This window comes from Pantherophis guttatus, chromosome 3 (assembly GCF_059756535.1).
Source record: "Pantherophis guttatus breed Tessera chromosome 3, ASM5975653v1, whole genome shotgun sequence".
NCBI classification, from domain to species: domain Eukaryota; kingdom Metazoa; phylum Chordata; class Lepidosauria; order Squamata; family Colubridae; genus Pantherophis; species Pantherophis guttatus.
This window is the reverse complement of record NC_142065.1, coordinates 96,971,192-97,043,280: the sequence shown is the minus strand read 5'-3', so window position 1 is coordinate 97,043,280 and position 72,089 is coordinate 96,971,192. Positions and strand designations below refer to the sequence as shown.

The 72,089-nt window shown below is 38.6% G+C and overlaps 2 protein-coding genes across 7 annotated transcripts; one reads left to right on the top strand and one right to left on the bottom strand.

The window, feature by feature from the left end:
- Nucleotides 1-31,359: 31,359 nt before the first annotated feature.
- Nucleotides 31,360-50,094, bottom strand: UCHL5 (ubiquitin C-terminal hydrolase L5). 5 transcript variants are annotated; one of them, XM_034409593.3, is made up of 12 exons: nt 48,050-48,270; nt 46,912-46,975; nt 46,307-46,412; nt 44,012-44,137; nt 43,448-43,509; nt 43,229-43,359; nt 42,466-42,529; nt 41,670-41,772; nt 40,741-40,854; nt 37,706-37,735; nt 36,884-36,982; nt 31,360-32,037 (listed from the first exon to the last, which is right to left on the bottom strand). In XM_034409593.3, the coding sequence occupies exons 1-12, from the start codon at nt 48,129-48,131 to the stop codon at nt 31,993-31,995; spliced, it is 1,026 nt and encodes a 341-aa protein (XP_034265484.1). In that variant the 5' UTR covers nt 48,132-48,270; the 3' UTR covers nt 31,360-31,992. The 5 variants fall into 5 exon arrangements, with proteins under 5 accessions (XP_034265484.1, XP_087746211.1, XP_087746212.1 ...); XM_087890087.1 differs by lacking the exon at nt 48,050-48,270 and adding an exon at nt 47,770-47,968 and having other exon boundaries at nt 31,878-32,037; XM_087890085.1 differs by lacking the exons at nt 37,706-37,735; nt 48,050-48,270 and adding an exon at nt 48,346-50,094.
- On the top strand, nt 49,949-71,688 carry RO60 (Ro60, Y RNA binding protein). Of its 2 annotated transcripts, XM_034409592.3 has the most exons (9): nt 49,949-50,330; nt 55,772-56,375; nt 57,484-57,704; nt 58,201-58,347; nt 63,137-63,274; nt 63,677-63,793; nt 65,062-65,175; nt 67,480-67,626; nt 68,286-71,688. In XM_034409592.3, the coding sequence occupies exons 2-9, from the start codon at nt 55,796-55,798 to the stop codon at nt 68,436-68,438; spliced, it is 1,617 nt and encodes a 538-aa protein (XP_034265483.1). In that variant the 5' UTR covers nt 49,949-50,330; nt 55,772-55,795; the 3' UTR covers nt 68,439-71,688. The 2 variants fall into 2 exon arrangements, with proteins under 2 accessions (XP_034265483.1, XP_087746209.1); XM_087890083.1 differs by lacking the exon at nt 57,484-57,704 and having other exon boundaries at nt 49,981-50,330.
- Nucleotides 71,689-72,089: the final 401 nt, after the last annotated feature.

Genomic DNA, 72,089 nt, shown 5'->3' with positions numbered 1-72,089 from the left:
AGAACAGTCACTGGAACTGGATATGTCTAGTCTTATGAAAAGAAGGACTAAGGGTGACATGATAGCAGTGTTCTGATATCTCAGGGATTGCCACAAAGAAGAGTAAGTCAAACTATTCTCCAAAGCACCTGACGGTAGAACAAGAAGCAATGGGTGGAAACTAATCAAGGAGAGAAGCAACTTAGAACTAAGGAGAAATTTCCTGACAGTTAAAACAATTAATGTGGAACAACTTGCCTCCAGAAGTTGTAAATGCTCCAAAACTGGAAGTTTTTAAGAAGAGATTAGATAACCATTTGTCTGAAGTGGTGTAGGGTTTCCTGCCTAAGCAGGGGGTTGGACTAGAAGACCTCCAAGGTCCCTTCCAACTCTGTTATTCTATTCTATTCTATTCTATTCTATTCTATTCTAGTCTAGTCTAGTCTAGTCTAGTCTAGTCTAGTCTAGTCTAGTCTAGTCTAGTCTAGTCTAGTCTTGATACATTCCCCATTCTGGCTGGGGAATTCTGAGAATTGAAATGCACACATCTTAAAGTTTGAAAAATACTGTTTTAGCCCAATGGGGATCTGCCATATTTTCAATCACAATTGTTTATCTTACATAAAATGATGACAAAACTGAGAGTGCTACAGAGTATGGTTTGGAAAAGGAGGAATGACCAGAATTCTGTTATCCAAGAAGTTTTGTCATTGTTCCCAAATTACAGTTCCTAACAAAACTCCAGACAATCACTACACAGTAAACAATCTCTAAATTACTCTTCCCTCACTACTAAAATATTTCAGAAGTACCATATTTAAAGGGCTCAGTATACTATCCAATTAGTTTTTTTATTTGTCTGCTACAAAAAAAGATGAGATTGAGATTCTTGGCTTTTTTTATGCTGCAATCTTTTGTTGTGAAGTAAGTGAAGAAGGCAGTGATGCTACAGCTCCAGGAGCAATTAAATGAAACAAATTATAGGTAGTCCTCAACTTACAATCACAACTGACCCGAAAATTTCTGTTGTTAAGTAAATCTCTGAGTTTTGCCCCATTTTATGACCTTTCTTGTCACAGTTGTTAAATGAATCACTGCAGTTGATAAGTTAGTAACACGGTTGTTAAATAAATCTGGCTTCCCCATTGATTTTGCTTGTCAAGAGGTTGCAGAAGGTGATCACATGACACTGGGACACAACAACTGTCATAAATACAAGTCAGTTTCTGACTCAGTTTCTGACTCAGTTTCTGACTCAGTTGTTGAATTTTGATCACATGATTATGGGGATGCTACAAAGGTTGTAAATGTGAATAATGTTCATGAGTCACATTTTTCAGTGCGTTGTAACTTTGAATGGTCACTAAATGAACTGCTGTAAGTTGAGGACCATCTGTACACTAATCCTCAGTTTTGACATGGATTTGAAATGGAGGCAGCCTATATGTGAGATAGGTAACCTGCTGATATTTCTGCTATCTCTTGCTGGTTTGTAATACCACTAACTATGGTGTAGTGATGGGTTTGGAGCTAATGTCTTTAGTGTAATTTGGCTCCTATTTCTCTGGGTGCTATTATAAAGTAATACTGAGAGATTTCTAATAGGCATGATCTCCTAGGAATTACCCTAGGTCCCACAAGGCTGTAACTTGTCTCCTGTTTTATTTAACAGTTATATGAAGCCACCAAGAAGGATGATTCACAAATACAGTGCTAGCTATTGATGATAGGCAGCCAAAAAATATCAATGGCCTTTTATCAAAAGTTGATAAAACCACTGTGACCATAACTGGGCTTCAGGTATATGGTTTTAGTAACTCATCTGTTAGTAACCTTAAGTAGATTTGTTGTAATGTAGCAACTTTGTTGGACAGCCCTTGATGGCAATCCACATACTGTAGCTTGGCCAGTATGCAGCAAACTACAGTATATACAAAACAGTATTTAGGAGGTGGGTCATCCTAAATTTCACATAGAGCCCTATTTTGAAATATTGTCATATTGCCTTCTGAGTAATATTCCAAAAGCTCATAATCATGTGTATGGTTGGGAATAAATAATCTACCGAGTCAGCTAATCTCATACAGTCTGGCACAGATTGTTAGAACATTGATAAGGTAATACTGTGGCTCCCACTGCAGGTTAATGTGATATCTATGGTTAATTCTGTTTTCCCTGTGGTAAGATCCCCAAACTCTTCCTTACTGGAGTTTAGAATGGTGCTCAAAACTTGTAATCATGTTTTAAAGTGTTTTAATGCATTTCTCTTATTACAATAGTATTTTTATAAAGGAAGGAAGGGAGGCAGGGAGGGAGGGAGGGAAGCAGAGGTGGTATTCAGCCGGTTCGCACCAGTTCACATGAACCGTTGGCAGAAATTTGACCAAGGTCACTGAACAGGTAGTGATCGCTGGCTGGCCATGCCCCTGAACTGGTTCCCCAGTTGCCGCCCGCTTGGCCCACCTGCCATGTTCATCGCCATGTTCTTCACACATGTGCATTCATTGTCTTGCAAGTCCAATGGTATGTGCATGTGTGAAGAACATGGCAGTGATGGCAGCAGCTTTTTCCATGACCTCCAGTACTGGGCGCCACTGGGGGCCACCAAAAACTCCAGTCAGCTTGCCTTCCGGACTCTGAAACAGCCGCCATGGAAGGTAAGCAGCCCGAACAAAGAGGCGGTGGTGAGGGAGGAAGCAGGGCTAGGGCCAGGGCTGCTAGAGGAGGGGAAATGGGGGCAACTGACAAAGTGGGGGTAGATAGGTGGAAATTCCAAAAATTTTCCTACCTTTTCCTGTGGGCATGGCTAGGTGGGGGGGGTCATGTAAGTAAGTGGGCGTGAGTAATGTCAAGTTGTCCACACCCACTCAGTCACATGCCCCCCACCTAGCCACGCCCACCGACCGGTAGCAAATTTTTTTGAAACCCACCACTGGAGGGAAGGGCTAGGTCAGCGGTTCTCAACCTGGGGGTCGCGACCCCTTTGGGGGTCGAACGGCCATTTCACAGGGGTTGCCAAAGCCCTCTCTCACCCCCCCCACGCCTTCACTCACCCTCACTCTCTACTCTGTTGGATCGCCGACCGTTCGCTTACCCCTCCCACTCCCAATCTATTGCTGCCTCCTGAGTCCCAGCTGATGGCTAGAGGAAAAAAAACTGTTTAAATTCTTGCCGCGGGGCTTTGTTAAATTGCTGGCTCGCCCCGCCCCTCCGCACCACTATTTATTGCTAATAAATAGTGGTGGGCGAGGGGCGGGCGAGCCAGCAATTTAACAAATGGTTCGGTGTTTTTTTGTAATTTTATTGGCCCGCGGAGCTTCAGCATAGGCAAATTAGCCCTTGATTAGATCGGCTCCCGACCCTCAGCTGATTTGCTCTCAGCTGTTTTGCTCAGGGCTCTGCTGCTTGCTGGAGCAGATTTTTTTTCCCCTAGCTATGCTGAAAAACGAAACTGAAACTCCTTTGCAGTTGCTGCAATGTTGGAAAATTAGGCAGGCAGATTTCTTTTCTTTTTCCTCACCAAAAAAGGTAGGTGCAAACAATGGGAAATTTAGGGAAAAAGAGGAGAGTTCAAGATTTTAAAACACAAAAGAAAAAAAGCTTTATTTAACTAGGGAATTGTAATAATTGAGATACTATTTATTGTATATTGTGTTGAAAGCAGAAATGGTTAAGTTGTGATTTGGAGGAATATATGGGGAAAATTATTTGGTTTATTATTATTGGTAAATATAATTAATTGATTTGTAAGAAATTGGATTGCATGGAAATAATTGGAATATTCATGTTCATATTAATTAATATACAAAAAAGGTAGTTATATAACTAATTGATTTATATTAAAATGTTGAATTTATATTAAACAACTGTAATATTATATAATTAACCAATGTGAGGATGGATCTAAAAATAGATGACAATGGGAAGGGGTATTATATAGAATAGAAGGGAAAAATTGAATTTGATTAGGATTAGAGATGAGGATGAAGGGTAATATTGGTTTTTTACAAAAATAGATGAGGAATAAATATGGCAAAAAGGAAATATAGAAATTGTAAATTTAATTGAAATGACTAAACACTGTTTAAATTTGTGAACCGGCCAAATACTCTGTTCAAAGAAAATACATTGTATGTTTGTATGTGTGTTTCTAATTATTGTTATTTATTCATATTTGTTCTCTTTTATTCTTTAAAGTTTAACAATTCATTCTTTATCTTAATATCTTTATATTTGTTTGGGGTTGCCTTTCTTCCCTTTCATCTTTTTTATTGTACAGCAATCTTTCTCCTCAAACCTACCACCTCTATCTTTTCTTTCCTTCTTACTTTCTCTTCCTCCCCCTCTTCTTCTCCTCCCTACTTCCTCTTCCTTTCTCCTTCTCCTCCTCTCCTCCTCCCTTTCTTATCCTCACTCCTACTCTAATTTCCCTTCCCTTCCTTCATCCCTCTCTATTGCTGTATCCTTTTATGCATATGGACTATTCAGAGGGCTGAAAAAGTTATTTCTGACTGGTCCTCGCACTTTTGACCAGTCCTCGAACTTACAACTGTCCTCACATTTTACGTTTTTGCCCTATCTTGTCACCATGGTGAAGAGAAGCAGTTGTGAAATGAGTGACATGGTTGTTAAGAATGCTACAATGGGCATAAATGATGACCAGTCATAACTGCGAAGACCGGTCAAAAGTGCAAGGACCAGTCAGAAATCACTTTTTTCAGCCCTCTGGGTAGTCCTTTTGTGCATATAGACTACTCAGAGGGCTGAAAAAGTTATTTTTGACTAGTCCTCGCACTTTTGACCAGTCCTCGAACTTACAACTGTCCTCACATTTTACGTTTTTGCCCTATCTTGTCACCATGGTGAAGAGAAGCAGTTGTGAAATGAGTGACACGGTTGTTAAGAATGCTACAATGTGCATAAATGATGACCAGTCATAAGTGCGAAGACCGGTCAAAAGTGCGAGGACCTGTCAGAAATCACTTTTTTCAGCCCTCTGGGTAGTCCTTTTGTGCACTACTCAGAGGGCTGAAAAAGTTATTTTTGACTGGTCCTCACACTTTTGACCAGATCTCGAATTTACGACTATCCTCACATTTTACGTTTTTTGCCCTATCTTATTACCATAGTGAAAAGAAGCAGTTGTGAAATGAGTGACATGGCTGTTAAGAATGCTGCATGGGCATAAATGTGAGGATGGTCATAAGTGTGAGGACCAGTCAAAAGTGTGAGGACCTGTCAGAAATGACTTTTTTCAGCCCTCTGAGTAGTCCCTATACACATAGCCATGGCCACCCGGTCACATGACCAGCTAGCCACGCCCACCCAGTCACATGACCTCCAAGCCACGCCCACAAAATAAGCCACACCCACAGAACCGGTAGTAAAAAAATTTAGAACCCACCCCTGGTTGGGGGTCACCACAACATGAGGAACTGTATTAAAGGGTCGCGGCATTAGGAAGGTTGAGAACCACTTGCCTAGGTATTTATGTGTCATCTTCTCTGCAGAAACATGTTCTTTGTGACTGATTTTTAAAAGCAATGGTGGGTTGGGAAAGTGTTTCCCATCTGTGGACAGGTGACTATAAGATATGTAAAGTCTCAATCATCAGAAACAACGTTAGTACTTTCGTGGCAATGATGATAATGGTGTCCCAGTATAGCACTATAAGATCCTTGCTCTTTATTAATTCGTTCAAATGAAACGGGCTTGCATCATAATGATTCAGTGCTGCTTTTATCATTCTGTCCCCCCTCAAACCTCTACAGAACTTATAATTCATATAGTTTTGTTTATAGATACAGTGAATTTAAAGTATAAGGCAGAAGCATTTTTGGGTTATTCGTGCTTTTAGGCAATCTGTAATTGCTAAGTCATATTCTTTGCATTATTATATATCAGTCCCCTGCAATTCTTGATACCATGATTATATTTCTAAAGAATTCTTATCACAGCTTCACATAAATTTTCTTTGGTATGGCTGTGAATAGGCACTTATCCACTGGGGCACTAGTGAAAAATGATGCTTAATAACCATGCAGAAAAAACAATTGCTACCAACCTTCCTTCCATTGAGGACCTGTATACTACACGAGTCAAAAAGAGGGCTGTAAAAATATTTACAGACCCCTCACATCCTGGACATAAACTGTTTCAACTCCTACCCTCAGAACGATGCTATAGAGCACTGCACACCAGTACAACTAGACACAAGAACAGTTTTTTCCTGAATGCCATCACTCTGCTAAATAAATAATTCCCTCAACACTGTCAAACTATTTGCTAAGTCTGCACTACTATTAATCTTCTCATCTTCTCATCATTCCCATCACCCATCTCCTCCCACTTATGACTGTATGACTGTAACCTTGTTGCTGGTATCCTTATGATTTATATTGATATTGTTTCCTGATTGCTTATTTGTAACTATGGCTATCATTAAGTGTTGTACCTTATGATTCTTGGTGAACGTATCTTTTATTTTATATACTCCAAGAGCATATGCACCAAGACAAATTCCTTGTGTGTCCAATCACACTTGGCCAATAAAAATTCTATTCTATTATTCTATTCTATGCGAGAAATATGTAGTGTAAGATCAAGAACAAGAGAAAATGCTTCAACAAAGTAATTTTTTTCTGAGAGATTTGCTATTATCTTCTTTTCCCTTTGGCTTGCTCAATCATGAGTTCTGTGAGAACATGTATGAAACATGAGCCTTTCTTTTCTTTGCTTTTCTTTTTTTATGATTGCTTAGCTGCTGCTCACAAAAAGGTTCAAACCTGGCAATAGATCTTTGTGATCTCCGGTAACTTCCATTATGGGATAATTCCAGAACCTGGTTTCTCACCATATAATATAACTCATCTTTCTACAAAAATAAAAGAAATCACAATAGTAATGTCCCCCAACATGTCTTTCTGAGAAGCAGACTCATATTTTGTTATTCCCTTTTCACTTTTTTTTTTCAATGTGAAGGGGAAAGACTTTTCCACAAAAAGGTTTTTCCTCATTCTGGATGGGTGAAAATATTTAGAAGCAAAATAAAACATGATCTTCAATTGATATTGGCTATAGCATTCATTTCTGAGTTTGTGTTTCTCCATTTTGAATATGAGCACTGTGCTGAATATGTCAAATGGCACAAAGCCTTTATATAGGCTTGTGCTGAAACTTCAGATTTCAGTAATGTTTTGACAATATTCTGATCCTCTGGTGGTGTAAAGATCTGCATTCCTTCAAAAATTTCTAAAGGCCATTTAGGAAGATCTTTATTTATACAACACAGAATGATGGAGGTGAGATGTTCTGCTGGTGCATTAGGTTATTTGCTGGTTTAAGATTTATTAAGTCCTTGATTAGAACCACATCTGATTTTGTGAGAAGAATGACGCTGGTAGTGACATGAAGTGTTTTCTAAGTGTTCTAAGAATGACAAGATGGAGAGAGAGAGACAGAGAGGGAGGGAGGGAGGGAGGGAGGGAGAGGGGAGAGAGAGAGAGAGAGAGAGAGAGAGAGAGAGAGAGAGAGAGAGAAAGAAAGAAAGAAAGAAAGAAAGAAAGAAAGAAAGAAAGAAAGAAAGAAAGAAAGAAAGAAAGAAAAATTTAATGTCTTCCTTTGGCATATTTACCTTTCTTTTAGCTTTTCAGGTGCATAGTTTTGTCAAAACATTGCAAGATTTGGGCTATGCTATTTCATCTAAGCATGTTTTGGATCAATTAGTCCCCTGTAGCTGTCATGTTGTAGTGACTGCTGGGGGGTAAATGTATTGCTGCCATAATATCTATGGAATAATACTCTACTCATCAGCTTCCACACCATTCTGCATTGATGGACTTTTGCTATAAGACTTTTCAGGATTATCTCTGGACTTGATTAACTCTGTAATTATTGAGCTGTTTCTTTTGATGTATCAGAAGTGGGGAGAAGTTATCTCTCCTCTTAGTAAATAATAAACTCTTGGCAGGCAGCCACTAGGTTGTTGCCAAGTTCCGTTATCATAAGGAAAAGGATTTTGCAGGCTGGTTTGGTCTTTAACTCTTGAACGTCTGTTGGTGTGTATGCGTGTGGTTGGGGACAGAACACAGTCACTGTTGAGTTCCCCCCCCCAAAAAAAACAGAATGAAAGGAAATATCCAGATGACGAGTAGAAATTCCAAATGTTATTGAGGTTGCTGAATTACTGAAATGATAATTTTCACTTGGCTTGAGATGAGGAAGGTTTTTTTATTTCATTAGTGAGTTGTGGATATGACATATTCCTCTTCCAAAACATGAAATCTGTTAGGTGATATAGTTGCTGCACTCACAAATTGTATTGCTGTAATATGCTTGGATGTTATACTATTCTATTACTATTCTATAACATGTGAGCAAGATGTTTGTCTTATTATCTTAACTTTTAAAAGAGAAAAAAATAATTGCCCATGCTGTTGATGTAAACACTTGCATGTGAATTGTTGACTTTTTATTATTAGAAGATGAAAAGTTGATTCAATTGTTACACTCTTCAACCAAACCAAGAAAATATAGGGCACTGGTATCTGCAATATGATTAAATCTGCAGGTGAAATAACTGCCACAGGGAGCAATTCATACCTCTATCACATCAACAACTCCCATTCCTGTCTTCACTATTCCTTAATACTGTTTTCCTTTCTTAACAACCAAGAATAGATTGTCATGCTTAGCAGGATTTATCTATTGCAGTTCAAATTATTGTCACATTTTTATTCAGATGTGTACTCTAAGTCTAGCTGAAATTAATTTTCCTAACAGGAACACATTCTCGATTGAAACATAAGTACGTCCTTGATTATTGCTAATTTCCTGTACTTCCTGATACAGCCTATTTCAAGAAAGGCAAAAAGATTTCCAGGGTCATATTTTTAGCCTTCCTCCCTCTTATTAGTTTGACATAATTATTAGGGACTTGCAAATGTGCAGATTTACATCGGCAAGGTCAATATTTCCCTATCTTGCCATATGGTTTACCGCCCACAACAGTTCAATTCATAGTAAACAATGGAGCTTAAATATTATCAGTCAATAGAAGTTAATGACTATCTTACAACAGCTGCATAGTGGAGATATAAGTTTTCCCTTTACATTTGTCTTTGCTTATATTTGGCCAAACCAGGGAGTAATAATCTGTCATCAAAACATTGGGGCAAAAAAGAAGGAAACCCTTTGCCCCATTTTTTCTTTCTGATAATATGACTGGGCTATATAAATTAGAAACTCCCTTATTTATGTTACTCTGTACAATAAAAATGTGTGTTAAAGATGAAAGTGCATCATATTCTGCAGTATCAAATGAATACATTTCTCTAAATTGTAATCTTTGAGATACCTAGAAATTGATAACAGAGATCAGGATCAATCCCATAACCATACCCCTGCTTTCCCCTGCTTGATGCTCCCCATACACATTAAAACTAAAGCCCCAAGACTTTTTGAAAGCATGGTTGCCACCGCTGATATCTTTTCTTTCTATGTATACATTTGTAACTATATATTTTCAGAGTATAGGATATAGCAAAGTTCCCCAACCTTTTTGGCTGTGTGGACCAGCAGGGCAGGGAGAGGGGATGGTTTGGGTGTGCAGCAAGCAAGTGCGTATATGAGCACAGCTCCATTTGTGCAAGCAGCAGGCATGGACACCCGTCACTTATGCAAATGGAGTGTGTGTGCATGTGCTCACCCATTGTTCACATAAGCGTGGATGCGCGTGTACACATGCTCACCTGCCACTTCCACAGCCCAGTTCTGAAAGGCTCACAGCCCAGTAGTGGGCCACGGCCTGGGGATTTGGACCAGTGGTTCGCACCGGTTCTAAAACTGGCAGGAAGCTCCATCCACTGACCCCGACGTCATCAGAATGTTTCTGCACATGCGCAGAAGAGCATGCATGCGTGCATGTGGCTCCATTGCAAACTAGTAGTAAAGGTAAGTAGAACCCACCCCTGGTTAGGACCCCTGATATATAGGACAACCAGGAAAAATATTGCAGTTGCAGTACGTGTGACCTAGAAATGAAACTTTTTTTAATGTGGAACTCAACTCTACACATATATTTATATCCTCAGGGGTTAAGGGGATAAAGAAATGTGAAACCAGTGGAATGTAGAAAAGTATTATACCCACAGTGGAATTAATGAAGTAATGTTTTTGTTGAGCTAAAATATTTAGCAGAGTGAAGGGATCAAGAGCAGCAGACTCAAAAGATAAAGCAAAAGCTATTTGTATACAGTACTGAAACAATATATATTACTACAACATATGTCAAGAAATAATTTAAGCATTACTCATTTGAATCTGAAACCAGAACTATATGGAAAACATGTTTATATTATAGTGTTGCTTCACTGAGACTCTTTTAAAAGAGAATGTATCATTTTCTTTTTTCCACTGGACTTTTTTTTGTTTTGGGAGCCAGACAGAATATTAATTTACTGTAAATGTGGCTATGTACGGGAACAAGTAAGCATGATAAATACCAAAACATCTTGTTTTAATGATATATTTTCAGGCAAGGATCAATAGATACAGGAATGATTAAATTACACCTGCTGACCTCCTGTCTAAGATGGTATAGTACATGTATGCTTAAGATGTCCTTGGTATGTATGTGTTGTGTATACAATAAATTAAAAAAGAGTGTACTTGTTGTATCAGATTACTACAGCTTTCTTTAGACTGACATCCCTCAGAAGTACTGGATACAGTTCTCATCATCTTCAGCCAATTGTTATAGAATCCACCTGGTGAAAGAAAACTGGTCTAGACTCAAAGTTGCTTTTTCAAAAGGCAACTAGACTATTTTTTCCTTGGAAAAAACAGGGCTGGTGTCTGTTGAGAGAGGGAGGGATAAGACACCATCTACCTTCAGTCAACATAGTGGGGACATGGTGGCTCAGTGGCTAACACACTAAGCTTGTCGATTAGAAAGGTCGGCATTTCGGCGGTTCGAATCCCTAGCGCTGCATAACGGAGTGAGCTCCTGTTACTTGCCCCAGCTTCTGCCAACCTAGCAGTTCAAAAGCATGTAAAAATGCAAGTAGAAAAATAGGGACCATCTTGGTGGGAAGGTAACAGCGTTCCATGCGTCTTCGGCATTTAGTCATGCTGGCCATGTGACCACAGAATTGTCATCAGACAGTGCTGGCTGTTCGGCTTAGAAACACAGATGAGCATCGCCCCCTAGAGTCAGGAACAACTAGCATGTATGTGCGAGGGGAACCTTTACCTTTTTACCTTCAGTCTTCAACAGTTACAAGAAGATTCCATGACCAATTGCACTCTGATTCAAGTGATCTTGAGGGCAAAGTGGCTTCAAGACTCTCAGGGAAAGTGCGACCAGATGACTGCAAAGAAATGCTGTCTTTTCATTCCCCCCCGCATCCAGTCAGAAACTATCCTTCTTCCAGTCTCAACTGTCAGTACCTATCCTTCCATCTGCTCTGCCATCACAACTGATGAAGTTTCTTGGATGAGAAATGAAACGTTGTGTTCTTCTTCCTCAAAGTGGGGGGGGGGAACAGTCCAGTTACCTTTTGAAAAAACACCTTTGAGACAACTATGACCTGGATGACTGAGAATCTCCACAGAAACTTCTTCTAGAGTTTCTGTGGTGGTGCTCAGTTAGAATGCTACTGCATAATCCACAAGCACAGCATAAAGATAATTCCTTCACCTTTACTTCTTTTTTTAACACATATTCAGTATATTATCTTCTATTGTCTGACCAGAGACAGCCTTTTCTCATACACACCTGCTGTAAACCAAAATGAGGCCAAAACAAGATCTGTGTATAGTCCCACCCATGGTGCAATACTATCCCTACAACTTTGTTTCAGTGCCTGACTGAAATACATCATGAATTTTGTATCATTTTGAATCATGGTATCTTGATGCATGGGGCTAGATGAATCAACAATTGGAATTAAGATTGCCGGGAGAAATATCAACAACCTCAGATATGCAGATGGTACCATCTAATGGCAGAAAGTGCCATTAGCCTCTTGATGCGGGTGAAGAAGGAGAGTGCAAAGCTGGCTTGAAATGCAACATTAAAAAAACTAAGATCATAGCATCTGGCCCTCTCAATTCCTGGCAAATAGATGGGGAAGAAATGGAGGTAGTGACAGGTTTTATTTTCCTGGGCTCCAATATCCCCACAGATGGGTACTGCAGTCAAGAAATTAAAAGACGCTTGCTCTTGGGGAGGAAAGCGATGGCAAATCTAGGCAGCATACTAAAAAGCAGAGACATCATCCTGCCAATAGTCAAGGCTATGGTTTTCCCAGTTGCAATGTATGGCTGTGAAAGTTGGACCATAAGAAAGGCTGAATGCCAAAGAATTGAGGCCTTTGAACCAGGGATGAAATCTAAAAATTTTCGCTACCGGTTCTGTGGGCGTGGCTTAACTAGTGGGCATGGCTTGGTGGTCAGGTGGGCGTGGCCAAGTCAACGTCATTTCTTTGCCCTTTCTTAACCTACAAAACACAACACAACACAACACAACTGGCTCACCCACAATGTAAAAGCAGCTGTGCTAGACCCAAAATGGCCCCTGCAACAAAGAGGAACCTCACACAGCCACAAAAAGCACAAAAAACCAACTTTCACACTTTACACACACACAAACAACACAATACAACACAACTGGCTCACTCACAATGTAAAAGCAGCTGTGCTAGACCCAAAATGGCCCCTGCAACAAGCAGGAACCTCACACAGCCACAAAAAGCCCAAAAAACCAACTTTCACACTTTACACACACACAAACAACACAATACAACACAACTGGCTCACTCACAATGTAAAAGCAGCTGTGCTAGACCCAAAATGGCCCCTGCAACAAGCAGGAACCTCACACAGCCACAAAAAGCCCAAAAAACCAACTTTCACACTTTACACAAACAAAATTCTACACACAGCTTTGTGAGATTTTGTGTGTTTGTGTAGTTAGAGTGAAACACTATAGAAACACCCAAACCTCAGAAAGCTGAACAAATTTTATTTTATTTTATTTTTTATATAAAAGCAGCTAAATTTAAAACTTCCTAAACTTTAAATGGCTAGGTCTAAAAAAAGAACAACTAAAAAAAACTCAATTAACTATTTTTTTTTTAAAGCTCCCAAAGGGGAAAAAAACTTACAGGCAGGCAGGCAGGCAGGCAGGCAGATAGAGCTGCTCATCAATGAACTTGATTGCAGGCAGAGAGATTCAGTTGCTTGCTGATGCAATGGATTGCAGGGATTACAGCAAGCGAAGCAAGGCAGGCATTGCGACCAGCAGCTAAGGTAAGCAAACTGGAGGCTGGGGTGGGGGGAAGGGATTTTTGCTACCGGTTCTCCGAACTGCCCGCTGCCATCGCTATCTACTCGCCTGAGCCAGTCCAAACCAGGAACATTTCACCCCTGCTTTGAACTATGGTGCTGGAGAAGACTCCTGCGAGTCCCTTGGACTGCAAGGCGATCAAACCAGTCAGTCCTAGAGGAGATCAACCCTGACTGCTCTTTAGAAGGCCAGATCCTGAAGATGAAACTCAAATACTTTGGCCACCTAATGAGAAGGAAGGACTCACTGGAGAAGAGCCTAATGCTGGGAACGATTGAATGCAAAAGAAGAATGGGATGACAGAGAATGAGGTGGCTGGATGGAGTCACTGAAGCAGTAGGTGTGAACTTAAATGGACTCCAAAGGATGGTAGAGGACACGAAGGCCTGGAGGAAAGTTGTCCATGGGGTTGCAATGGGTCGGACATGACTTCGCAACAACAACAACATCTTGATGCGTGTCATCACTTGTTTTTCATTTCATGCATTGTCTGATTTTCCCATTCCTGGTACAGAATCCATCTCTACTGATGGCCTTTACATTTTATCTCTCCCACTTCTTTGGAATACCATATCTGAGCTACAAAAACCCAAGCAATCAATTTTAATTATCTTTATAGTGATTCTTTCTTTCTACTCAACAAAGTACAGATCTTTCTTATTAGGTATGCTTGTTACAGGGGTGAAATATAAATTTTTTTGCTACCGGTTCTGTGGGTGTGGTTTGGTGTGGCATGGCTTGGTGGTCATGTGACTGGGTGGGTGTGGCCAGTTTGCCATCATTCACGTCACTCACCATTAGAGCCAGGAGCTCCACATTCTGATACAGAACAACAGCACATTCTGTCTTTCACAGAATGTCACAAAAGCCAGGAGCTGCACAAAAGCACATTCTGCCTTTCTGAAGCCCCCAAAGCTTTGAGTTTCCCTCTGGCTTGACTGCCCAGGAGAACCTCGGAGCCTTCTCTTGCCCTGCTCTTCATCCCGGAGGGTCGCGCAACCCCCCCCCACCAATCCTCGGTACAAACTGCCCACTCCGTTTCTGCAAAGGCAGAGCCTCCCCCTTGCAGGGTGATCCAAAGAGGGGAAGGGGATGCTGCTGAAAAAGCCGCCTTCCACCTGGGCCTCCTCCTGCAGCCAAACGTGCCCAGCCTTGCTTGCCCTTTCCTCAAATGGACTGTGCAAGGGGCGCATGGAGAGAGCGCGAGCAAGACAGCTCTCCAACTTCTGTTTGTGTGTGGGTGGGTGGGTGGGAGGGAGGGAGTGATCTGAAGCTGAGGCACCCAAACTTCAGGCAGCGGCGGGGGCAGTTTCTGAGCAGCCAGCTCCACCTGACCTACTCCCTGAGTTTTGCCGTTCTCCTCGCCCCCACCCCCACCCCACTCAAGCAGCAGCTTCCCTGCTCAGCCCCAACAAGCTCTGCATCCATGATGCCCGCACCAGCATCCCGAGAGAAGCAGAGAAGATCATCGCTTGCAAGCAGTCAAGCAGAGGTAGCAAGCGTACGCTGTGCTGTGGGAAAAATGAGAGGTCCTGTTGTCCTGCAGAGCCTGCCACTGCTTGAGTGGGGTGGAGGGGGGGCAAGAAGAATGGCGAGACTCATGGAGTAAATCAGGTGGAGCTGGCTGACTCAGGGCTGCTCAGAAGCCACCCGCACCGCTACCAGAAGTTTGGGTGTCTCAGCTTCAGATCGCTCCCTCCTTCCCTCCCTCCCTTTCACACACAGACATATACACACACAAAAAAAACAGAGGTTGGAGAGCTCTCTTGCTCGCTCGCTCTCCATGCATAGCCCATTTGAGGAAAGGGCATGCATGGCTGGGCGCGTTTGGCTGCAGAAGAAGGCGCAATGGGGTTGTTTTGTTCACTGAGGTGGTACTTCGGGTGGGCAGGGGGATGTCTGCAGCTGACAACTATAATGAATATGTCCACCTGCCCTCCCAAAGCACCCGTGGCGAACAAAACAACCCCATTGCTATGGATGCATAACTTATCGGGGCTGAGCAGGGAAGCTGCTGCTTGAGTGGGGGGGAGCTGCTAGCTCCTTCCCCGCAGCCCTGCCATGCTTGCCTTCCTTCCACATGGGCTTCTGCTTGCCTGCCTTCGCAAGCTGGCCACCGGGACGCCAGGAAGGCAGCATAGAAGGCAGGAAAGCATGGCAGGACTGCGGGCCGTGGACCGGTTCCAGCCAGCCAGCCAGCCATTGCTCCCGGTTCGGCAAACTAGCCTCAATCTCTGCTACCTACTCGCCCGAGCCAGTCTAAACCGGGAGCATTTTACCCCTGGTTTGTTATCTTTGATTTTAATACCCCTGCAAGTCGTGAGACATGGCATTGTAGCTATACAGTACATTGCAACTCTAATTTTGATTGAATAAATTTGGTTTGTTAACTGCCAGCACCTTTAGAATTGGTGCAACTCTTGTCTCTTTTAATGTGCATATGCCCTAAGTATGTAAGCTTGAATGCTATGCAAATGATTTGGTTGGTTCTGCCTATTCTTTTAGAGAGAAAGATATATTATCTCCTGGAACTAGAGCTGAAGGGAAGTTTTGCACCAGGATTGAATTCATGCACTGAAAAAATGTTCAGATCAAAGGTCACAAAATGAAACTTTCATCTACTATGCATAGAAATCTTCTCCTGTCCCCTCCTGCCCCTTCCTCACCACAACATTTGGCTCCGACAACAATCCTGTATCTGTGGAACTAAAAAGAAGCACAACCTGGCTATAGTCCTGGCTATAGTCCAACCTGGCTATAGTCCAAAAACTACTGGAAAGTTGGACCCAAATATATTCTATTAAAGTTCCTGGCATCAGATTTCACAACAGCAGGATATAATTGGCCTGATTTAATTTACAGTGCTGGTCTCTATCCAGTAATAGAATCAATGCATATAGATAAGAATAATCCTGGTGCACAGATGTTGGCCAGTGGAGCCAATGTTTACTAATATCTATGCCATTGAGATCTGTCTTTCCTGGGCCTCATTTCAAATGTCAATTGTTAGAGATACAAATATTTAAAAAGAAGAGTGTATGAGGCTCAGGTTTTGGATGCATTCAAGATAAAAGAGTTTACTTCTGAGGAAATATTTAAGCAACTCTCAAAAATGCTCAAAGAGAGTAGTAAATATGCTCTCTCTCTCTGATGAAATTGAGGTTTGGTTGTTTTTTGTTTGTTTCTTTGTTTATCAAGCACCTACCCATAAGAAAAATATCCAGAATGTCTGATACTCAGATGGACTTCATCTATGGAGCATAATTAACCTAAAGAAACAGGCAGCATCAAGGTTATGAGGAAGCATATAAATAGATGATTGAGCATTAATTAAGTTACAAGCTGGTAATGATAAAACAGGAAAAACATTGGGGACTGTAGGTGAATATATCTCTGAAAATATCAATGACGCATACAACAACACTGAAAAAGGCATATTTTTACGTATATATGCAATTAGGAGTATTAGGCAAGGAATAAAATTCACGGTAATGTAATGTCTCTATATTCCTTCCTAAATGTTGCATACTGCGTACAATTTTGTTTTTGCTAAAATAGAATACAGCTAAGATAACTGAAAATTTGACAAAGGAAATGACTTTGCCAATCCCTTCTTATTCTAAGATCTTCAATATTGGAAATACAATTTTATCACCCCAGTTACTCAGAGAATTGAAGAGCTGATGTCACTTGCAATTTATGAAGGGATTGATTATAGACTTTGTTGCTATGGATACATCACAACATCTGATAATCTTTTCCAAGGTCTTTACTGCTATCTAATCAAGTGTATGTATTGTATTTCTTGGTCTAATTCTTAGCTACTGTTTTATTTATTGTTGATAGTTGATCCTAAAAGGTATCTACCACTTCAATAATTTCACGGTCAGGCAACTTGCTGTATTATTGTTCACAGTTAATCCTAGTTCCTTTTTTTTTAAAAAAAATCCTCGATTTGAGCTTTGCAGAGCATTGCATTTTCAGCTATAAAGCTAATATCATTAGTACAGTGCAGGTTTAATGTTTCTTCCTCCAATTTTAAAAAGTTCCAATCCAGCCTCTCTCAATATATATTTAGCATATGTATTGAATAAATAAAGTACTCCTGTCAAACAAAACATAATTTAGAAGAAAATCTGATGTAATCTTTGTCTTGTATTAATGAACAGAGAATAAGGGTACTGTTGGTTTTAATTAATGGGGCCACCCAAATTGTGAAATTATATGCCCTGAATCCCAGATGCTCGAAAGCAAGCTAGTGGGGACAGAATTGGCTTGAAAGCTTTCTTGCTTTGATCTCCTGAATGTTGGATTACCTCCTTCAAAAAGGTATATTGTTTTTTTAAGAGAAGCCAAGGACTGCTTGTTACATTAAAGCTGATTTTAAGGTTTTAGGTTTAGGTTTTATTTGATTTGTATACCGCCCTACTCCCGAAGGACTCAGGGCGGTGAACAGCCAACAATAAAATACATAAATACACAAAATTTAAAAACCCAATAAAATCAAATTAAACTTTTTGGCCCAGACAGATTAAAATACCCCAATAATTTAAAAACAGATTAAAATTTACATATTTTAAAAAGGGAAGAGATCAGGCCAAGCCCGCTTGATGGAATAAAAAGGTCTTCACAGCACGGCGGAAGGAACGCAGATCCGGGATCCTCCGTATCTCCGGGGGGAGCTCATTCCAGATGGTAGGTGCCCCCACAGAGAAGGCTCTCCCCCTAGGGGCCGCCAGTCGACACTGTTTGGCTGACGGCACCCGGAGGAGTCCCTCTCTATGAGAGCGTACTGGCCGGTGGGAGGCTATTGGTGGTAGTAGGCGGTCCCGTAAATAACCAGGCCCTAAGCCATGGAGCGCTTTAAAGGTGGTAACCAAAACCTTGAAGCGCACCCGGAAGACCACCGGGAGCCAGTGCAGCTCGCGCAGGAGAGGTGTTACATGGGAGCGCCATGTCGCTCCCATTACCACCTGCGCGGCTGCACTCTGCGCCAGTTGGAGCCTCCGGGTGCTCCTCAAGGGGAGCCCCATGTAGAGAGCATTACAATAGTCCAGGCGGGAGGTGACGAGGGCATGAGTGACCGTGCGTAACGAGTCCCGATCCAGAAAGGGACGCAACTGGCGAATCAGGCGGACCTGATAAAAAATCCTCCCGGTCACGGCCGTCAAGTGCTCTTCTAAAGACAGCCGTGAATCCAGGAGGACGCCCAAGTTGCGAGCCCTCTCCGTGGGGGCCAATGATTCGCCCCCAATAGTCAGTGATGGTGTCAACTGGCTATATCGGGACGTCGGAAACCACAGCCACTCGGTCTTGGATGGGTTGAGCCTGAGCCTGTTCCTCCCCATCCAGATCCGTACGGCCTCCAGGCACCGGGACATCACTTCAAGGGCATCGTTGGGGTGATCCGGGGTGGAGATGTACAGCTGGGTGTCATCAGCGTACTGATGGTACTCCACCCCAAAACCACGGATGATCTCGCCCAGCGGCTTCACATAAATGTTGAACAGGAGAGGTGAGAGGACCGACCCTTGCAGCACCCCACATATGAGGGGCCTCGGGGTCGACCTCTGTCCCCCTGTCAACACGGACTGCGACCGGTCAGAGAGAAAGGAGGAGAACCACCGCAACATGGTGCCTCCCACCCCTAACTCTTCCAACCGGTGCAGCATGATACCATGGTCGATGGTATCAAAAGCCGCTGAGAGATCTAACAGGACCAGGACAGAGGAGCACTCCCTGTCCCGAGCCCTCCAGAGATCATCAACCAACGCGACCAATGCCGTTTCCGTGCTGTACCCGGGCCTGAAGCCCGACTGGAACGGATCCAGATACGTCGTTTCATCCAGGTGCTGGGGAAGCTGTTGCGCAACCACACTCTCAACAACCTTTGCCACAAAACGAAGGTTGGAGACCGGACGATAATTTACCAACATTGCCGGGTCCAGGGAAGGCTTCTTGAGGAGAGGCCTCACCACCGCCTCTTTCAAGGCGGCAGGAAAGACACCCTCACCCAGCGAAGCATTTATAATCCCCTGGAACCAGCCTCGTGTCACCTCCCGAGAAGCCAACACTAACCAGGAGGGACACGGGTCCAATAAACAAGTGGTCGCGTTCAGTCTACCCAGAATCCTGTCCACGTCCTCAGGGGTCACAGGATCAAACTCATCCCAGATAACATTCTCAAGACCTGCCCCAGTCCCTCCCCCTGAGACTATCCAGTCGGAGTCCAGATCTTCCCGAATCTGAGCGATTTTGTCATACAGATATTGGACAAAATCCTCGGCTCTACCCTCCAAGGGGTCCTCCCGTGCTTCCTGGTGGAGCAGGGAGCGGGTCACCCTAAACAGGGCGGCTGGGCGATTATCTGATGACGCAATAAGAGCAGCAAAATAGCTACATTTCGCTGCTTTTATCGCCACTAGGTAATTCCTAATATGAGCTCTTACCAGTGTCCGGTCAGATTCAGAAAGACTGGCCCTCCAACTACTCTCTAGGCGTCTTTTCCGGTGCTTCAACTCCCTCAGCTCCTCAGTGAACCAAGGAGCTAAATGAGATCGGCGCCGGGTCAGAGGCCGCAAAGGCACGACCCGATCCAGAGCTCCAGCGGCCGCCCTATCCCAGGCGGCCACTAGGTCTCCAGTCGAGGCGTGTGCCAGAGCCTCAGGGAATGGCCCAAGCTCCATCTGGAACCTATCTGGTTCCATCAGGCGCCTGGGGCGGAACCATCTTACCGGCTCCGCCTCCCTGCGGCGGGGTGTAGCGGTTCGAAGGTCGAGACGAAGGAGAGAGTGATCAGACCATGACAAGGGCTCGGTGACTATATCCCCTATCTCGAGATCACTCAACCACTGTCCAGAGACAAAAACCAGATCCAGCGTGTTTCCCCCCGTGTGGGTAGGGCCATGAATTAACTGGGTCAGGTCCATGGCTGTCATGGAAGCCATGAACTCCTGAGCCACCTCAGATGCCTCACCAACGGACGGCAAGTTGAAATCCCCCATGACCATAAGCCTAGGGGTCTCAACCACCACCGTGGCGATGACACTGAGTAGCTCGGGCAGGGCTGCTGCCACATGGCAGGGAGCCAGGTATGTGATCAGCAAACCCATCTGAACCCCGTGGCCCCATTTCACAAGGAGGGATTCACAGCCGGCCGTCTGAGGAACAGTGGCCTCCCTCGGTCTCAGACCTTCATTAATAATAACCGCTACCCCCCCGCCCCTACCCTGCAACCTCGGCTGATGGAATGCGCGGAAACCTGGTGGGCACATTTCAACAAGAGGGACCCCCCCTCTTGGCCCAACCAGGTTTCCGTAATACCTGCCAGGTCCGCTCCCCCCTCCTGAACAAGATCACAAATGAGGGGGGCTTTATTTACTACAGACCTGGCATTGCATAACATCAGACGGAGGCCAGGGCCCTGAGGATCTGCGCCACCTGGAAAACGAGTGGAGCTTTGGGGGCCGGAGCGCGCCACCGCTCGAAGACAGCGGGCGCGCGCTCCCCTAACATGATATGGCCCCCTGCTCCCCTCCCACCCACGGTACTGATGGTAAAAACCTTATCTGGATGAACTTTATCCCCCCTCTTGACCCCGGGCCCCCCACCCCCCATGCCGTGCTCCACAGCCTTACCTGGCCCTCCACTTAGTGGGTTATCCCCCATACCCACGGCCTTACTTCTGATCCAACCCTCCCCCCCCAGAACCCCTTAAGACATTTGCTAAAACTTTATCTAAAAAACCCCTCAACCCCCTCTTTGTGACATGCCACCTCTCTGGGTTCCAAAGCCCTTCATCAAGGTAGGCCTTTAAGTTTCTCTGGACTCTCCAGAGAGGCTTTTTAAAAAATTACTTGCTTCCAACTTGATTAATCTATTCCCCAACTAAATATTTCAGAACTTCCTGCAATGTCCTAGCTATAGCAGTGAGTAGCATCTAGATTTTTCTGGCTTCTTTGTTATCAGGCCAAATGTCTTGTTTTGAATGTACTCCAATTAGATGTTTTGATGCTTTTTAGGGTTTTAAAGGTTTTTACTGTTTTTGTTGTTTTAAAATGATTTTACAGTTTATATTAATTGTAATATATGATTTTGAACTGTGAGCCACCCAAAGTCATTTGCCAAGATGGGCAGCTATAGAAATCATATGGATGGATGGATGGATGATGAGAGACTGAAAACATTTTTAAAAATTATATTGTCATCATGCTCCCTGTACAAGAATACATATTCTTTCTTCAGTAGTCTTGTCAATTACAAGCCACTGATTTTGTACCATGGAATTCAGTGGGATCCTCTGAATAGAACATTTTATGCCTAGGTCTGTTCAGAAACATGGCCAGAAATGTCATTTTCCATATAAATGGCAAACCTTGTCCATATGGCTGCAGAGACAAGCTTAAATGTATGATCACTTTAAACATTTAGTTCGGAACAAGTTGCCCACATCAGAAACAGATTACTAAAATATGCCTTCCCAGTTCTAATAACATTTGGCTGATAACTAAGACTTATATTTCGACGCAGTTTTACTCAACCTCGTGCGTAGCTTTCTGCCTTTATATGGAAAGAGGGGGGAAAAGCTGTTTCTTTCTGTGAAGCCAAATAAAAGTATCTGCCAAAAATCTGTACTACTAGTGCCTATGTCTGCTTTGCTTTCAGAAACATGACAAAGACCTTTTCAAATGACTTTCTGGAACCAATTTTTACTGACTGCTGTGACTGACTTGTATTTACTTATATTTTGTATCGGGTATGTAACCCATGGGATATGTTTTATAGTATATGTTCCGCACCATGCCCCCCCAAAGTGAATGACAAATATTCACTATTGTGAGGTAAATGAACGGAGCATTGTTTTATTCTATTCTATTATTTATTTTATTTTATTTTCAATTTATATACAACTGTAATCTACTAGAAATCCCTGAAGATGATGATAAAGTGTAAATAATCTTAAAACATCCACACTGAAGAAATAATATATTATTGCATTGCATTGCATTGCATTGCATTATACTATGCTATGCTATGCTATGCTATGCCATGCCATGCCATGCCATGCCATGCCATGCCATATTATATATAACAATAGCATTTAGATTTATATACAACTTCAGCCCTCTCTAATTGGTTTACAGAGTCAGCATATTGCCCCCAACAATCTGGGTCCTTATTTTACCCACCTCGGAAGGATGGAAGGCTGAGTCAACCTTGAGCCAGTGAGAATCGAACTGCCAAACTGCTGGCAGCCGGCAGTCAGTAGAATTAGCCTGCAATACTGCATTCTAACCATTGTGTCACCACAGCTCTTAATTATATTAATTATATTATATTATATTATATTATTATATTATATTATATTATATTATTATATTATATTATTATATTATATTATTATATTATATTAATTATATTATATTATATTATATTATATTATATTATATTATATTATATTATATTATATTATATTATATTATATTATATTATATTATATTATATTATATTATATTATTATATTATATTATATTATATATAAATGAACACACACACATATACAACCCATATAGCTACATACATATATTAAGGGCTAAACTCTTAGGATCTAATAGAATGGATTAAATCAATAATTTAGTACAGTATCCAAGTTATCCAGTGGCTATGTAGATACCTCTGGCTAGTCCCCAAATAGGACATTAGCAGAAATAACCATGAATGTTGATATTTATTATAGAACATAGATATGAATTATTTATAGGATAAGTAACACAACATGTTAAGGTATTAGGCTATTTATGTGTTTGCTGATTAGTGTGCTTTGTTAACCCAGTCAATTTGGCAATTTGGCTGATGACAATATCTTAAAACCTGGTAATCTCCAGATTATTAGGACTGCAATTCCTGGTTGATTAAATCTGGTTATCATTTGTATGTTCTGTGGTTGATTCAGTAAACCATTGTTAAATAAGCCATGGTTAAATGAATCGTAGCTTAGCAGGTTATGTGAATTTAGTCTGTTGTCATGGGTTAGGTTCATGCAATGCATGATTCCATGTCTGTATCTTCAAGCACAGTTAATTATGGGTAGATAATTTGAACAAATTGAATGTTGTTGATAAATTCACTTCTGAATTTATGAAAAGTTGAAAGAATGGGTTTTGCTGGTGAGAAGTGATCATTATCTTAGCCAAAAAGTTTCAGCAGGTTTTCCATTTTGGAACAGAGTAATTTTGAAAGGCTGATAGAAACAATCTCATCAAGACAAACAAGTGCAGTGAAGTCACATTTTCCATCATGTAAGATGCTATTATGTGTACATAATACAGCTGAAAAAAAGTCAGACAAAGGTATGATATATTTAGTAAAAGAAGAAAGGGCAATGTGTTGCCTTCTATCAAGTTGATATATAAAACTGTCTTCTCTAGCTTTGATTAGATCTTTTAATCCTCAAGCATTCAGTCATTTGAATGTGGCTTTTAAATAGCACAGTTCCAAACAGTAGCTACTTTAATAGCCACAATTATTCCTGGAATTTCTCTATCCATCTAACCTAATGACTATTTCACGGTATGAGCTCTGCAATTCACTTGTGCTTTGCCTTTCTTGAAAGCCCCCCAGTTTCCAAATCATCTTGAAGGACAGCCCCATCTGAAGTGCATTGCAGGATGTGACTAAAGCATAAATATTGGCTGAAGTGATCTTTGCCTTCACTAGAGGCAGCACAAAAAAAATCAACTACCACAAAAACTTCATAATCTGGTCATGGTGGCAAATATCTGTAGCTCGGGAGGATGAGGGTGGAAGTTTGTTCATCTTCAGTATCTTCACTATCAGTGACACTGACATCTTCTGAACACAATTGAAGATGTTACCTAGGCTGGTAATGAAATGTTTGTAAAATAACCCACACATTTATAGCACCATCCTATGTTCTTTTTTTTTCTTTAACAGTATAATAATGGAAAACATTAACCCTCTAGATGCTGTTGGTGTCCAGTATTGGAGGGTGGTAAAATTTAGTTGAGAGGATCTGAAGGGCTATAGATTCCTCAATTCTATAACCGTGCCAACAGGTAGTTGTCATCTCCTAAACTAATAGCTCTAAACCTTATTTCTGTTCTGCAGCATATTGAGTAAATCTTAATTCACAGGTGCAATCAGTATCTCATAAATATACACTCCTTTAGTTATTTAATCAATGTTGTTGTTGTTAGTTGCGAAGTCGTGTCCGACCCATCACGACCCCATGGACAACATTCCTCCAGGCCTTCCTGTCCTCTACCATCCCCTGGAGACCATTTAAGCTCACACCCACTGCTTCAGTGACTCCATCCAGCCACCTCATTCTCTGTTGTCCCATTCTTCTTTTGCCCTTAATCGTTCTCAGCATTAGGCTCTTCTCCAGTGAGTCCTTCCTTCTCATTAGGTGGCCAAAGTATTTGAGTTTCATCTTCAGGATCTGGCCTTCTAAAGAGCAGCCAGGGTTGATCTCCTCTTAGGACTGATAGGTTTGATCGCCTTGCAGTCCAAAGGACTTGCAGGAGTCTTCTCCAGCACCATAGTTCAAAGGCCTCAATTCTTTGGCGCTCAGCCTTCCTTATGGTCCAACTTTCACAGCCAAACGTTGCAACTGGAAAAACCATAGCCTTGACTATAGGCACTTTAATCAATTTATAAGGCCACAAATCTCAACAAGTGGGGGAGGGCATTGAACAATAGGGGGGAAATTCTTTTAAAATCCCCCGTTGCATACATAAATTACAACAGTTAAAATACATAGCAGCTGGGAAAAAAACAACAAAATTTATAGTGCTATTTCAGCCAAGAGACAAGTCCTTTGACAGATGGGGCATTCCTGGTCAGGCACAGAACCTGGTCTTTATTGCCTTACACAAAAGGCCAGCCAGCTCAGGACTATTCTTATCTTCACTGTGTGAAATCAACAATATATTATTAGTGAAGGGTGTTAAAAGTGAAAACTATTAAGTTAGCTGTAGAACATTTTTCTTATAATGATGAGACTGCTGTACATTTACATTCTAAACATCTCAAACTTTAGTTTTGACACATATTTGTGTGTTTTATTTGCTTTGAAGCCAGTCATCAATCCTCGCCTAATTGGAAAAGTTATTATTATTTTTTCCCTTTCCACTTTTCCTCAAAATGTCCCAGCAGAATTGTTGAGGCTCCTGTCACTCTTCGTCTATTTTATTTTCAAATAAGCAGTGGGGGGAAAAAAGGGGCATTCTCATGAGAATATAAGATAATTGTTGCTATACTAAAATTATACTGTCTTCTGCAAACAGTTTTTTCTCATATTAATAATCCAGGGTGCTTCCATAATTCTACTGCCAAGATTACAATTTTAAAATGTTGCTTTTTCTTTGGATACCAATCTGTAATCAGCGCCAAAGAACTTGGAATATTTTTACAAGTTTATATAAGGCTAGCTATCAAGAAATCAAAATATTATTGCTTCTGAAGAGCAGTCCAGTTTATCTTGAGAACAAACCTAAATATATACCATGTCTTCTACATGCTTACATAAACAGGGCAATTTCACAGAAATGCTCCAAATTTACAAAATGTACAAATCTACAAAAGGACACCTCTACTGCCAGTGTACTTACTGTACCAAAAGACATCTGATTGTGTGTGTTTGGTTTCATTTTATGACTGTTCCTACCATGATTAGTCAATGTTGTGGCTGGATAGGAAACTTTGCTATGAAATGTGCCAGGGAATTACGCAGCCGGTGTCCAAATGGAGGCAGAGACGCTGACACGGACTTGTAGATGTAAATAAATATATTTTACAACAGCAAACGAGCTAGTCAGGCAACCAGGAGTATCATGAGATAAAGCACAGATCATGCTGGGCACACAGAAGGTGGGGGAAAGGGAAATTCCCCTCCAAAGACTCAGCAACCAATCACAGTGCAGGAGCCAGCACTCTTCACCCAATTAACTATAGCTGGGTGTTCTGGCTCAACTGCATAACCCCATTGCTCCAGCTATTAAATTTAAATATCTTAACAAAATGATTTCGCATCTCTTGGGTGTGTAGTTACCAACGTTGGATGAAGGAAGAGTTTGCCAGGGAAGATATTTGCAGTAGGAACTATGTAGGACATTTAATAAGGTTCTGTTGAAAGCCTCACTTTCAAAATCAAGGTTGGGCAAACTTTAGTCCACATGTCATCCTCGGTAGACCATAAGGCAGTCAACCCTTTTTTTTAAAAAATGAAAATGTAGGATTAAGGGACAAAACAGTAATGTTTAAGGCAACATTTTTGCTCTTGGCTTCACCAAACACAGGTCTGAAATGTCTAATGTTATTGGTCGTGCCCTTGACAGTTCTCAAGCAGGGCAACTTGCAGCACAGCCTATCTAAAATATCCTGTCTGATATGTTGGACTTCACCATATCAACATTTCTGTATGTATTCCCAGAGTCTATTTTCTGAGCTACCTCTGACATGACACTGAATCAGAATTCTGTAGATTAATATTAATATGTCCTCTGAACATGTTGAGAGAAAAACCTCAGATAAAGAAAGTAGACTTAAGGCCATTGGCTGCTACATTTTGGACAAAGTTTCAGGGTCACTGAATTCTGAAAACTCCAAATAGCTGCCATCTTGGATTCTTTTAAACATATCTGCTTATAGACTTGACCACACTGCCAAAGTAACAGATCTTGACAGATTTCCTTTATTGGAAGCGATAAATTAAAGCATGATTCATACCAAAAAAAAAAAAAAAAAAAAATCTTCCCGAGGGACGGATAGACAAATTCTTTTTCCAAATATTTCACGTTCTGCTGTATTTCTTCAGTAGAGAAAGCCTACAGCGGGTGGGTGGTGGGTGGGAAATGCGACTGAATTGTATTCAAACAGATTGCTTTAACAGGGTGGTGAGAACCTTGTTGCTCTTTAGAGTGCCGAACTATAACTCTCAGCAATCCTTAACATTGGTCACGTTATCTGGAGCTGCTAAAGGAGGCATCTGTAGTACCTACAGATGTAGGTACGGTTACCAGATATCTGGCAAAAAGAGTTGATGTCCTCCTTTTTAACTCATGTCCACTGTCTGACTGGCATAGCCTTAAAATCAAATATTGACTGCTTTTGTTTTCTTTTTCTTTTTTAGTATCTTGGGATTTTTTTTGGGGGGGGAGCTGTTTTCACAGCAGTAGTCATTCAAATTTTCATGTAATATGACCTTGTGAATTGACCGCTTCTTTCCTTTCTTTGTCTATCAGCAGATTCAACCACCAGATTTACATTATTTAAATCTGGATTCCAGCAATTGGCTTTAATTTAGCCCCTTCATATCTATGATCCGTCGAGTCAGTAGATCATTTATTTCTTTGGTGCAATTTGAAAAGTTTGTTGTTGATTCTATATTACCGGTAGCAGATGTTCTTGAATATAAAGATTTTTTTTTTAAAATGTTATGCTTGTAAAACCGGTCTTTCTAATGCTGGTAATTATGTACCAGCACTAGCATGTAGGACTAAGTAGATTTTTGCAAGCTTTTTAAACTGTAATTTTAATTCCTGATTCCAAGAAAACGAAAGAGTTATTGGGTCTTCTTTCCCCACCCCCCGTGCCTTCCCCTTCCCCCCCCAATGCCCCAAATTGTCTGCCTTTCCAATATTAGGGTCTTCCTTTGCCTGTTCAGATATCTGGTAACCCTAATCTGGAGATATGTTGTCCCCTCATTCTATTCTAATCGTTGAGCTGTATAGTTATCAGTAACATATTTTTTTTGTATAATTAACCCACCACCCACAGCAATTTAATCTGTCTAATTTTCACAATATATCACTCCTCCTCTGAAGAATAATTCCTACAAATCAAATCTAAATGCATTACAACTATTATTATATGTATGAATTTAAAATTACAGACAGTGAATGTGTTGGACAATTAATTAAGCAAGTTAAACTACTTATCTTATAGATAGTTAGATAGACTTCTTTATTGGCCAAGTGTGATTGGACAAACAAGGAATTTGTCTTTGGTGCATATGCTCTCAGTGGACATAAAAAAAAAAGATACATTTGTCAAAAATCATAAGGTACAACAATGATAGTCATAGGGTACAAATAAGCAATCGAATCATACTAGGAAACAATCATTATGGTGTAAAGCTTGCATCACCTTCATATTTACTTAATGAAATGCTGTTTTCAGCATTTAGAAAGACATTTCTTGTGTGGGTTAAATGCTTTGTTGTAAATATTGTTTTCAGCAAGGAAAAACACAGAGATCTACTTTGAGGGATATTTGCTATCAGCTTTAACTACTGTGGAAAACTACTTAGAATTTTAAAATAATTTATAACACTAAAATAATATAAAGCATATTTATTTGAAAGTTAGAAGTAACACAATTTGATGATATAATAAGGCTTTTTCAACCTTTGCAATCTTAGACCTCCTAAATTGATAAGTGAATTATGATGAAACTCTCCCAGCCCCTAACGATTTCTAATGATTTCATTAGGGTAAATTACTGTAACTTACTCTGTGTGACTGCCGGTAAAGATAAAACTGGTACAAAATGTATTCAAGAGACACTGATTATCTCAATATTTTTGGTACAGTGCCCTGTCTTATGTCAGTGCAGTAAAAAATGTGAAAAATAAATGTAACAATTATTTTAAATTGTTATTTTAAACAATTGTTAGCCTATATATCAAATAAATATATATATCTTATAACAATGTATATTTTATAAGATAAAAGCAGTGAAATTTAAAATCATTTACGTGGGAATGCACTCACATGTACATAAATGTGTAGAAAGGATGAGCTCGTTTAGTTTTGTCTAAATTCTAAAATTGACATCCTGATCTCCTTCTGATTTTCCATTCCAGAATTAATTTGGATTGATATGTATTCTTTAAAGAAGCAATCGTAGAAGATCCTGACTTTGCTGCTGGGTTGTCTAGGTAGAGCAGGTCAAATTATGACAGGGATCTAGCTATGGGTGCACATCCCATGAGGCTCAAAAGCCTTGCCCAGTCTAAACAATATGATAATGTATTACAATGAATCTTAGAATCAACGTCTAAAAGGGGGTAGCCATCTTCTAGGAGTCTGGAGAGAAGGGCATGTAGGTGACAAGTAGCACTAAACTTAATGGTTGCGCTACAGATTTAACATAATGGCATTCCAGTTAAGCAATTCAGCTTTAGGTTCTTAGGTCTTCAAAACCCACCAAACAGAAGAGGCTGACAGTGCTCTAGTTGTCTTTATGCAAACCCCTACCCAATTTTATCTCAGATTTGCTTAGGATTCCCATGGGAGTTATGTTGCACAATATGAGAATCCTTGTGTATGTTTAGCTTGGATCTCCACCTCTTGATTATTAGTGACGTTTAATTCTTCTACAAGTCCATAACAACTTGAACTAGAATAAAAGATCATTCCATGTCATGTCTTCCGAGGAAGCTGTAATCTCTACTGTACTACCAGCACAGGTACAACAGACAGCAATATTGCTTGAATCTTTTGTCATACTAGCACTCTGCATATGGAATGCTCTATCCTAGAAAAGCCAGAAATTTCTTGGTGTTCTGGCAGTCGTCACGAGCTTTTTCTGTTAGTATTAGACTGATTCCTAATTGACTTGAAAGTCATGACTTTTAGTCTGCTGTTGTCTCTTTTTTTCCTTTTATAATGTGTTTGTTGTGCAACATGCTAAATTAATTTAAGAATCTCAGAAGACAAAACAGAAGGGCCGGATATAAACATATGAAAGACCACCCATTCACCAATTTAAGGAACCATCTACTGTTTTGTAATGCAAGACTCCTGGTTCAAGTATTTCCATGGACAACAATTGCTGAAGCTGGTAGGGATGAATCACTGAACTGGAAAGGGCTCCATTTAAAGTCATTAAATCCAAACCCCTGCTTAGTGAAGAGATCAAAATTAAAGCATTCCCAAAACATGGTGGTCCATCTGCTTGGTTGCATTCAGCAGAGCTCACCACCTTTCTCCTAACAAATATTATTCTGCGTACCCAAGAACTTAGATCAGGTTTGGGGAAACCTACAGTAAGTTCTATACATGCTGCCAGGCTCTAAATCTCAGCAGTCAGTCAGCTGAAGAATCAGGGAGGCTCAGATCTGTAGTGAACATAATTTGAGGCCACTTAAGTCAGATGAAAGAAGGGTTGCCAACTTTTCTGTTTCCTAATGGGCATTTGTCTCTTCTATTTTTGCTAGTTTTTTCCACAAACACTACACCTCTAAGAACAGATTCTCTCAATTCTTTAAATATATAATAAACTTTCAATTTAACAAAACATGATTTGGTGCACTTTCAAACTAACTGACAAAATCTGCTGGATCTGAGATTTGTTCAAATTATCATTCCTACACTAAGACTTATTTCTATAATTACTCAAAAATATTGCCCACATTCTGATGAGAGAAAAATTACCTGAGGATGGGCTCCAGCACAAATCCAAAAGCTCGAAAGACTAAAGCTCTGGTCCTGGTGGCCGACCCAGATTGGATCCTGCAATATTATTCTGGGACACATATATTTTCTTCATTCATTCAAAAATATTATCTGTTCTAATGAGGGATTGGGTTTCATTGACTGCATTTGCTTTTCAAATTTCAAGTAAGTCATGGCTTACTCATTTAATCCATTTTTTTAGAATTTAGAACTTGAATTTAATAGAATTCAATCCTCTTCTATTATCACAAATTGGGAGGATTTTTTTCTGGTTCCCCAATACTGCATTCACTACTTGATGAAGACTTGCAATACCCCTTCTTCATGCGACACAATCATTTCTACAGTTTATATCTACTAGTATAGCCAACCTGCAGTATTACTCTGCTTGCAAGTGTGGAAGCCAGCAGATGTGTAACTCGGGTGAAGACCATGAGGCCAATGTGAGAGGAATACTGGTTCCGAGGGATTGCAATGTTCAAGAGATTCTCCCCCCACCCCACAAAATCATATTATTCATACAGTACACAGAATTATCATACCAGACAATAATTTGCCAAAATAAAAATGGGAATATTTAATTTTTTCTACTAAAGCAATAAACTCTTACGCTTATGCATTGGTCTTTGTCAATCATTCCAATGTTATTTTTTTTACCTTCAGTTGTGTAGAAAATGTAGACATAACTCCGTAAAAACAACTTAGGTCAAGTCACTGAACAATTCCAAGACCAAGATAAGTAGTGGTAGCAAGCAAAGATAGACCAACTTATTTGTAAAAATAAGTTAAGCTCTCTTCACATAACTATATATCCATGGTTTCATTAAGAGACAAGATATTTTAAATATGTTCATTACAGTAAAAACTTCTACATTACTTGCACCAATTTGGGTCTATACAAATTGCAGCAGCATTTCCTGATTACGTATGAAGAATCAATCAGAAATCACTGTTTTATATACTGGAATTGGACAGAGATTCTAAAACCATTACTGAGTGGTAGCTCATGCACATGATACCAACAAGGAAAAAGGGAAGACCCTCCGTGCAAATGAGACAGGACAAACTGACAAATTTGCAAATGTGTGCTGGACAAATTTAAACTGTACAAGTCTTGCAAAGTTACAAAGACATTCAGAAGCACGTTTTCTTCTCCAGGACTCCACCCTGTAAAGACTCTGATTTTCATTTGGCCTCTTGAGGTTTCTTAGCATTCTGTTTTTCTTTTGCCTAAAAGATAAAGTCAGGTAGAAAGAAATTGCATCATTTTGGTAACATACATACATACATACATACATACATGCATGCATGCATACATACATACTGCTGTGATCCAACATGTGCAAGATTCTGCACTTGAAATATTTAGTATACAAACAGGATAGACTGCATATCAACCATTCTTTATGATTTAGAACTGAGGGTTTCACCTTATCTGTCAGCCAATGTACCGTGCTGATGCAGTCCTGCCCTTCTACAAGCAGAACCCCTCCATCAATTTGTGGAGCAAATTAGGATGTAGCAGAGGCTCCCTGTTTAAGGAAGAATCATAATTTCCCTTAATCCATCTGCTTTACTTCTCAAAACAGCACTGCAGAACAACTGGTGTAGTGTACTGGCTAAGTGTTGGCGTGAGAGTTTCCTGTGTGAAGTTTCAGGAAACCATTCTCTTTTAATCTAAATTGCTTCAAAGGGTTATTGTAGTAGGGATAAAATAAAGATCCCTTGTAAGCTTGTTTGAGTTTATGGAGAAAAGGCAGGCTATGAAATAATTATAATATTGGGCACTGAGAGCTAGAGCCAGCCACTGGAGCACCAGTATTGATGTTGTATTTCTAAAAGCTTGATAAGACATTAACGGTACATTAAATCCTCAAATTGTTCTTCACGATTTCTGACTAAAGCAGTAATTGATTTATGACAACTGGGACCAGCATTTTGGTTGCTAAGTGATGCGGTCATTAAGTGAATCACAATGTGATTGGACCTATTTTATGAGCATTTTAATCCCAGTTATTAAGTGAATTTCTGTGGTTGTTAAGTGAATCTAACTTCCCCAATTGACTTTGCTAATTGAAAGCTGTCTGGGAAGGTCATAAACTGGAATCACAACAGGAAACTATTGCCAAGGCAAACCAGTTGCCAAGCACCTAAATTATGATCATGTCACTGGGGATGGTGGTACCACGGTTGGAACTTTGACGATGGGTCATATCTTACTTTTTCTGAGATTATCATAATTTTGAATCATCATTAAATAAATGACCATAAGCTGACATCTGTACATAATCATCAGGTTTTATTATCAGCATTTCTTTACCAGTGTTATATAGCAAACTAGCAATAAATAAGTTATAAAGATAAAAATGCTTGCTCTAATGTAAGTTAGGCATTGTTTTAGAAAGAGAGAACTTGATAACTTTTTAAACAAAATCTCCCCATGTCAATTTTAGAAAAAAAAATTCACTGTACTTTAACTTAGATCCAGTAAAATTCTTTATATAAAGGATATATAAAGGATAAATTATCAACAAGTATGTGACTCCAATATAAATTAATGTCAGTTATAGGACAATTATATCAAGATTACTGCATTCTAAATAGGCAGCTACATTTCAAAGGAGTTATTTATTCCTGTATATGCTAGGCGGAAGCTCAGTAAAGTGTAAAAGTACCAACATATCATCTGAGATTGTCCAATAAGCAAAACAAACAAACAAACAAAAAACCCTCTATTACAGTATATAAATTTTATATCCATTATTTTAACCTCAATTGTTGGTTCTTGATGTAAATACAAAGCTCCAATTACATCCAGATGTAATACTGATATTAAAAAAATAAGAACATTTTCTTCAGCTGATAAAATGCTGAATCTATTTGTAATAACCTCAGTACTAAAGGAACAATCTGAATGAACTTATTAACTTTCATTTTATTTAAATCAAGAATCTATTATTCTACTTAATTGCAAAAAAAGAACATTTATATGGGCTGATATACTCTTCTGAAATGTCCAGATTTTTACTGAATTAAAACTGGATTTAAACTGACCAATCTGCAACAATAAACCTTGTTTCTATAGCTCCATCTGACACAATTACTAAAAAAGGTGGCATGTATTTCTGCCATTTTGGTGCAGAAAACAGTTTAAAACTGCAGGCTTAACATCATTTTATAAAACAAAGAATGGTTTTACTAGATTACTAGATTTTAGCTGGCAGCCCTGAAAGACAAGGCTGACTTGGAAAATACAAATTGATTAGAGGACTCTGAGAAAGATATGGATTCTAAAAACTCAAAGTTGACAGGAATTGACCAGTGATGAACTTGACTTTTGTAAGATTGGGGAAGATTGGGGAATGGTTTTATTAAACTCAATCGGAAAACAAATGTTAAGATATGTTATCATATACTGTATTTTTCAGAGTATAAGACGCAGCTTAGTTTTTGGGGAGGAAAATAGGGGAAAAAAATCTGCCTACCAGATATTCATCTGGCTAGCGTCCTTAGTCTGGTGAGTTTCAGCACATTAGTTTGCTGGTTTTTTATCCCCTGCTTGGGGATAAAAAACAGCTTTAAGGCACAGCTGAGAGGAAGCAGCAATGAGAAAAGCAGGCAAAGGTGGGAGGAGGGGGGAGATGGCTAGCACTAGTTAGGGTTGAAAAAAGCTTCTAAGGAACAGCTGAGAGTCGAGCAAAGCATGGAGATCACTTCACTGGCACAGCAGAGTCGAGGGAGGAGGCAAAGCTGGGAAGACTCGCTAGCGCCTCGTTAGTGCCTTGTTAGGGCTGAAAAAAAGCTTCGAAATTCGGAGTATAAGATGCACTCAAATTTTCAGCCTCTTTTGGGGTGGGAAAGGTGCGTCTTATACTCCGAAAAATACGGTAATTTTATAGATTTTTTTTTTTTTGTACAACAAATGCTGTGGAGAGAGAGAGACACACACAACGGAAATTTATGATTTGGGATAATAAAATACAATTGTTAGAAAAGATTCCATTTAATATTTTAAAGAAAGACCTTATCATTAAGAATCAGTTGATTCTTGAATGAACCAGAGATAATTATTGTTGTGATTTATGGCAGACCATAAGCCATTACGGACTTTCTGCAAGTGAAATACAATAAATAGTTAACAGAGGGTTTAGAAGTTTAATTTAGTTGTTTGTTTTACTTGTTAACTATGTTTTTATATACTAGATAGATGTCAGGCTAAGTGAGTTGGGTAAATAGTGTTGTACACATTTACAAATTGTGTGCCTGCTTCGCAAGGGGGGGGGGCAAATTATTTGAAATATATTTATCAGTGTTCAATTAGGATGGACAATTTATGCATATGTCTGTTTTGGTTTTTTATGCATTTTTTGGGTGCAATCGTGTTTAGCTTTGTTTTGTTTCTGTATTTTTTTTTGGGGGGGGGGGAGTTTGTATTTTAATGTTCTGAAGAAAAACAACAACAACAAAAAAAGCATGTTTTTAAAACTCCTTCCGAAGATCAAATATTTTCTTCCTATCAAGTTAAGTATGGCTCTTGACACCTGATTATACTCATGTTAAGAAAGAGCAAAATCTTTGCAATCCAACACACAAAATTACAAAGACCTAGGTCCAGTTTTATTCATACTTAGACATTTACTGAAGTCACTGAGCTTTAATTTGGCTATGACTTACAAGTCACGTATATACTTTGGGTACATTTGCATTCAACTTCTACCACTCAGTAGAATTACTGTCAAACGCTTTTTAAAATCTTCTGGTGAAAGCCTAGTAGCATGTGATGAGCTAAACATGTATATGAAAATTGTGAAAAGCAAGGAACTGAGCTAAACTATTTATTTAAAAGTGAAAAAAAATCTTATTGGTAAAACCTTTAAACTGGTTTTCCTAAGCATTAGAATCTCATATTTTACATCTAATGTAGGAAAGAACATGTCCAAGGCTATTTCAGGATAAGAATCAAAATCAGGTTAGATGTACCATTTCAGTTTAATAACCCTAAGAGAACAGAGGACAGGCAAAACATGTTACTTTCTTTCCCAAACGTGCTTGGAACTTAGCCATATCACTAAATCAGTGTTACAGCTAGAAATGGAACAACGGAGCAAGTGATTCTGCAAGTCAACTTTTTAGAGGAATGTATTCATGATTCGAGAATGCCATCTAGTGGTTGTACAGCTACCACAAAGCTCGTCCCTATAGCTTTATCTCTCTCATTCAGAAGAGAAATCTGCAAATAATTACTTTTAATTTTCCACTCAGCCAGATGCTACAAATACTCCTTGACTTACAACAGCTCTTTTAGCAACTGTTTGAAGTTACAATGGCACTGAGAAAAGTGGCTTATGACTATTTTTCACACTTACGATCTTTTCAGCATTTCCCCATGGTCATGTGATCAAAATTCAGATTCTTGGCAACTGACTCATATTTATGAAACTTGCAATGTCCTGGGTCATATAGCCCCTTTTGCAACCTTCCGAGAAGCAAAGTCAATGGGAAAGCTAGATTCACTTAATATCCATGTTCCTAACTGAACACCTGCAATAATTCACTTAACTATGGCAAGAAAAGCTGTAAAATGTAGCGAAAGTCACTTAACAAATGTCTCCCTTAGCAACAGAAATGTAAGTTGTAAGTCAAGGACTACCTGTACTCTCAAACCCCCACCTACCGTGTCTTCCCCAAACTAAGACCCAGTCTTATTTTTTTGGGGGGGGGGAGGCCTCCAAAATAAGCACTAGGGCTTATTTTCAGGAGATGGGTATGGGAGGCCCACTTCTGCTTGCGGGAGATTTGTCTTCGCATCTCTCGGCTTTACCATGACCAGTGTGGTGTGTCAGGATCACCTGCCTTCCTCCTGCCTCTGCCTCCCACTTAGACAGGTGATCAAGTCACCTGCGCTGTGCAGGCTGTGGCTGCTGCTGGACACCGTCAGTCCCCATGCCCTCCGGCGCTGGCCACGCTCCCGCTGATGGGGACCTTAACTAGGTTTTTTTTTGGGGGGGGTAGGGGTAGGGGTATATTAGGAGCACGCTAAAAATCAGGTAGAATTCTACTCATAAGACAAATTTACCTTTTCTACTAGTGGAATCAACTGCTGATGTTCTGCTAACGTTTTTAGCAATTCCATGATAAATGGCAGGTAGTTGTGTTTTCTTCTAATGTTTTCAATCTGTAAGCACAAAAGAAACATGGCAGGGATCAGCATTCGGTTCCATTACTATTACACAGAATCACTTTTGTGAGGTAATTTTCTGGATAAAAGCACTACACTGTTTCAGGAATGGGATAGGGATGGAGATACAGGAAAGGAAGGGAAGAGGAGGAATGATTATAGCTAATGGTTGTAATAAGAGAGATAGCTAATTTTCAACCTTATCTTCTTAAGCCTTAGTTAAAAAATTATCAGTGATAACAAAAGTATCCTCAGTCTTGCAATCAAGATATGCGTGTAAGATTTTTTTAATACTATACTGTAATTTAAATTACGTACTTAATTTTCAGTTTTTAAGATTAAGCTCAACATTTATATGGGGCTGACAAGAGATACGGATTTGGTTTGAAAGCTTAAATGTCCCAAGAAGTAGAACAAACATTTAGGTTGTTAAGGAACTTGTTCTCTGAATTTGGTAGTTAGCCTTTCTTCCAAAAGAACTTTCCAATACAACTGTTTAGCCATTTAAGGATGAACAAAATTGTCTAGTATTACACTTGAAATGACCACTGAACTTAGTTGGCTATTCCAACAACCTGGTTGGTTCCTCGAACAGTGACCACAGAGGTAAGAGGTGACACTTTCCATTAGGAATCAAATATTTAAATATATGAAGGTGATCTAAAATAAAGGAAGAATTTGAAAACAGCAACCAAATGAATTAGATTACAACTATCTGACCTTGCTGCAGGGATCAGGTTGCACTGCCCCCTAGAAACAAGGTAGAAAAGAAATTTCAAAAAGGCATGGGATTGGAAGAGGTTAACTAGCCATGAAATATAATGAATAGCCTGAGCAAAGCAGCTCTCCAACAAAGAGATTCACATTCTGGAAGTGATGGGATTTCTTTTTTCTTGCTTTTGAATTTTCTTCTCACTATTCTTTGCAGAATTCTTCTGGCTAAGAAATATTCCTGCTTGCTGAAGACCTCCATACCGATTTCTCCAAGTTTATCTTGCTGGATATGGCCAAACATATCAGCAAGATCTGCTGCAGAAAAAACTCTCCCATGTCAATTTTGACTGTCCAAAGCTATTGACTGTGTTGAAAAAAGTGACTTATGACTGGTCCTCACACTTATGACCATTGTAGGTTGCGATTCAGATACTTGGCAACTGACACCCATTTACATTAGCAAATTAAGTGCAGTTTGCCAAGAATTAAAAACAAAACCTCCCCGCCCAAGCTTTTTGTGCAGCCCCAGCCTTCCAGCCCGTGGCACCGATGCGTGCCCATGGTCCGGAGTGCCTGGCCGGCTCGGGCACCCAGAGAAGCAGGGCAGTGTTTGCTGGCTGGGCAGTTGGCCGTCCTGCCCACTGCTCCTGCCGCTGTGAGGGGCGAGGGGGTGGTGGCGGTTCATGCGCTGCTGCTTCCAGCTGGGATTCTGGAGCAGCCAGGAGGAAAAGGAGCCGCCTCAGGGAGGCAAGCTGCCCCAGGAGGGGCAGAGGAGAGTGCAGGTCCTCATGCATGACCCCAAGGGATAAGAGGCGCGCTGGCCCGGAAACGGCCAGGAAAGGGGGGGCTGCACTGTCTTGTTCTTGGTGGCGGGCTGGGGGGGGGTGCTTCATCCCAGCCAGAGTTGGGGCAAAGCTCTCCCTCCTGCTGGCCCACCAACCCGAGCCACGGGAATGCCAATGCCCCTTCCCTCTGAGGCTGGGAAGGGGCTCCAGCTTTCCAGCAGAGGGAGGCGGCATTCCCTGCCCAGCTTTCTCTCCCTTTCTGGGGCTGCAGAACCGGGTCGTTGGGGACCGGAGAGGGGTGGGCAGAGAGGCGTAATGACACCCGAAAGGCCAGGCAGAGTGCAGCTGATCTTCGCAAATGCATGTGCGCCAGAAGCTGGAAGACCAGGTGGCGCGCCAGAAACTGGAAGATCATCTGCTCTTCTGATTTCCGGCACGAGGGTGCGCACACTCCCATTTCGGCACTCGGTGCCAAAAAGGTTTGCCAACACTGAGCTATATAAATGATTACCCCTAGATGCTGATTTGCAGAAAGGCACCATGTTTCATTGTGTATCATATAGTGGTTGTGTCACTATGTATTCATTAGGGATTTATTAAAGCGTACAATTTTATTAGGGGTGCCTAAACCTTTCACAAATTGAATTGCTTTTTGAGAATATTTCCCTTGAACTTTCAAATAAGATTGCAGAAATGCTTTGAAAGCAAAAGAAAATGAATGATGTATACATGATTTGCTCTTATTTACAAATAGGCTAGGGAATTTAATTTTCTAAGGTATGTTTTCTGTTTTTGTACACACCCCACTTCAATTTTCACACTATGCTTTGGGGATTTTTTTTTTTATTCCCCAGAAACTGAACAGGTGTTCTTCAATTAGAAATATGATAGTGATGGAAAAGATTAATTGAAAGATTGCTAGCCCATCAATATAAACCTGTCTCTGAAATGTAGAACCAGGGTCCTTGTTTGGGCATGGTAAAAAAAAAAAAAACTTGGGAGATCCAAAAACAAACAAACAAAGAAATCAGTATAAAGCTGGGTTGATTTAAAAAAATGCCAAAAGTCATTTCTTTGAGCCAGAATGACACAATAGTTTTTGATGCAAAGATTGAATTTGGCCTTTGAGATGGATGATACTTACACTAGAAAATGGAAGGGGAACCAGGGAAAAAAAAGAATGAAATAAATGCAATTATAACTTTTGAGTAACTAAAATGAAATTGATATATTTCAATAGAGGAATACACAAACAAACCAGTCTACAATGAAAACTAATTTCTCTTTATGATTCTCAAACATTCAGATCTTATACAAGGGACAAAAATAAGGAATTGACATTCAAAATATTATTAATCCACCCAAAAATATTTGAAAATATTTTGTCCCAGAAATTTGCATTGGAGAACAGATATTAAAATGAAGTCTCATCACAACTATCCCTGCCATAATAGCAAAAATATACCAAAGAAGACAACAGGAAAGAAACCGAGTAGGGGAAATGTAAGCAGGAACTAAATAACTAGTCAAGTGTTTTCTTTCTTTTTCTTTACTTGTGCCTCTGAATCAGTCTTAACTCCTAGCGACTGACTGGACAGCTCCCTGCAGTTTTCTTGGCAAGATTTCAAAAGTGGTTTGCTTCTTAGGTTGACAGAAAGTGACTGGTCCAAGGACATCCAGTTGACTTTGCGTCCAGGCAGGACTAGAACTCAAAGCCTCCTGGTTTTTAGCCTGATGCCTTACTACACAAAACCATGGATATTCCTGCTACAAATTCTTTATTTATATCTAATCTTTATTAATTTACAGCTAACTCAAGGCAGCGAATATATCCAACACACCTTCCTTCTCTTATTTTTCCTACAATAACCCATGAGGTGAGTTGGGCTGAGAATGTCCTACATGTCCTCCTCACTTTTTATTTATTCTGAGACCAAACAGAGCTGTAGGGAAAGGTGCAAACAAGCAAACCATGAAAGAAGAGTAGGCCCCATTTTCTTGGTTGTTGCTAGTGAGATCTAACAATAACTTTGAAAATCTGGATTATTTTTAATGGTGGTAGTTTGATATGACATTACTTTCTTTTTTTTTTTCTAAGAGGCAATAACTCATCTTGAATGAATTCGGTTTCTAAGATTACTTTTATTCTGAACATTAAAGAGTGGTTATCTCTGTGGAAAACAACTTAGTACAGGGTTAATGTTTCAAACGAATAGATTACCTCTTTGTACCATTCAAAGGGAGCAGCCTACATACCTTGTACCTTTTCAATTTTTGGTTTTCTTCTTCAATTAACATCTGATATTTTGCAACTTCAGATTGAACGGAACTTAGCATATTACTGCTCTGGTCTGTATCCATCGGCTCTTCCTGTTGGGAAAAAATAGTTTTATTAAATTAAATAACAGCATTTTGAACACAGCATCCATTCAAGAAATGCAGAACATGAATAATATACATTGAACTAAAGGGTTGATTTCATATTTTGCAAGCTCAAGAATCAGATGCAGACTTTTACATAAATAGAAAGCTTAATATATAGGAAAGATAAATCCAAACTCTTGATTTGGGCAGTATTATTTTAGGACCAATCATAACACCACAAGACTGTACGCAATCATTTGTTTTCCAGAACTGTTGATCAAATGAAACAAAAAGTTCTTTTCTAAAGCATACAATCCACTTCTTTGCTGCCTTCTAGTGCTTGTTTTTAATGCTTGCCAAACTCCTCTTAATTTAATAATGTAATGTTCTAGTTTGGTATTCGACTCTAGAAGCCATATTTTTCTAATAATCTGTATAATGCAGTTTTGTTTAGAAGAATCTCCCTTTTAGGAAAATGATAGATACTTTACGGGTAGGTTATTCAAAATTGTAATAGTTTCTGGAAGATGAATTTTGAAGTTAAATAAAAACTGTTTAATTTCAGCTTATTAACTCACCCTTTTCCAGGTTCAAAAGAAATTGATAATGCTTAGTTACTGAATGGGCAAGGGGGGGGGGGAGGGAGGAACAGGAAAAATCATGCTATCTAAATCTGATAACTGCTTTATGATTTTACATTCCTAAATCACTTATATAAATCTCTTAGCTTAGCTTAGCTTCTAAAATGTTATGTAGCATTAGGTGCTCATTCACCCTTACATCCCAGCCATTACAAAGAAGCATATCTAATTGATAAATACCTCAGCCAGCTGTCCCTGCAGATCTGCAATTTTCTGTTCGTATATCATTTTTCTATCAGATACAATTGCCATCAGGTTAAACCTTATCTCACCTTCACTATATCTGCAAAACAAAGAGTTATTACATATTGATGTTACTACGTTATGATTTTAAAAATATTCAGAGATATTAAATCCTTTTGGAGCATTTCAATAATATATCACAAGCAAAGCCAAGATTCAAACTGAACATTGCTCTCTATTTATCACATAAACAATGGAGAATTTCAGTAATACAGTCCTTCCAAGTGTTAATAGTTGCCAAATATATACAAAAAACTCCTGGTTAAAATCCCTGTGATAGGACTCCAATCATTTTGTGTACATTTGCCAGCTATGCTTACCTGAAAGCTGAAGTTTGATGCTTAAAAGATTTCAGAACGTCAAATAACATTGTTTTAATCTAACTAACTGAAATAAAAATAAAGATGGAATAATATGTTTATGTTATCATCTCCATATATTCCTTTCCTAAGAGGAGTGGCAGCAGGCATTTTTGATATGGTTACAGTGGATCCCTGTTTCTATTGTATGAAGAACTCCACTGTAGCTGCTTCTGGATTAGCCAAATAAAAGCGTGCCTGTTGATCATAAGGCTGACATAGTAAAAGAGAATTCCCAAAAAATTGTTTTCTATAAATACCCGGATAAGTAAAAGCCATTGTTTTAATTTCTTCAGCTAGCTTACCAAGAACAAAATCTAAATTTTTAAATTTTTTAATAAGAAAGAGCTTAAAATATAGTTATAAACACTTACTTTTGTATCCGTTTTTCTATGACAGGCCTTACAGCATTGATCCAATCATCTTGATTGCACACTCCTAACAAGGAAGTTCACAAATAATACAAATCAATACACAGACGTAGGCTTGCAACTTGGAGTAATAAAATCAAGTTATTTCAACCTTGTTTATATAAGCTTTGCCATCATCACTATCTCCAATAATGATTTATTTTATTATGGGCCTAAGTATCCATAAAAAATAAAATGGTGGGTTGGTTGCAGGCCAGTTCTTGGGAAATGTGCTGACCAATTTTTTTTTTAAAGTAAGCTGGGATGTTAAATGGCACCCTTGAGCTAAAGAGTGAAAGGAAAAAAAACATTTTAACTGATTTTGATTGACATCTATCATGACAGTCATTTTCTGGCAGTATCTGTAACCTGCTCTTAAAATTCCAAATATTTCCATTAGCCTCCCTTCCCCATTGATACATTCAGAATGTCATCTTCTTCTTTTAATGACTCCATAATCCCTTGCAGGGTGGACTCTGGGCAACTGAATGGAGCTGAGTGTTTACTGGCCAGATGCCCTTCCTGTCGCCAATGCGGAGTTATAGTCAGCAAATATATTCTCATCGTGCCCAGAGAGCGAAATATTTGCCTCTACCTAGGATCGAACTCACAGCCTCCTGATTGTGATGCAAGAGCTCCACTCATACTTTCAGAATGCCATGCTGCAGTTAAAAAAAAATCTTAGGTTAAAAAACTGGCAACTACATAGGTGAAATGAAAATATTACCTAAGTCTATTGGACCTTCCCTCAAACCATCCAATTCATATAATCGACCATTTACAGGAACATAGCTGACAAAGTGAAAGGCATCTTCCTCTTTTGCTGTTGACTTTGCATCAAATTCAAACATCTGTTGTCTGCAAGAGAAGTGCAACACATGAATGAATGGTACAACTCTCCCCTCTAAACAGATTTTACTTGGGAAATATTTCAATGTCTTCTTACCTAGCAAAACTGTTATGAACTTGCCGTATCACTTCTGAGTTACTTAATGCTAAGCCTTTCATCTGAAAGGAAAAAAAAATGTTGTAATTATATTAGTACTCGACTTACAATCATTCATTTAGCAACCATTCAAAGTTACAACAGTACCAAAGAAAAAGTGCTGGTCTTTACAACTAGTCCTCACAGTTATAACAATCATAGCATCCCCCTGAGTTATATGATCAAAATTCAGGCGTTTGGCAACCAGCATGTATTCCTGATAGAGGTAGTTTCTAGGGTAATGTAATGGCCATTTCTGACTTTTACGAACCAGTTTTACGAACAAAGCAAAGTCAGTGGGGAAGCAGAATTCACTTAATGACTGCATGATTAATTTAACAACACGAGTGATTAGTTTAGCAACCATGATTAAAAAACGGTTGTAAAATAAGGCATGACCCACTTAAGAACTGGTTTGCTTAACAACAGAAATTCCGATCCCAATTGTGATCATAAAGTGAGGACTACCCAAATTTTCCCAAATATTTTCCAATGACATTTCCCAAATAACATTTTTACACATACCGCTGCATCAAAGCTTTGAGAGAATTCCTTGAACTCAGACAGTGTTTCTCCTAAATGGATATCTTGATGGGTGCAGTTCAACAAAACACTTACTATTGCTTGAGTTGCACAAGCATTATTTATTACCTGTAAAGAGTATAAAAAATAATTTAATTTGTGCATATTGTAGAAATCACTAACTTTGCTTACTGCAACCCCCTTTAAAGTTCAAAACTGTTTACATGGGTCTATGTTTGCATGGTCAAATATACTTGATAGTTTATCCTTCAGCTTTTTTAATGTAAACAACTTACACATGTTCATCCATTCCTGTAATTCGCCCTAAATACGTTAACATAACAATACCAGTTGCTTGTGGTTGTCATATTGTTATTATTTTGGTTTGCATTATTAAATGGACCAACGGTTGCATGAGTCATTTAATTTGCTGGGATTTAAAAGTCAGTCTATTCTTTGTTAATAACTTGTCTGATAACTATACACACATTTTCTTAAGAAATAGTAACAATTGGCGGCTAAAAAGTTCTGTATTTGGAAATTGTTCCTTCAAAGGATAGAAAAGACAAACAGAAAAAATATATAAAGGAAATCTAGGAATTAAGATTTATATAAACAATAAGTAGTTCATAATGAATCAAATGTTACATCATGTTTTAGTGCATTACAAGTTGTTAAATTACCGTAAGTAAAACTTTTGTTTCTCTATTTTCTATCTAAGTTAAACTGACTTAACTGTATATTCTCATGTGATTAGGTTAATGTACAGTATTATCTCCACAAATTTAAGCAGAAAGAACTGTAATTCTGCTATTTACCTCATACTAAGTAGTTTTGGGTTTGAAACATAACAGACAAGAAAAGCAAAGCAAGAGAATAAAGAGATCTCTTCCTAAAGTAGTGGTAATTGCAATGTCACAATTCAGTCTATGATATTCCTAAGCATATCAGAAGTCATCTTGTCCCGTTCTACCTTGTTCCTCCTTAAACATTACACAGATGACATCCTCATGGAAAATGGACAGTTGAAAATATATTATACCACTGGAGTTAAATTTTACTGCACTACGCTTGCTATCTTAACACATCAAATCAAATTGAATAAATTTTGTTTCATTTTATTTATTCATTCATTCATTCATTCATTCATTCATTCATTCATTCATTCATTTTATTAATTTAATTTATATACCGCCCTTCTCCCAGAAGGACTCAGGGCAGTGTACAGCCAAAATAAAACACACAGATATAAAATTTAAAAAACAATTTAAGAAATATTAAATAATTTGGCCCATATCTAATTAAAATAAAACTACCCATTTTGGACATTTAAACAGTTAAAAGTTAACGATTAAAAATTTAAAAATTAGGCCAGCCCGGCTTGCTGGAATAAAAGCAATAATTGGATAATTTTCTGGCTATATTAAAGATATTAGAATTCTGAAACAAAGAAATGAAAAACAAACAAAAAACAAAATCCAATTTTATAATAAAAGAGTATTTGAAAAAGTATATAGGTAGTCCTTGACTTACAACAGTTCATTTAGTGATCATTCAAAGTTACAATGGCACTGAAAAAAGTGACTTATGACTAGTAGTATTTTCATGGTCACATAATTAAAATTCAAATGCTTGGCAACTGACACATATTTGCAGTGTCCCTGAGTCACATGATCATCTTTTGTGATCTTCTGACAAGCAAAGTCAATTGGGAAGCTAAATTCATTTAACAACCTTGTTACTAACTTAACTGCGGCAAGAAAAGTTGTAAAATGGGGCAAAATTCACTTAACTGTTTTGCTTAACAACATAAATATGGGGCTCAGTTATGGTTGTAAGTCAAAGACTATATGTATATGGTCAATTTCCTAGTTTTAAAAATATGTCGTCCTCAAATTTGCTAAAAAAGGCAAATTATATACTTATTAATTCAAAAACGTTCTTCTAGCTAAGAACACACAGCTTTGTAGATCATGAAGCATTTTCCATGATTAGAATCAGAATATACAGGCATATCTTTAGTCACACTACAATTATGCATTCACATTATTTATAAAATAGTATCTTTGTTTAAATGTTAAAAATAAAAATGTTATTATATACATTTCTAGTTCTATGCTAAAATGATTTTTATCTGCACTTCACTGAACCTGTTTGCCATGTTTCCATTTCATTTACAATATTTCAGAATTGTGATGTAATACAATATTTCATCACAATATTTCAGAAGATAATTTTTATATCTTTTACTTAAAAAGAAACTGTCTTGGATACACAGAGTTTTCCAATTTACCATACCTGTTTAGCAAAAAATAATGTATCTAATCTAGAATCCTGAACAACAGAACCAGCTGGTTCTTCTCCTGGTTGCCATTTGAACAAAAATATCAGTCCATGAACTGGCCTACAGATAAAAAAAAACACAAAATACGTTGAAAATGGAAACATATATATGGACCAGGAAATAAAGCTGTATTGTAATTAAAGCATAAAACAATAACTAATTAGAAGGTGGAGAGGAAAATACTATGCCTTATAAAAATGTTTGGAGGAATCATACTTTCAATTAATATTGTATCTGTGTTGTGTGAAACACATACTTCCTTACTGGGCACTGGAGTACCTAAACTTTGCAACAGGCACAGCAAATAACTTCACAGATCTCTGGTAGCATTCAATCTCCCCTCCCCATTAGAACTCGCAATGTAACTATATACTTACAAAAGTTATAAAGGACTAGAATCTAAAAGGTATCTTCATTGCTTTTTCCAATAATGTGAATTACTTGACTAAAGCTCTGAGCAAATCTCCTTTATCCATTGGCGGGAAATATAGAACCTAATTTATATAACAAGGATGCACACAGGGAACAAAAGGTAAGTAACTACAAACAACATACTTACTTTAATTTTTCAAAGTTCTCAGGCTCCAAACTCCATATCTCCTCAACCTGTGCTCCTCTGCAACCTGAAAATTAAGAAACAGGTTGGAAGTCATCCAGGGGCAGTTTATATGGGAAAAATCCAAGGGCAAAATTTAGCATTAATTTAAAAAGGAATTACAAGTCAATCCAGCTCTTCAAGCATCTGCCTTAAATATGTTTGCATTCACAAAATTCTGACCAAACACATTTTACTTTCAGGCATTTGTTACATTATACATTGTTAATCATAGATACACAATTGAAATATAAATTTAACGCATTTAACACAATAGCCACCAGCCAATCTTGACTGCTTTTGAAGAAAGGGGCAGCTTCGGTCCTAGTTAATATTTGATTGGGAGACCACTAGGAAATCCTAGTAGAGAAAACTGGAAATGAATGGAAAAATGCGGATCTAATCAGTGCACATTTACAAATGCATGTCAGAAGGGGCACTGACAGAAACAGAGTCTCGGGCTGCTGCTCTTTTTTGAAAATAAGTTTTATGGAAAGCTGCTGTGTCACATTCAAATTGATGTGTATGCATCTCTCTCCCCATTTCCAAATTAAGGGGAGGCAATGCCTATTACGCTTTCCATAATCTGTAAATAAGCCATCTAGATTTACCAACAATCAAAAAAAATAAAATAAAAAAATCCCTCCAGATCCATTACTAGGGCATAAAAAGGATGTTAACACCACCTCTATTCTCCATTTCCCACGAATTTTAATGCCAAAGAAAAACAACAAATCTGGTGTGCACCAAGGGGGGGGAAAAGGATTCTCTACGTGTGGGAGGAAATAATCCTATCCAGAGGACGTCTCAATCACCTCTAACACAAGATACTAAATAAGCAAGATAGCTTTTGCCCTAGGCATTGTCTCTGGTTATTCCTGAATTGCAAAACGGTCGTTAACCAGGGAACCGCGTTCTGTACATGGCCAGAAACCGCATCCATCCTTAAATCAATGAGGCGTATGCAAACCGATGCTGGGAATCCCCGGAACCCAATCGAGCCCATCAAGGTCGAATCTGACGCTTTGGCCAGTTTTCTCTCTTTTAGCCCCACCGCCACGGAGAGAGGGGGCTGCGATGGCAGTCCAGCCACAAACCTCACCGAAGCCCTTGATGAGCTCCGTGAAGACGCCTGGGTCGCTCTCCATGAGGCACCACTCGCCAGCGCTGCCCCCGCCCGCCATCGCGTCCAAAAAAGCCGCCGCGCTGCCCTGCTTCCCTCTCAATCGGCCGGACTCCGCGGAAAGGCTCCGCTGGTTCTCCCTCGCTTCTCTCGCGCGCCGCCCCTCTGCGCTAACCGCGCGCCCTTCGCCCACCCCCGCGGACGGTCGAAAGCAAAGCAAGGCAAGGCAAGGCACGCCGCCGCTATCCCGACAGCCTCAGCGGCCGGCGACTTACATCTCGACTGGGGAAGGTCTCTTCTACTCGATGGTGAAGAGAGGAGCACAAGGACTAATCAGAGAGAGGAGCGGCTAAACCGTCCGACGTGCTGCATTTCCGGCTTGCGATTAAAGAGACGGGATTTTAAGAATAAGAGTCAAACCGGTGCAAATAAGAGTAAACGGCACGGTGGTTATTATTTTATAATTTTACAATTTGTTTTAAGAGGAGCAAGTTCAATTTGCAACTTGCAGTGGCTGGTAGGCTATGTTTGCATTGATGTATTTATATATAAGTAACCCTGAATTACTCAACCCAGTTTTCTGCATCCATATATTGAACCATTGATTTAATGAAACCGCTTGGGGGGCGGCGGACAACACTAGACTAAAATGTTTTTGCCTGGCTATAAAAATAATTAAACTAAACAAATAATTCTTTGAACACTGTCAAACTATTCACTAAGTCTGCATTACTATTAATCTTATCGTTCCCATACACTGAAAGCATATGCACCAAGACAAATTCCTTGTGTGTCCAATCACACTTGGCCAATAAAGCATTCATTCATTCATTCATTCATTCATTCATTCAGTCAGTCAGTCAGTCAGTCAGTCTGTTTTGTCTGTCTATCATCTATCTGTCTGTCTGTCTATCTATCCATCAAACTATCTATGTAATCCTGGCGATGATTTGCGCTAAATCATAAATCGGGGATGACAAACCATAATACTTAATCCCAAACGAAAGAACTCACATTATATTTTAGCCTGTCGGATAAACAAATCGTCACTTTCAACCCCAATAATCAGGATTTTTACTTGGTTTAGCATGTTAATAATGCCATCCTAAATTGCTAATTAGGTTAAGCAACACAACCACCAACTGATCGCCCTTGGATCATTTTTTCCATTCTGGGACTCCAAATGATGTTTTAACATAACTATAAAACACATCTATAATGACCTTCCCCTGCCTGGTTTCATTGTGACGGAGAATCTTTTTATGCCTAAGGAGGCACTAAAACTCACAGTCTCTTGTCCCAAAGGTGCTTTTTCAAGGGGCAACTGACCTTTCTGGGTTTTTTTTTTTCTTGGAGGATGTTTCGCGTCTCATCCAAAAAGCTTCTTCAGCTTCTTGGATGAGAAGCGAAATGTCTCCAAAGGGGAAAAAAAACCCCAGAAAGGTCAGTTGCCCCTTGAAAAAGCACCTTTGGGACAACCATGACCGGGATGAGTGATCTCTTAGCTTCTAGCCTGGTGCCTTTAACCACTGGCAAACCAAAGTGGCTCTTGCACTCCATTGGCATCGATTTAACACACAGGCTGCTTTTCTCGGAAAATTAAAGCAATCCATCACCCAGCTAGGTAATTAGAACAGCAATATAAAAAACCTCAACTTTCAAAATCTCCGTCCACTCGCTTCTCTGCCCTACATCCCCCAAGACCTCCGCCACCAACGACTGCCTACCAAAAAAAAAAAGAAAAAATATCCCGTGGTGTGGGTTACAGGAGCTGAAATTGCAGCACCTCCATACGGTGCTGCAATGCCAGTTCAGCCTTTGTCGAACCCGAACTCAAAAGCTTTGGACGACAGATTTACGGTCGAGCCCCCTAAATTTGTACACCGTGACGCCGGGACTCCCATCGCACTGTGCGTGCGCAACCCGCCCGAAAACACGAAGCGGGAATCTTCGTCGCCGCCCCCGGCCGCGAGAGCGGAGGGATAAAGCCGCGAGACAGATGCGGGATGGCGGGGGAGGGAAGGAGGGAGGGCGGGGCGGTGCATCCGGGTCTTGGGGATCCCCGTCATCTGTGCGGGTAGCCACGAGACCCGTTGCCCCATCCGGCTCCTTCCCTCCCTTGTTTTTGCTTGCGAGAGGGAAGTTGTCGGGAGGTCTTGGCGGGGCGAGGAGGAGTGACCGGAGAGAGCGTTTGAGGAGAAGCCGATCCTTTCCTTGGGGCTCCCGAAAGCCGCGGAGGCTGCCGCAGTTACACGCAGAGGTACGCTTTGCCTGTGCAGACAATGCAGCCCCAACAACCTGCCAGCGGCGAGGCCTTGGAACGGCTCTCTTGCGTTCCAGGAAAAGCTCAGACCGGGGCCTGGGAGCAAACACGCTGCCTTTCTTTCTTTCTTCCTTTGTCAGCCGTTCACATTCCACGCCCGGCTCGTAGCACGTAACTGAGGAAGTCCAGGCGATTTTTAATTGATGGACCAATCTCGTGCCAGGGTGGGGGGGTTGGAGGGGGGGAGAGAAGCAAGTATACCAGAGGTGGGCAACTATGCCCCTTTTATGACTTGTGGACTTCAATTCCCAGAATTCCTGAGCTAACATGGCTGGCTCAGGAATTCTGGGAGTTGAAGTCCACAAGTCATAAAAGGGCCATAGCTGCCCACCCCTGAAATACAAGATACCGGTAGCCACGAGTTAACAACAGGCGATTTAGTGGACCGTCCGAAGTCACAACATCACTGGAAAAAAAAAAGTGACTTTAGCAATAGTACTTAGACTTATATATCGCTTCACCGTGCTTTTACAGCCCTCTCCAAGCAGTTTACAGAGTCAGCCTATTGCCTCCCCCCCCCCAAACAATCTGGATCCTCATCTTACAGATCTTGCAAGGAGGGAAGACTGAATCCACCTTGAGCCTTGGTGAGACTCGAACTGCCAAACTGTAGGCAGCCGGCAGTCAGCAGAAGTAGCCTACAGTACTGCATTCTAACAATGCATCCCCACGGCTCTTATAACTTAGAACCATTTTTCATACTTACGACAGTTGCAGCATTTCCCTGTGGTCACGTGATCAAAATTCAGACAGCTGGCTCATACTTATAACGGTTGTAGTGTCCTGGAATCAGGTGTAGTGGTGGGTTGCTACCAGTTTTCCCCGGTTTGGGCGAACCTGTAGTAGCGGTTGCGGGAGGCTCCGCCCACCCACCCAGACGTCATCAAATACGTTCTGCACATGCGCAGAAGCTTCTTTGCATGTGCAGAAGTAGCGTGCGTGTGAGCGAACCCGTAGCAATGGTAAGTGAAACCCACCACTGATCAGGTGGTTATCTTTTGTGACCTTCTAAACAAGCAAAGTGGGGGTGGGGGTGGAAGCCAGAGTCACTTAACAACCGTGTTACTACCGTAACAGTTGCAATAGTTCACTTAACAACTGCAATAAGAAAGGAGGTAAATGGGGCAAAACTCACTTACCTAATGAACGACTTAAATTGTGGGCTCAATTGTGGTCGTTAGGTTGAGGACTAACTATGCTATAAGCTTCGGGATTGCTGGAGTCATCCACCTGGGACATCCTGGATAAGAGCAGTGTAGTTGAACAGGAATGAAGGATAGCAATAGAAGTAACTGTGCAACTTGGTGTCTTGAGGAATGTGCATCTCATAATATAGATACAAATCACTAAAGAACTTATGCATGTTGTCCAGTGAATGATTTTGGAGAGGTTTTGCAAGATTTGAATGGATTGATTGGCTGCTCGACAGATAGCTGTGGGAAGCGTTCTGTACCATTATCCCCCAAAGGAATATATTGTACAGGTAGTCCTTGGCCAACTACCACAATTGAGCCCAACATTTTATGTTGCTAAGGGAGGAATCTGTTAACTGAATTTTGCCCCATTTTACGATTATTCTTGTCACATTTGTTATTTGAATCACTGCAGTTGTTAAATTAGTAACACAGTTGTTAAGTGAATGTGGTTTCCTCTTTGACTTTGCTTGTCAAGGCCGCAAAAGGAGAGCACATGATCCTGGGACACTGCAAGTGCCGTAAATGTGAATCAGTTGTTAAGCATCCGAATATACCATATTTTTCAGAGTATAAGATGCTCCAGAGTATAAGATGCACCTTAGTTTTTTGGGAGGAAAATAAGAAAAAAAAATTCTGCCTCTGCCTACCAGCATCCATCGGAATTCATCTGGCTAGCGTCCTGTCAGTGTATGAGAGTTGAGGGCTGTTTGGAAACTGAAACAGTATTTGCTGTGTGAGCAACAAGGAAGGAGACAGCAAGGAGCCTGAGTGTGGCTTAGGTCTAAAGCTCTGTGTCTGTGCTGAACTAGTGTAAACTAGTCTGCTGCTCAAAACTGACACTGAAACTCTTCTCCTCTCCTCTGCTTGTGTTTTGCTTTGGAAAATCTGCTTTTGTTATTGTATATTTACTTCATGTGTTGTATTATATATAAAGAAAAGTTATTGAATCCTCCTGAATCAGTTACTTGTGTGTGCTTTCTGGATGTGATTACTGCTGCAAACTCTGAATCCTTGTAGCAAATAGCAAACAGCCAGGTCAGCTTCAGCACATTATTGCAGCCTGATTCAGCACAAGCAGCTGATTGAATACCCCCAATCAGCTGTTCCAGGCTGCAGGGATTGCCATAGACCAGTGATGACTAACCTTTTTGCCATCGCGTGCCAAAAGTGGGGGTAGTGGGGATTGCGCGCGTGCGCGCCCACACCCATAATTCAATGCGCCCCGTCCCCCCACGCATGCACCCATGACCCCCCTGCTCTTCCCCCGCTTTTGGCACGCGATGGCACGGTGGGCCCAGTAGGCCCATTTTTTGCCCTCCCCAGGCTCCAGAGCCTTTCTAGGAGCTGGGGGAAGGCAAAAACAGCCTTCCCCACCCTCCTGGAGGCCCTCCAGAGGCCCGGAAACAGCCCATTTCCCGACTTCCAGTGGGCCCAGAAGCCAAAATCAGCTGGCCAGCACGCATAGGGCAACGCTCACGTGCCCACAGATATGGCTCCGTGTGCCACCTGTGGCACGCATGCCATAGGTTCGCCATCACGGCCATAGACCATTGCTGCCTCTGGGCCTAGCGTTTTTGGCTACATTCGGTGTATAAGATGCACCCAAATTTTCACCCTCTTTTAGGGGGGGAAAAGTGTGTCTTATACTCCGAAAAATATGATAAATCATGTGACCATGGAGATGCTGCAATGTGAAAAATGATTATAAGTCACTTTTTTCAGTGCCATTGTAACTTAGAACGGTCACTAACTGTACTGCTGTAAATTGAGGACTACCTATAATTATCTGATTACATTGAGTAGAAACATGCATTCTTTCTATCTTCAGTGGCATTCTTTGCTATATCATAGATTTCAGCCTGAACATCCCAAAGGTTCTTTAGTCCAAACCATCACGAAAATGTTACACTTGAACTGGAGCTCAACTATGGAATGTGTTGAGTGGGATTGAATAAATTGCTATTTTTGTTCAATTTCTTCCACAGCATTATTATGCAAGACAACACTGAATAAGCTAAGATACAACACTTTGAACAAATTGGAAAATAGGTGGGATACAAATGAAAACTGCCATGTATTGTATCCTGCACTCATATTATTGTTTACAATAGTGTTAAAAAATAATAATAACAACAATAATGTCCATAATAATAAAGTACATGATATCAAACAGTATGGCTCTTGCCCTTGGTTACATGATGGGAGAGCATGTAAGTTAGGTGTGTAAATATAGATTCTCTAAAAATTGTTAGAGATATCTATAAGAAATTGGTGCAGTAAACATCTTTAATTCTGTAATCGGATTTTTCGTGTCATTGCAACTGCACAGAATTTTGCTACTGCACGTGTGATAGCCAGGTTTGAGTCCCGGAGGAGATAGTCTACATACTGTGCCTGTTGCAAAATCTAGGTGCACTCATATCTCTTTTCTCTGGTGATTTGGCACAAAATGTATTTTGTTGGTTCTGAACTATATTTATTTAAAATATTTTGCCCATCTTATATTGAATTCTGGGCAATGTTACAAGATTTTAAGCTGTTTTATTTTTTAATAAGGAAGTATTTTTTTTTTAATTTATGGTCTTTCCAATTTCAGGTGGTTTCATCACTGAAAACTAGTTAGAAATTTTATAAAAAATAATTATCTCATTTATTCAAATTGCACATCTGACCAACATTTTTATTGGTCTTGAGAGAGCCTTTTTAATTTAGAAATTGTGCTAAAATTTTATTGCTCAAAATATTTTACTGTGTTGTGAGGAACTGGTTTTTCAATTTCAAATAATAAAATATATATTTGTGTGGAATTTCATTTTCACATTTACATAACTTATTTTTAAAAGCAGAACATTGCACATCCTAAGAACATTATATTTCAGACAGGATATTGCATTTAATTTAATTGAAGCAATAATTACATGTTGACAATCAGAATTATTGTTTTGCAATGTAAATTAAATAGTGAATTATTATCTTCAAATAATATGTTACGTAAGGAAAAAATAAACTTTGCAAAATAGTTTATTAAATTCAGAAATTAAAAGTAATTATAGGATTCTCAGTACACCAGAAGATATTACATCAAATTAATAAATCACTTCTAGAAATTACAACTTGAAATTATCAAATCTTAATTGCTTAATAGAAATGCATTGGAGGCATGAATTTCATATAGTTACCTTAACATTTTGGTCTCTGGATGCAAGGACAGTTGTTATGCTTATAATGGCAGAATACCATATTTTTTGGACTATAAGACTCTCCGGACTATAAGACGCACCTAGCTTTTGGGGACGAAAACAAGAAAAAATATCTGCCTCTGTCTCCCAACAATTTGCCTCCATGTGCCCCATTTTCAGCCCTTTCCAGGCAGTGCGGATAGGCGGCCTGGGCTGGGCCGAAAATGGGACATGCGAAGACCAAAAATGGGGCATGAAGAGGCCGAAAATGGGGCGCGCGGAGGCAGTGATAGGTGGTGGCGGTGATTCCCGCAGCCTGGAACAGCTGATAGGCAGTATTCCAGGAGACAAATCCAACCGCCAATCAGTTGCTCATGTTAAATCAGGCTGTGCTAAAATTGACCAGGCTGTTTGCTGCAAAGAGGCAAATTGCTGGGAGGCAGAGGCCAAAGGACGAGGGCTGGCAGGTTGGCGGGGCTTCGGCAACATTCGGTCTATAAGATACACAGACATTTCCACCCATTTTTTGGGGGGGAGGGAAGTGTGTCTTATACACTGAAAAATAAGGTAACTTCTAATTACATAGACCATCATAGGATACTTAAAAATTATGACATTACTTTTTCTTTTAAAAAATGCAAAATATTATTTTTATTCAACTGAATCCATTGTCCTTCTGGCTTATAAAACCTCTTCTGGGATTGAAGAAAAAAATAAAGCATTGACTCACTAGCATTGAGAAAATTGGTTCATTTAGGGATTTTTTTTTTAGAATGTTAATGAATATTTATTTGGAAATTGAGATAATCTCTTATACTTACTGTATCTAGTATATTTTGTATGTAAAAGATTCTCATTCTGAAGGTTTCAGCTGAAGCTTGAACATCTTTTTCGTAAAACGTTGCCACATTTGTTTTGAAAGAAATGTTTTGATTGTCTTAATAAAACTGGCCATAAAGTCAGGATTCCAGATAGATGAAATAATTTTATTGTGTTTCTTCAGGAGACTTCTTTATACTGAGAAGCAATGGAAGAAGGAGCAAGTCAAATGCAGCCCTGCAATGAAAACCAGCTATCAAACTCTGAAGATGGATGCGGGTGGCAAGTTACAGACATGACTAGACTGCGCCGTTTCTTGTGTTTTGGTTCTGAAGGAGGTGCATTCTATGTCAAGGAACAAAAACTGAGCTTTGAAAGTGTAGATGCTCTTTTGAGGCTTATTGAAGGTGGCAAAGGTTATGAAGCAGTACAAGAAATAAAGACTTTCAGCCAGGAAGGTAGAGCAGCAAAACAGGATCCAGTATTGTTTGCGCTTGCCATTTGTTCACAGTGTTCTGATGCCAAAACCAAACAAGAAGCTTATAAGGCTGTCCCTGAAATTTGTCATATACCAACCCACCTCTTCACTTTCATCCAGTTTAAAAAGGATCTGAAGGAAGGCATGAATTGTGGCATGTGGGGCCGTGCCCTGAGAAAAGCTGTTTCAGTTTGGTACAATGGAAAGAATGACATGGCTATTGCTTTAGCGGTGACAGCATACAAGAAGAAAGACGGCTGGTGCCATAAAGATCTTCTCAGGTTATCACATCTAAAGCCTGCAAATGAAGGTAATAACAAACAAGTAAATCTTCCGAATCAGCAAGGATGGTTTGCAATAAGTAATTTGGAAACATTTTGTTTTTGCCTGTATGTTTGATCAAAAGAGATGGAGGAGTGAGAAATGGAAGTGTAATTTTATAAAGTAAGCCATGACTCTAATTGTGGGGAGAGAAACAAACTGACATATAAAAAGTGTTAAATATTGTAAAGAATACACAACGTTCACTTTAAAAAATTTTTTATTAATCTACAGGTAGTCCTCAATTTAGAACAGTTCATTTAGTGACCATTTGAAGTTACATGACGCTGAAAAAAGTGACTTATGACCAGTTTTCACACTTAATGATCATTGCAGCATCTCCATGATCATTTGATCAAAATTCAGACGCTTGACAACTGACTCATATTTATGATAGTTGCAGTGTTCTGGGGTCATGTGATCAGCTTTTGCGACCTTCTGACAAGCAGAGTTAATGGGGAAGTCAGATTCATTTAACAACTGTGTTAGGAACTTAACAACTGCAGTGATTTGTGTAACAACTGGCAAGAAAGTTCATAAAATGGGGCAAAATAACTTTTGCTTAGTAACAGAAATGTTGGGTTTAATTATGGTCACAGAAGCTGTATTGCTTTATTTTATAATAGGGAGAATATGTAATAGTTTAAAAAAAATTAAATCAAAACCTTGAGCGTTTTCTAGAAGTAACTTTTCTAGCAGTAATTTTTGTTACTGCTACAAATAGCAAAAGCAATAGAAGAATTATAGCAGAAAGAATGCCCACAATTAACAGTCCTAAAGACTGAGGGTCAGATGAATAAATTGTGAAAAAGGCATTATATGTGTCCGTATGTATTTAATTAAATAGCAACACTACTGTATTTATTTATTTATTTTTGCTTTTACATTATCTTCCACTATTTATATATCAAGGTAATATATATATAGAAGGTCATATAGAAACAAATTGCTAGTTTTGCTAAGATGCCAGAAAATACCAAATACAAAATAAATACACTTTCCAGCCTAATATTTGATAATTTTACATTATTTTGGAGTTCATATTTCTTTTTAAAATATGTTCTAAATTAGAAATAAAACTTACTGTATTTCAACAGGCCTGGCCATTGTCACTAAGTATGTAATGAAGGGATGGAAGGAAGTCCAAGAGACATATAAAGAGAGCAGACTTTCTGCTGAGGCTGAAAAAGTGTTGAAGTATTTGGAAGCAGTGGAGAGGGTAAAGCATACAACGGATGAACTGGAAGTGATTCATTTGATAGAAGAGCATAGTTTAGTTAGAGAACACCTCCTGACAAGTCACTTGAAATCTAAAGAGGTAAGGAAATTAGAGAAACATTAATACTTTGAATGACACTATATAATGTTGTTTTCTGCACTTTATCACTCCTCTATTTTTATAGCACTTAACAATTTTTACATGTATTCTTAGTTTTACATGTATTCTTCATGGCATGGGACCAGGTTACCTGAGGAACTATCTTGCTTGTCCTAATTATATCGTCCCATTCAATTTGGTCAGGTGGGGAGGGCATATTGGGGGGATCCTGTTGATTAAAAGAATTTTGCCTTATGGGAAGAGAGACAGTTCTATTTTTAACTTTGTTCTTATTTATGCTTTTATATTTTGTGACATGTTTTTATTGTGAGCTGCCCAGAGTCACATAGATGAGGTAGATGTTGTAGAAATGTGGTGAATGAAAGAATAAATACATTTACATTATTCCTGTACAGTTATGCATATTTATACTGAGTATGTGTTTTTCTTTAAATACTGTGACTTTTCTTTTTCTTTGAACTTCATTTTGTACAAGGTATGGAAAGCACTGCTACAGAACATGCCCATAACAGCAATATTGAAGAACCTGGGAAAAATGACAGCAAATTTTGTTCTTGAACCAGGAAGCTCAGAGGTAGCAATGGTTTGTGAAAAACTAAAAAATGAAAAACTTCTTAAAAAGGTAAGGATTTTTTAATGCTGATTTCTTATCTGCATTGTATTCTAGCAATATTCTATTAGTTGATCTTTTAATAGAAACCAGCATTGAAAATTAAGCTTCATTGTAATAAATCATTATATAAATTCCTAAGAAATAACACTACTACAGGATATCTCAAATATTTAGTAATGGGCTAGGGGTTAGACTTACAAAGGGAATAGTCAAAGGAGAGAAAGATTCACTATTTGTACCATATCTTTAGGGATAAGGACTATTTTAAATAGCGTTAGGAAAATACTTGTCTTGTGTAGAAAAACAATAATTTTTTAAATAGTCTTTATTCAACCTTTTTTAGTTTTAAAAGCATATTTCCATTTTTACAGCTTTCAACTATCGGTAACAATTCAAATTTCATAATTCCAATCTATGGCTTATTATTTTATACATTATGTACATCTTTAAATATATAGTATCTTTTACGATATTATATTTTTGTTCTTCATTAACATCGATTTAATCTATTTTTCATATATTACAGTATATCTATATGTATTTACATATTCCTTTTATCCTTTAACAAGTTTTATCATATTTATATATAATTTCCAATTTAATGTTTCTATATCATCTTTATGCATCAATTTTACATCTCGTTTCAAGCCATTGATACCACATATTCCAACTCTTGTAATACTCTGATTCCTCTCTGTCTTTAAGCTCCCTGGTTAATTTATCCATTTCTGCACTATTGAGGATTTTTTTTATTACCATTGCATTTGGTGGCATGTTTTCTTGATTCCAATTCTGGGCAAATAAAATTCTTGCTGCTGTTGTAATATGAAGTATAATATATTGAGCCCTTTTGCTTACATTTCTTTTTATAATATCCAATAAGAATAACTGGCTTCATCTCAATTTTAAAACAATAAATGTTTTAATCAGTTTTAGACTGCTCTTAATCAAAAAACTGAAATGTTGACTGTCTACTAATCAATAATTCTAATTTTCCAGATTCCTGATCCTTATAAGGATCAGGATTCAGGAAAATTGGAATTATTGATCAGTAGACAGTCTTCTTGGTTTGAAATGTTTCTCGTTGCAATCAGTCAGCTGATGTGCATGGAGGGAAGCCTTGTAATAATTGTCAGGTCTGAGGGAACTCCTTCCATAAAAAGAACTGTGTTTACAGATATATTAACATGATCTGTGAATATAGATCTGTAGATATAATAATCCAACAATAATCGTCAAAGTTTTTTTGATCTTTTTTTCTAAGGATGTATTTGGCAAACTCATTAGTGCATTCTTTTTGTTGGTTTCCCCCAGGGGTGCTATTCAGCAGGTTCTGGAGAGCCAGTAGCGGAAATTTTGAGTAGTTCGGAAAACTGGCAAATGCCACCTCTGTCTGGCCCCAGAGTGGGGTGGGAATGGAGATTTTGCAATATCCTTCCCCCAGGAGTGGGGAAAGAATGGGGATTTTGCAGTATCCTTCCCCTGGAGTGGAGAGGGATTGGAGATTTTGCAGTATTTTCCCCTGCCACGCCCACCAAGCCACGCCCACCAAGCGACACCACATCCTCCAAGCTATGCCCACAAAACCAGTAGTAAAAAAAATGGATTCCACCACTGGCTTCCCCTCCATCAGAAGGGTACTAACTCTAATGCAAGTCAGTAATGCGGGAAGAGAAACTTCAGTTTTTCCTTTTAAAATATTCTACATTTTTATAATTTTATCCAAATTTCTAGTGTACAAGATGATAATGAAGAATGGTATGTCCAAGAGTAGTTCTTTTCCCTATTTGAAACTAAAAATGACTTTTTAGCCCTCCTTCTTTTTGGAAGAAAATCTGATTGTGTTTAACTTAACTTCCATTGAAATTAATCTTTTTTCCTCTTTGATAAATTTTAAAAACTTACAAGACAAACAAATTTTTGAATAACCGGCTTAAGACAAAATAGGATTTACCGGTAATTTTTCTAAAGGTAGTTTTGTTAGATTTTTTTTGGGGAAAAAAAGTATTGTAAATTGATTGTACTTAATGCTATTTATATTAGGAAAATTGATATAAAATTAAATGCAATATTTAAAAAGCTGCCATCCATTGTGTAAAAATTTCATCTACTATGACTGCTAGTACTACATAGTACACAAAGCTGAAAAAAAGTTATATTTTTCATTTTCAATCACAATCTCTTGTGAAAACCTGTGATTCTATGGTACGCCATGTGAGAAAGCCTGGTCTAGAATATGGTTATATAAAACAAGTCGAGTCCAGATATCCGTCAACAGTTTTCTTATTTCTTACTTTGTATTTGTGTATTACCGACATGTGGGTAGAAGTTTCTACATTTAAAAAAAAGCTTTTTATAGAAAAAGCTATTGAACTCTGTTGCTTGTATTTAATAAATGTTTACAGAATCTGTTGTGTTATACATGTATTATTAGCTAGATAACACAGGGTTTCATTATGCTTTTTGATTTTTGTCAAGAATGTTGTTGGTATTATTATGACCATTCCTTTTTTTTTTTTTTTTGCTTTTACTCTTTCCATTGACAGTTGTTAAGAGTGGTTAGGAATTAAATAAAGATAAAAATACCAATTGATAGAGTTTATAAATCATGCCCTGTATACAAGGTAGTCTTAATGTACAACCATAATTGAGCACAACATTTCTGTTGCTAAGTATAACATTTTTTAAATGAATTTTGCCCCATTTTACGATCTTTCTTGCCACTGTTGTTAAGTAAATCAACGCAGTTGTTAAGTTAGTAACATGGTTGTTAAGTGAATCCAGCTTCCCCATTGATTTTGCTTGTCAAAAGGTTGCAAAAATTGATCACATGACCCTGGGACACTGCAACCGTCATAAACATGAATCAGTTGTCAAGTGTTCAAATTTTGATCACGTGACCACAGGGATGCTGGAACGGTTGTAAATGTGAAAAATGGTCATAAGTCACTTTTTTCAGTGCCATTGTAACTTTGAATAGTTACTAAATGAATTGTTGTAAGTGGAGGATTACTTCTAAATCTACTTATTGGAAAGATCTGCTGGTGACTTTTTTATCTGTGCTCTTGACCAAATTTAATGGGTTAGAGATTTGCTTTTACCACTTACTGGAATAGCCACATCTTGATTAAGATTGTCAGGTCTGGGTTAGGAGCTGTTTTTAAATTTATTTGTTTCCGGGGTTTTTTTTTTCTTTTTTTGGAATAGACTGCTACTAGGATTGCACTTGGATTTAATCACTTGGAAAAAAAACACTAAAATCTTTTTCACAGAATTCTAGGAAGTTGCTTTAAAACAAATAACTATTATTTTCCAATTTTATATGATAGAAGATAATGTAATATGCCATGAACCTTTCAGTTTAATTGAGTTATAGTATAATGTTGTATCAATTTTCATTTCATTCAGTGTCTTTTTTGCCTAATTTTCTGTGCCTAACAAATAAAGCTATTACTCTTTTACAGACGGGGTGAATTATTTTCCAGGTAATTAAAGGGGGTTGGGTGTCTATGTATGTGTTCCTCCAAATCATTCCTGACCAATGCTAATGCCTAGACATATCCCTGCAGTTCTTTTATCAAGATCTTCAGGAGTGGTTTGTCTTCCTTGGGCTGAGAGCGACTGGCCCAAAATCAGCCCGTTGGCTTTCTACATAAGGCAGGACTAGAACTTGCAGTTTCCTGGAATCTTAAACCGCTTCGCCAAACTAAGTGGATTAAGTAATCAGTACTTATTAATTAATAGTTTTGATCTTGACTCTCTCATTTATTAAAAATTACCTGTCCTACATTGATTTATTCAAGTTGGCAACTCTAGTTGATGAGGTCCTCAACATACGACCACAATTGAGCCCAAAATTTCCATTTCTAAGCAAGATAGTTGTTAAATGAGCTTTACCCCATTTTACAACCTTTCTTGCCACTATTTTTAAGTGAATCACTGCAGTTTTAAGTTAGTAACATGGTTGTGAAGTGAATCTAGCTTCCACATTGACTCAAAAAAGACACACAGTCACAAAAAGTGATCACATGATCCTGGGACACTGTAACCATCAAAAATACATGCCAGTTGCCAAGCATCTGAATTTTGATCATGTGAGCACAGGGATGCTCCCATAGTCGTAAGTGTGAAAAATGGTCATCAATCGCTTTTTTCAGTACTGTTGTAACTTCAAATGGTCACTAAATGAATGGTTGTAAGTCAAGGACATGTACAAGATTTTTAAATATGTTCATAATCTTTCTTTCTGTTCATCTGTTTTATAAAGGTACTCTTTCAAGTCAGTAACCTTTTGAATGTTTTCTCTACAGTTAAAATAGGGGAATCATTGTTTTGCTGAAAAAGTGAAAATTACAAAAAAATTCTGTACAAAAATATTCTTTTGTCGGGCACATTGGCTGTGAACGTCATATGAAAGGATTTCTCTTCTTGTGTAATAGATTTACAGAAGGCAAAGAGAATAAAAAATTGATTACAAACCAAATTTGTGAGGTCACCATATAAATTTGAATTTCTCTAAACCAGCAAAATAAGCCATTGAATTAATAACTGAAAAAATTTTTTTTTAAATCTCATTTAGATGAAGGGCGAAAAAATCTAAGGGATACTGTAGCAATTATTTCTAGCAATAATACTCTGAACACATGTTAAAAAGTTGTATTGCACTCTATATTCAGAATACTTAAATAAATATAGTTTTCTATTCCATAATCATTGATTTTATAGCATACTTAATTAACAGAAATTATAACCGGAAGGAGAAATTAACATTTTGAGTCTGTTTTCCAAAACTCTTTAGGCTCAAATACACCCATTCCATATTTTGGTTGCATTAGAAAACTATAAAGGAGAGCGTGGTTATCGGGGAAAACTGCGCTGGCAACCAGAGAAGGACATCTTGGAAGCTCTCAATACTTCATTTTACAAGTCCTTCAAGGTAATGTTATGAATATTTATTTAATTACTTTCAGTATAAGTCTGAAGCATTTAAGCAATATCTCTTTAGGGAAGTTCTGATTTTGGCAATAAAGACTAAAAGCAGAATGGTAAATGTTCCTAGAATTTTTGTTTTTTAGTATTCTTATGAGCAGTCCATACCAATCTAGGCTGTAGTCTTCCTTTTTTCCTTCCTTAAGACGCATGGAGAGTTTCTCTACAAATTATGCTGTGCATAATTTATTCTCATATATCTGTATTATATTATTTTTGTCATCAACTAGTATTTCTTTGATTAATACTGTTGCTTCTGAAAGCACTCACAGCTATGAAAAGTCATGCAATTAAAAAAATCTTTAAAAACATTTGTTCTGACTTCTTTCCCCTCTTTGCCTTTTCTTAGGCATTAGAACCAATGGGAAAGCGTATCTTAGTTGCAGTTGATGTTAGTGATTCTATGTTGCAAAAGGTTTTTGGTAGTGTGCTGAATGCTAGTACCATTGCTGCAACAATGTGCATGGTAAGAATTGTCTCATTTTTATGATATGTTTTGATCTCAAACTTTGGGATGTGATGGCATTGTTTCCAAGACTGAATAGATTGTAATTTGGTAAAATCCAGGATATTTGCCTCATGATAATATGATTTTAAAACAAAACTGTAACAAACCTATCCATGTAAAATCTACATAGTTATTAATTCCTATTCTATTTGTTTTTTTAGATATAAATCAAGCTTCTGCTTTATTTATCTTTTTTATTTTTGGATAACATGGTCAATATTTTCCAAAAGTATACAAGGATATATTTCCTCTGATAACTCCCAAATGTCTCTGTGGGTTTAGAATTTGAGTGACTTACCCATATTTTTCGGAGTATAAGACACACTCCTCCCCCAAAAGTGGGTGAAAATTTCAGTTTGTCTTATAGACCGAATACAGGCCTGTTTTTGGGCTCCTGAACCCTCCACGTGTTGCATTTTCACCCTCCCCAGCCCCCAGAAGCACTCTGCAGTGCTCCACATATCCCATTTTTGCTAAAAATGGGCCCATTTTTGGGCTCTCGAACTCTCTGTGTGTCGCATTTTCGCCCTCCCCGCCCTCCAGAAGCACTCTGCAGGCCAAAAATGGGTGTGTTTTTGGCGTAAACAGGCCCGTTCTTGGTGAAAACGGAATGTGCGGAGCACTGCAGAGTGCATCTGGGGGCCAGGGAGGGTGAAAATGCGACACCTGGAGGTCACAAACTATTTTTTTTTTGTTTTCCTGTTGTAAATCTAGGTGCATTTTATAGTCCCAAAAATATGGTATTTGTTGGACAGTAGTTTGCCACATGTTGATATCCTTTTATTCATTCCATGTCTTACTACCCAGTCTTGTCATGCCACTTGTCTACAATACATACTTTTCCTGTTGCTCAAGTTAGAGCAGGCAACAAAGCATTTTTATAGTGATTAATGCCTCCCGTACTAAAGTAAGTGTTTGGCCAAGATTATGCATCCCATCAGTGTCTGTTCTACAAGTCAAGAAGAAACCATTGTGCAAGATTTGGTAATCTGATTTTCAGCACTTGCATCCAAAGGGGAAAAAAAAAAACCTTAAGAAAGTCTTGGAGAAAGGACTAGGATATGGTGAAGAGTTAGAAGAGGGATGAATTAGAATAGAAAAGACTTATGGAAACAGCTATTTCACATTTGAAAACTACAGAAAGCTTGAGCTACAGAAATGCTTTTTGTTCAAGAAACAGGAAAATAACATTCTATCTTTACCTTTGGTCATTTGGTTTTTACCAGGTTGTGGCACGCACTGAAAAAGATTCCCACATTGTTGCTTTTTCCCATGATATAGTTCCTTGTCCTGTGACTGAGGATATGACTTTACCACAAGTATTACAGAAAATGTCTGAGGTACCTAATATTCTTAAAGTCATCCTGTAGTTTTATATGAGAATAGGTAACTTAATGTATTTATTTATCATGTATTTATGTATTTATCATATAATGTATTTATCATGAAAATAAGTATTTTACTAAGACTTTGAAGTCCATTAAACAAGTATTCTTTTTCATGAAAGCATTTTATTTTCAAGTGACTCTTTTATTACTTGCATGTAGCACATGATAATATTAATACCATAATAAAAAGGAAAGAACATTGGTCTGAGTAATCCAGTACCTAAACTTCATTAGAAAAAAAAATGAAAAAGGGATATCTAATAAGAGATGTAAAGAGTGTATGGATATGCTTTGATTTTACTTGAAGTATGTTAGTATATAATTTGAAGGCACTATTATATTAAATAATGAGTTACAGGGTTTGAGTAAAAAAATTAATGAGCTGGCTGAATTATACTTTCCCTGCGAAGTGATCAGATTGGTTTTGTGATCAAATCCATTATCAAGTTAGTGTTTGGGTTTATAGAAGGAAATATAACACAAAAGAGTAGGGCAAAATCATTGAAGAACTTTAATGGTAAGATTAAGGTATCAAGGATACATGCAGGAGAGGATGGAAATCAGCACTGAATTTGTGAAAGATCTCTTGGTAATAACTTTTTTTAAAAAAGAAAATACGGAATCTGAATGGACGTGGAAATATTGCTGGGCAAGCTAGTCTTCTCCATTTCATGTCATGCAGCCTTCTATAAACTTTGCCCATCCTAGACATAGAATCATATATGTATATCTGTTTACATGCTATGGGGACTGTGGATTTGTCTGTGCATGTGTGGGAGATGAAAAAGGTTGTCACTAAATTAATCCTCAAGACAGAGGATTTTCTCTGTGAACAGCATTTCTGTAGCTTGCATCGGTTGCCTATCACACTGCTTTGTTATCTACCTTTATTTGCCTGTCAGTTTGGCATCTCGAGAGGACAGGCTCAATGGGCAGGTCTTGTCTGCTATTGCAAATCACAGGAGACATTAGTCCAATGGGGAGAAAAAAAAATTAGCTGGCATTTGATCACTTCCCAGGGAAAGCATCATACACTATATTGAAATACTACCAAAACTCTCGTGTCTATAACCTTTAGTTGAGCGAAGTGATGCAACATAGGGCAAAACTTTTTCAACCAAGGTACCTCAAATGGGTTAAGTTACAAAATGCTGTGACTTCTTACTTCGAGGGAATGAAATTTGGGAAAGTTGTAGCTGCTTCAGTGCTGCCGCCACCATGCTGTTGAGACTATTTGATCATCACTTTCAACATTTCTTGACAGTTTCTGGCCACTCTCTTACTCCCTTCTCCATTCAAAAGTAGGGACCTACTAGCCTTATCAGAAAGGAAGAAAGGAAGGAAAAGGGAGAGACAAGAGGGAGGGAGTTAGGAAGAAATAAGATAGGTAGGTAGGTAGGTTCCCAATGTTCACTGCCAGCTTCCAACAACAACATTCAATGGGAAAGTCAACAGAAAGACAGAAATTGTTCACACTCCCATAGAATTTTTGCCCATCCATGGTCATTCTATTTATCTAGATAAGGAAATATCTCTGAAACAATGACCCAATAGGTCACAGATTGTCTGGTATAATATATGTGTTACAATCAATGTGTGAAACTAGGCATTTTATAGAATGTCTAGGAAATCTATAGAATGACAAAAATGGGACGTCAAAGTATGAAGCACCTAATATTTTACACATTTTCTAGGCATTCTATGCAATGCCAAAAGGCAAACCAGCAAAGTATAAAATATTCCCGTTTAAATGCCATTCTAGCTTTCCTTGTTGCAACAAGCAGGTCAACACTGGTCTTTTCTGTATTTTATTTATAATCCTGTACTTTATTTTTTATTTTATTTTTCTTCTTTCATTTTCATAAAATCTTTTCAATAAAAGATTAGGGTTAAGCCTAAATCTAACCCTTTTCATGACTTTCTTTGCATACTTTGCCTAAATAATGCTTGTCATTTTGCATAATGCTGAGATATTATATCCAATGCCTAGGAAAAGTGTATAGCATATTAAAATAACAGGCATTTCATACTTTGCCTAAAGACATCACACTTTCTATAGATTTTCTAAGCAATCTATAAAAGATCAGTTTTTCACACATTGCTGGTAACATATATATAACAACACAGTTTGTAATCTTAAATGTAAACATCAATTCACATTCCCTTTGCTAGTTCCCAGGCAGAAACATTGCTAAGTTAAAAGCTATATAATTTTTGCTGGCTTGTTTGGATCTTAATAATTTTTTTTTCTTATAGATTCCAAGGGGCGCCACCAATTGTTCTTCTCCATTGCTCTGGGCCCAAAAGACAGGTGTAGAGGTTGATGTTTTTATTATCTTCATGGATAGTGAGACTTTTGCTGGAGATGTTCACCCTGCCACAGCATTGAGACAGTATAGAGAGGTAAGTATTCTTTAAATAATGCAAAATAAGACAAAATGTTTCTTTATAAAGTTTTGCCTTCTTAAGGTAGCTGCCAGCTTTCTGATGATCTATGTTGTAACAGAGAACCATTTTCTGAAATGGTTTTGGGCAAATAATATAAATATAATCCTAAAGTAGAATGAAATATAAATCTATAAAGTTATTTCTTTAATATTGTGTTCAGTGCATGCTAGTTTAGTCCTGTTTATATTAGTATTGTATCAGCACTGCTTGTGACTTTCTAGCTATCTGCACTACAGTGATCCGATCTAGAAGTATACTGGGCTCACATAAGTGATCCACAAATGGAACAGTGCTTGTTATCAGATGCAGAAAAAGCTATTTAAGGACAAAGCAGCAACAATGAGCAGATAAGACATAAAGTATATTTTTAAGAAAAAGCCAGTCTGTTTCCCCCATTTGCCTCATTCAGGTCTCCCTAGTTGTAGTTGTGATAGTTTGGGTTCAAAAATCTTGGCAAAATACTGAGAAAAATAAGACTTTCCAGGAAGAGAACAAGAATATGGATTGTGCACTTCAGTAATAAAGTCTGTAAGACTTGGCTTTTATAAATAATTAGTTGTTTTGCAAGTATAATCTGAAAAAAAGTATTTCTCTCTCTCTTTATCTGTTTATAGAGAATGGGTATTCCATCCAAGTTAATCGTTTGTGGAATGACATCCAGTGGCTTTACTGTTGCAGACCCAGATGACAGAGGGATGCTGGATATTTGTGGTTTTGATACAGGAACACCCATTGTCATTCAAAACTTCATTTTGGATTTGATCTAAACCTGTGAGCACTCACTTTTTCTAAAGCTATTAACTTCCTGAAGAATTGACTGGGGGAGCTATCAATTGCATTAACAAGACTCTCAATTCAAGGCTAAATTTCATACTCCTGTTGGAGTATTAACATTTTAAAAGAGATGTGAAAACAGCCAGTGGAAAACTCTACTTTCTGAACATACTGTTTACATCTGTTGTGCATAATTCTAGGTTTCCTAATTGGTTTTTAGAGCTAAACATGGAATACAGTGAATGCTTTTAATTTTTTTTTTATTAGTTTAACTATGACAATGTGTTCCGTTACTGAAGATTTTATTTTCCTAGAATGAATTTATTGTGTTAATCACAGGGAATCAAAGGATGAGACAGGGCTTCATCTTTTTACACTGTTTCAGGTTAACAACCTGTTTGATTGGAATAACCTATTCTACTATCTGGGAAAAATGAGCTACATGTGCACTATAGATTATATTACTTCTATCATTGCTCATTACTTCCTATTACTTTATGGAACATTTACCACTGGCAACTTGATGCTCTCCTTGTTTTTAGCAAAGATTTTGTATTAAGCAATGTTGGGAAATTTGGAAACAACAAATTATTCCCAGGGATATTGATTTGATTATTGTACTTTAGCCTTCTAAATTCTTGTTTTTAAAAAAGATTTTGCAAAAACCATCAATTTTGTGCACATTATGGTCTAATTCAATGTTTCTCAAATTGACAACTTTAAGATGACAACTTTAAGACTTCAATAAGAATTCCCCAACCAGCATATTGCCAAGTTTGAGAAACACTGAACTCACTGGACTGTGTTTTATTTCCTGACAATGGATAGTAGAAGGTTTATCAAGCAAGTTGTTTTTTTAATAGAATTAGAATATCAGAAAATAAAGAATATTTTCTGATGTTCTTTATAGAAAATGTGATTTATCATATCTCTTGAAGTAAGAGGAGAAAAAGGCAAAAAGATGCAAGGATCGGGATTATTAATAAAGCTAACCATATTCATGTGTTACTTGTACAATAGTTATACAATAAATCAGAAATGGACACACATTTCTAGCCCCACCTTAACATGATAGCTGATCTGTCTTTCTGTACATGTTAACATTTGCAAAGTAGTCTTTTTGTATCAGCATATCTACTTAAATGTAGAGTTGCTGTGAGAGCAAGAAAGCTGATTATATGCTGTTTTAATTTATATAGACTCTGCACATGAAAAATTGGTCAAACATAGAGCTTTCTTGCTCAAATTTTGTGCTCAATGAACGGGCCTTACAAGCAGAGCCTAAAATACCATTATTCCTGCCTTACCATCAGGTTGGTTTGCATAGGGATTATATGTTCCTAAAACATGTAATTTAATGACATTCACCCTTTGTTGACTCCTTTGTGTCCTAATGCAAGGACCATCACTGCTGGTAGGCAAATCAAGGTTAAGGAGGTGGTAAGGAGATAACATGTTGCTGATCTGAACTTGGCATTCCAGTTGGGCCTGTTGGGAATTGTGCCATTCCAGATGTTGCTGAACTCCAAATTCTCCATCTTTGTCCTAGAAAATAAGTTCATGTAAACAATACATTCTCTTTTAATTGAACAGAAGAGTAATAAGTTAGTAAATTGATGGGCTGAGCAAGAAAGAGGCAGCTTATATAGAAGACTGTTTCACAACTGATATTGCTGTTCCTTTTCTTCCCATATTACAGTCCCCTAAACAAAACCCCCTATAAATCAGGAAACCTTTCTGGGTCATATGAACAATAGCATGGAAACAGTTTCCTATATTTAAGGCTTCTTTACTTAATGCATCAATTTCCAGCTTGGTACAAAATCACTCTTCTTGGTTTGGGCCATTCTCCTTTGCTGAAATTCTATATGACATGCAATAGCAGGAAAATCAGGAAAAAAAATTATGGCAGTGTTTACTGTAATGCAGGATTGGCAAACCGATGAAGAGGAAAACTAACCAAATTCGACTAGCTAAGTCACAGAAGACTTAATAGCTACATTTGCATTTTCATTGAGCATATGATGCTTGCAGACAAATATATCACAAAGCCAGGCTTAATGGAGTATTGTGACCTATGAACATATCATTTGCCTTTGAAAAAACACCATTCATTGACTTAGAAAATTGAGAAAAATGTTAGTGTTGAAGGGGTAATCTTTCCTCCTCTCTATTCTGTTAAAGTGCACTTCCCGGCTTCCCTCATCGTTAGCCAAATTTATAATTTAGTAACATTTGGAAAGAACCATTTCTCCACCTTTGGCTAATGTACGCATAGTGTACATTTGTAGTATCATACATTCCGTAACAATAACCTCTTCATGAATTCACGTTGATAATCTTGTAAACAGTTGGTAATCAAGATTGTGACAATTATCTACTCCTTACCTAAAGATTTTCACTGTGTACTTATGATAGCTGTTCACATTTTTTCATAATTCCAGACATAATGTATACCATTTTTTTAGATAAAAAATGTCTAGAGAAATTGCTTTGACTCAGTTTTCCCCAAATTGGATGGAAGGTGATAGAAACACAGCACATCAGGTGAAGTTATGGAAAGCTCCTGATGCTCAATGAAAAGTGCCGAAATGTATGCTGGGCTAAATTTTGCATTGCAGGTTATAGAATCTGATACTGAATAAAAAGTGATGATATAGGCTTATAATATTTGTTTGCTTGGAAGACTTGTTGATTAAACTTCCCCCAACTACTTCAGCTTTCCTGTCTGCAGCAAATTTACACTGGAGAACTGGGACATTTTGGAGCAGATACTGAAGTAGATAGCAGGGAGATTTATTTTATACATGTCCTTTCATGCAGCATTTGGATGTAATTTGATAAAAGCAGCATGCCTGCTTTAGGTAGCTACAATTTTTAAAAAGCCCTAGAATAATACTGTCAGACTAATGGACAATTCTTGGTATAATTAGAGAGGAGGAAGTTGCTTTGGGAATGCTGATCTGTAGTTATTCTTCTGTCTTTTACAGAAATAGCAGTTGATCAACAGCTGGTCTATTAAAATCATGGATTTTAAAGAACTTGTAGCTGTATTGACCTTTGTGTAAATTATCTTTATTAAAGAATATTTAAATATCTGAAAGGGTTTCTACAGTGCCACACAAGGCGTTTTACCTTGGCTAATAATATGTACTCTAAACTAGTTTTGTCTATTTTTGGGGAGGATTCTTACTGCATTTCCTATTTAACTGTAAAAAAAATAAAGATCATGGTTCGTATTATTATTATGACTCATTTTTGAGAGAGATGTTGAACATAATGTAATACACCCAACTGATGTATAGATACTACAGACAGCTTCTGACAAGTGTAAAAATATTTCTGAGCCTGGAAAGATTTGCTACACATAAATATGAATTGTAATTGTAAATGTGTGGCTTTTAAAACATTTGCAAAAATCTAATTATAGTTGTGATTTATCAAATAAGTTAATTGTATAAGTGGAAACTGACCTAAGTCACCTTATAGGTCTTTTGCCATTGATTCATTTAGAAGGATTACAGCTATACTTATATCATGCATTTACCCATGGTGGCACAGTGGTTAGAATGCAATATTGCAGGCTAATTCTGCTGACTGCCAGCAGTTCGGCATTTCAAGTCTCACTGGCTCAAGGTTGACTC

Coding starts and splice junctions, on each gene's coding strand:
- UCHL5 (XM_087890087.1), bottom strand. CDS start 47,953: ATGGGCTCGATTGGGTTCCGGGGATTCCCAGCATCGGTTTGCATACGC. Junction 42,530..43,228: donor GGAAGGTCCAATAGACTTAG/GTAATATTTTCA, acceptor CTTCCTTGTTAG/GAGTGTGCAATCAAGATGAT. Junction 40,855..41,669: donor TGCAGGGACAGCTGGCTGAG/GTATTTATCAAT, acceptor TTTTCCCAACAG/GAAGAGCCGATGGATACAGA.
- RO60 (XM_034409592.3), top strand. CDS start 55,796: ATGGAAGAAGGAGCAAGTCAAATGCAGCCCTGCAATGAAAACCAGCTA. Junction 56,376..57,483: donor TCTAAAGCCTGCAAATGAAG/GTAATAACAAAC, acceptor GTATTTCAACAG/GCCTGGCCATTGTCACTAAG. Junction 63,794..65,061: donor TTGCTGCAACAATGTGCATG/GTAAGAATTGTC, acceptor GGTTTTTACCAG/GTTGTGGCACGCACTGAAAA.